Source organism: Gossypium arboreum, chromosome 13 (assembly GCF_025698485.1).
Source record: "Gossypium arboreum isolate Shixiya-1 chromosome 13, ASM2569848v2, whole genome shotgun sequence".
Taxonomy (NCBI): Eukaryota; Viridiplantae; Streptophyta; class Magnoliopsida; order Malvales; family Malvaceae; genus Gossypium; species Gossypium arboreum.
In genome coordinates this window covers 101,840,508-101,912,596 of record NC_069082.1, presented here as the reverse complement: position 1 = coordinate 101,912,596, position 72,089 = coordinate 101,840,508, and the positions used below count along the sequence as shown (strand labels likewise).

At 33.7% G+C, this 72,089-nt stretch overlaps 1 protein-coding gene across 1 annotated transcript; it reads right to left on the bottom strand.

The window, feature by feature from the left end:
• Positions 1 to 27,120: 27,120 nt before the first annotated feature.
• Positions 27,121 to 29,779, bottom strand: LOC108463531 (cytochrome P450 93B2-like). Its single transcript, XM_017763460.2, has 2 exons — positions 28,737 to 29,779; positions 27,121 to 28,033 (listed from the first exon to the last, which is right to left on the bottom strand). Exons 1-2 carry the CDS (start codon positions 29,643 to 29,645, stop codon positions 27,344 to 27,346), a joined length of 1,599 nt encoding a protein of 532 aa, XP_017618949.1. The 5' UTR covers positions 29,646 to 29,779; the 3' UTR covers positions 27,121 to 27,343.
• Between the last annotated feature and the right edge of the window lie 42,310 nt (positions 29,780 to 72,089).

Below are 72,089 nucleotides of genomic sequence, written 5' to 3'. Positions count from 1 at the left end.
AAAGGTTTATACTTATTCTATAAAGTTCATTATTGAAATGGTATTTATGTTTAAAGTTTATACGAGCTTACTAAGCATTCATTGCTTACGTAGTATTTTCCTTTGCTTTATAGATTATCAAAAGCTCGATCAGTTGGAAGTTTTTCGGAGATCTATCACACTATCTAGTGGACAATTCGATAGTTGTTGAGTAATTTGGCTAAGGTTTATAATGACATGTATAGGGTGCTTTGTAATGGTATTATAGTGTATGTGCTAATGATGTCTTAGCAGGTATAAGCTTTGGAAAGCTATGTTGGTTTGGTACATTTTGATGCCTTACCAAGTTATGTTGTTTTGGTAACTTTATAATGCTTGTTATAAAGTTCTCTTGGCATGTTGATGATAGTTTGAAAATGGTAATTGAGCATGTTTGTGCCTTGATGTTTATGTATGGTTTATGGACTTATAATGTTTGTTTAGGTAAGTCCTTTTGGTCACTTTTTGACAATGACAGTGTATGGCTTGTTGGTACAATTTGTTGGCTTGAAAATGGTCAATTGTGATGTGTTTTAGGTACATAATAGTATAAGGCTATTATGGTATGTCTTCAATGGTTTGGAAATGGTTAAATGTGGTATGTTTTATTACCTAAATGGACTAGATTTATATGCACAAAATGTGTCATATGAACTTGTTTATGTATGCGATATTTGGATATTAATGGTGGTGCCTTGATTGGCACATTGGTTAATTGCATTAAGGTTTTGGAAGTAACAAATATATATGTGTTTAGATAAGGTTTTAGTCTTTGAAAGTATGCATAATTGGTCTAAATGTTCATGAATGGAATGGTTTTGAAATGGATTGATTTTAGGTAAATTTGGGTCAACACGGCCTCAGACACGGATGTGTGACTTGTCCGTGTGAGACACAAAGGCCTGGCAACACGACCGTGTGTCATTTGATGAATTTCTTAGGTTACAAGTCAGTGAGTTACACAGCCTAACACACAACCCGGCACACGGGCGTGTGGGACAACTTAGAGAGTTACACGACCTGGCACACAGGCTTGTGACACGACCATGTGACCCTACTCGGAGAGTTACAAGGGCAGGGACACGGGCTGAGTCATGGCCGTGTGTCCCTAGTCCGAAGGTTACACGGTCTGAGACACAAGCGTGTCTCTCAGCCATGTGAGACACACGACCCTATGACCCCTGTTTTTCAAATTTTGCATGTTTTTCCTAATCTTTCCAAATTTTTTTCTAATTGGTCCCAATTTACTTTTATGATATTTTTTAATGCCTCGAGGGCTTACATTAGGGACGGTATGTATGTATATGATTGGCTTATGTTGCGATTATTGTAATATCCTAAATTAGGGCTTAATCGGAATAGTGGTTTCGTGACCACAAATCCGAGATAGAAATAATTATTTTACAATGATTTTGATGTTTATGATATGATTGCATGATTGTGTGAAAATTTCGTGATGAAATTCTATGCCTAAAGTGCTTAAATTGAAAGTAGGGACTAAATCGAATAAGTTGCAAAACTTGCATTCTAGAAGTTTTTAGTATGAAATTGTTTTGGAATATTAATGAGGAGGTCTTAAATAGCAATTTTACCAATTTTAAGTTCATGGACAAAATTAGGACATGGAAGGAATTTTTGGAAAGTTTAGTAGTAAGGGTGTTTTGGTCATTTAGTTATTAAAATGAATTAAAAACAAAATTAAAAGCCAATTTTGTCCATCTTCTTCATTAGGCCGAAATTTCAAGGGTTCTCCATAGCTAGGGTTTGTTTCAAGCTTCCAAGCTCCATAGTAAGTGATTCCAAGCCCTGTTTTAATGATTTTTACGTTTTGAGATCCCTTAACTCGATAAAGCTTATGTTAGCAATAATTTAACCTAGGGTTTATATTTGGAAAAATACCCATAGGTGAAATTTGTGTATTTTGATGTTTTATGATAGAATATGAAGTTTTAAATTATGTTAGACAACTTGTACTACTCGATTTTAAGCAAAAACGAGTAAAAGGGCTTAATTGGTAAAAATACCTAATAGTCACAAGTACATGTTAGAGTGAGAATTTGATGTTGCCATAGAAGAGAAAAGTGATCAGCATGTTGTAAAACATAAGAATAAGGAATAAAGTTTAATCCAGAGCCTAGGGGCAAAAATGTAAATATGCAAAAGTTTAGGGGTAAAATTGTAATTTTGCCAAAATTTGAGTTAAGGATTAATTTGATAATGTGAGTATTAAATAAGCTAAATGTGTTATTTTAGATCAAGAAAGACGTGGAATCGACCTCAATCGAGGAAAAGAAAAGATTGTGGACTAAATTGCAAAATCTTTGTATTTTGGTACCAAGGTAAGTTCATGTGTAAATAATGTAGCATAATTGTTATTTTTAAGTTATTGATATTAATTATGTGTTATGCTGAATTTTATTATGAAATGTATGCTTTGTGGTTAATTTCAAATAATATGTAAATTATGTAAACTACTTGTTAAATATAATTGTTACCGAGTATTGATTTGGCATTCTACTAAGACGGCAAGGATAAGTGTTCGAGGAAAAGCCCGTTTGAACCTTAGGAATAGATTAGGATACAAGTGACATGTCACTAGGATGGTTGAGCATCCGAACTCGTTGAGTTGAGTCCGAGTTCGTGAGATGTAACTAGGCATCCGAACTCGTTGAGTTGAGTCCGAGTTCACTTATGGATGCGAACGCCGAGCTCGTTGAGTTGAGTCCGAGTTCGCTATGGGCGGGTTACATGATTGCTTGATTGAATATGTGGCACTTATGTGCAAGTTATCAATGTATCCAAATTATATTCGATGTGTTCAACGGGTAAAGTTCTACTCAAATGGAGGAAAATTTGAGATGTAAAGAGACGTATTGGTAAGTGATATGAAATGGATATTTTGGACAGGTATGTATTTAACCCTCGGGTTGAGTATTGATACAACCACGATAAGGTAATAAGATGATGAAGAATGATTAAAAATGTGATATGTGTTTTAGTGATGTATGCTAATGTTGACTGGTATAACTGCTTGTTATGTTACTTATTATTTGCATATGAACTTACTAAGCATTTATGCTTACTCCTCCTTCTTACTCATTGTAGTTTTGGACAAGCCATTTCGAGAGTCGGGATAGGTCGAAGGCTCACCACACTATCCGAAGATTTTTGGTAAATGGCTTGTAAATTTAAGTATGGCATGTATAGCAATATACCCATTTTGTGTAAATGATCTTATGGTATGGTTGTGAAATGGTTGAGGAAATGCTTGATAATGATAAATTATGAAAATGGTTAGTTTAGATTATGTTTGATGTTAAGGAAAACTATTAAGATACTTAGTGCATAAAACTCATAAAAGGATAAAATTTACCATAAACAAAATACCGCAGCAATACTAACGCGAGTTTGAAAATTTACTAAAAATCATAGAAATTGAATTTGGTGGTGAAATACATATCAAATTGAAGCTTATTATGTCTATTTTCACATGAAACAAATGAAACAGGTAAAGGAAGTATATGTTAGAAGATATTTTAATTTTAGTGAAACAGAGTCATAGCAGTTTCTGAATCCCCTGTTCCTACTTTAGAAATTCACCATAAATTGTAAAGATATAATTAGGTGGTGTATTTTATATCCTCAGAATCCTTATTTAGTCTAGTTTTATTATAAACAAACCTGATAGTCATATGAATTTTGTACAGAGAGAAATGTGGTTCATAGTAAACAGAGGTCAGACCAGTCGAGTCTTGAAACAGGGGTAACTTTAACTAATAAACTGTACTAATTGGCCCAACCAAAAATTCTATAAAAAAATTAGTAGATAGTTTTATGAGTCTAGATTCAGGGAAAATTTACGGATCTTAATTTCGAGTTTTGTAACTCGAGATATGATTTTTCTTGTGACTGTGACGCAAGTAGCTTAAAAGTTGTGAATGTAGAAACAAATAATTCAAAGTTCTAAAAATGTTAAACTAAGCTTAGTAACACCTCATACTCGACTCCGGCGACGGTCTCGGGTGTGGGGGCGTTACATTTAGTGGTATCAGAACAGGTTTAGTCAGTTCTCGGACTACGTGTTGTATGTACGGATTTTGCCATACATGCCATATGTATGAATTGTGATAGTGTGACGACTTGACCTTTTAAATGAAATTTTTTATAGTAAATGGATCCCGATCCAAATTGCATGGAGATGAAGTCTGAGTAATGCGCCAGCTCGGCTGATGGAGCAGCGCCGATCGAAAACCCCCCCTCACTGTTGGTCGGGGAGGAGGGAAAGGGATCGGAAGCCTTTCTCCAAATGATGAGTGCATGGTACACTCGAGTTCGTTCAGACGAACCCAAATGTACGACCTCCCCACCTCCCCAATTCCTCAACCTATGCCTCCAATGCCTCAAGGAGTGAATATGATAAAATTTCACAGAACCCCGTTGATAGAATTCAGTAAACAAGGGGCTGAAGAATTTAGAGCAAATATTGATGATGATGCGAGAAAGCGAGTTCGCTTGAAAATTCTATCCGGTATTTGATGAATTATCTTGTACACCAAGAATGTTTGAAATGTGCTACATCTTTGTTGAGAGATTCAGCCTATAATTGGTGGAAGACTTTGATTTGGTGGTACCGAAAGAGAGGGTAACTCGGGAATTCTTTCAAGAAGAGTTTCAAAGAAATATATTAGTGAAAGATTTATTGATCGAAATGTAAAGAGTTTCTTGAGTGAAGCAAGGTAATATGACGATCTCGAAATATGAAAGAGAGTTTGTTCGATTAAGTAAGTATGCGGGGAATATGTTCCTCTGAAGCCAAGATGTGCCGACGATTTGAAGACGGGCTTAACGAAGACATTAAGGTATTTGTTGGGATCCTTGAACTAAAAGAAATGGTGGTACTTGTCGATCGAGCTTGCAAGATCAAGAATTCATCAAGGAAAAGAAAAGGTAGAATCAAACACGAAATTGGAAGGAAAGACCAATGAGTAATGCACCCTCACAAAGAAACCGTAAAGTCAAGAAATATGAATCCTCGTTCCCAAGTTTCAATTTGGGCAATCATATGGAAATTTTAAGAAGCGAAATGTGGGTCCTAAATCTCGGACTACTTCATGGCTAGTGTGGGAAATGCGAGATTTGTTAAACCCGAAAGTGCCGATGTGGTAGAAATCATTTTGGTCCGTCGAGAGCAAATGAATGTTTTCGATGTGGTTCTCCTGATCATTTTATTAGAGACGCCAGAGAGAGTCGAGAAAGAAAAATTTCGAATGTAAAAGCTAGTGGTGCGAGACTCGAGGGAAGGTATCCGAGAAAAGTTGGAAGTGAAACAAGCGGTAAGAATGTAGCCGGGATGCAGGTTAGACACAAGGAAGGGCTCCGGCTAGAACTTATGCTATTAAAGCGTGAAGATGCTTCCTCACCGATGTGATTACTGTACATTTTCTCTATAATGTTAATGTTATTGCTTTGATTGATCTCGGTTCTACTCATTCATATGTGTGCATGAAATTGGTGTCTAGTATGAATATACCTGTTGAGAATACAGAATTTATGATTAGAGTGTCGAATCCGTTAGGCAAATGTGTGATTGTTGATAAAGTATGTAAGAAATGTCCTTTAATGATTCGGGATCATTACTTTCCGGCCGACTTGATGTTGTTGCCGCTTGATGAATTTGATGTTATTTTGGGTATGGATTGGTTGACATTGCATGATGCTATAGTAAATTGCAAAGAAAAGGTTATAGAATTAAAGTGTGGAAATGGTGAAACTCTACGGGTTGAATCAGATAAATCAGAGGCATTGCCTAGTGTGATTTCTTCAATTTCGGCTTAAAGATATCTGAGAAAGGGTTATGAAGCTTATTTGGCGTATGTAATTAATACAAAAGAAGTTGAAAAGAAAGTTGAATCGGTCTTGGGTTGTGTGTGAATTTGCGATTTAATTTCCGAAGAATTGCTTGGTTTGCCTCCGGTCGAAAGTAGAATTTGGTATTGATTTGATACCGAAGCAGCTCCGATCTCGATTGCTCCATATAGAATGGCACCAACAGAGTTGAAAGAATTAAAGTCGCAGTTTGCAAGAGTTGACTGATAAAGGCTTTGTGAGACCGAGTTTTTCACCTTGGGGTGCTCCCGTGTTATTTGTGAAAAAGAAGGATGATTCTATGAGATTATGTGTTGATTATCGGCAGTTAAACAAGGTGACAATCAAAAACAAGTATCCGCTGTTTAGAATTGATGATTTGTTTGATCACTAAAAGGAGCGACATGGTTTTCAAAGATTGACTTGAGATCCGGTATTACCAATCATGGGTAAAGGAGTCGGATGTACCTAAAACTGCTTTTAGAACAAGGTATGGTCATTATGAATTTTTAGTTATGCCATTCGGATTGACAAATGCTCCTGCTGTGTTTATGGATTTAATGAATCGCATATTTCGGCCATACTTGGACAAATTTGTTGTGGTGTTTATAGATGATATTTTAATTTATTCAAAAGATGAGATGTAACATCTTGAGCATTTGAGGATAGTTTTGCAAACTTTGAGAGATAAGCAATGTATGCTAAGTTTAGTAAAAGTGAATTTTGGCTCAGGAAGTTGGATTTTTGGGTCATATTGTTTCGTGATGGTATACTGAGTTGATCCTAGTAAAATTTCAGCCATTGTTGATTGAAACCACCAAAAACGAATCGAAGTTAGAAGTTTCTTGGGGCTAGCTGGGTATTATCGGCGGTTTGTAAATGGATTTTCTATAATTGCTGCTCCTATAACTAGATTACTCAAAGGATGTTAAATTTGAATGGACGGAAGAATGTCAACGAGTTTTGAAGAATTGAAAAGTTATTAACAGAGGCACCAGTGTTAGTACAAATTAATCGGGTAAAGAATTTGTGGTGTATAGTGATGCTTCTCTAAATGGTTTGGGGTGTGTGCTCATGCAAGAAGGAAAAGTGGTGGCATATGCTTCGAGGTAGTTAAAACCTCATGAGAGGAATTATCCTACTCACGATTTGGAATTGGTCGGTGGTGTTTGCTTTGAAAATTTGGCGACATTATTTGTATGGTGAAAATGTCGGTATATACCGACCACAAAAGTCTTAAGTACTTGATGTCGCAAAAGACTTGAATTTGAGACAACGAAGATGGTTGGAGTTGTTGAAAGATTACGAGCTTGTTATTGATTATCATCCGGAAAGCGAATGTGGTTCTTGATGCTTTGAGCGTAAAGTTGTTGTTTGCTTTGAGAGTTATGAACATTCAGTTGAAAGTGTCAAATGATGGTTCGATTCTAGCAGAGTTAAGAGCAAAACCAATGTTTTACAAGAGATTTCAAACTCGAAAAATGATCAAGATTTGCTAGCCAAAAGAAAATAAAGTGAAGTCGATCACGGATCGATTTCGTAATTGGTTCGATGGGTGCTTAATGTTTAAAGATCGGATTTGTGTATCAAGAATGAGGAATTGATTCAAAAGATCCTACTGGAAGCACATAGTGGTTATTTCTCGATTCATCCGGTAGTACGAAAATGTATAATGACTTGAAGAAAATGTATTGGTGGAATGGAATGAAAAGAGATATATCGAGTTTGTGTCCAAATGCTTAATTTGTCAACAGTGAAAGCTGAACACCAAGTACCTTCGAGGATTACTCCACCTATTATGGTTCCTGAATGGAAATGGGATCGGATTACTATGGATTTTGTTTCAGATTGCCATTGACTCCGGAAAGAAAGATGCCATCCGGGTAATAGTTGATGATTAACTAAGTCGGCTCATTTTATCCCTATGACGCATTTATTATCTTAACAAGTTGGCTGAATCAGATATTAAAGAAATTGTTAGATTACACGGAATACCATTATCGATTATTTCAGATAGAGATCCAAGGTTTACCTCGCGGTTTTGGCAAAAGTTGCAAGACGCGTTAGGTACGGTTAAATTTCGATCTTGCTTTTCATCCACAAACCGATGGACAATCGAGAGAGTAATTGATTCTTGAAGACATGCTCGATGTTGTGTATTGGAATTTCAAGGAAGTTGGGAAAGATATTTGCCGTTGGTAGAATTTGCTTACAACAATAGCTATCAGACGAGCTTGAAAATGGCACCTTATGAAGCATTGTATGGTCGCAAGTGTCGAACGCCTTTGTATTGGACTGAACTCAAGGAAAATCAGATTTATGGAGTTGATTTAATAAAAGAAATCAAGAAAAGTGAAGATAATTCGAGATTGTTTGAAAGTCGCTTGGATAGATGAAATCTTATGCGCACCTAAAGCGAAAGGACATTGAGTTTCAAGTTGGTGATAAGGTATTTTTGAAAGTGTCTCCATGGAAGAAAGTCCTTAGATTTGGACGAAAGGGCAAGTTAAGTCCGCGTTTTATTGGACCGTATGAAATAATTGAAAAAGTTGGACCGGTAGCATATCGGCTAGCTTTACCACCCGAATTAGAAAAGATTCATGATGTGTTTCACATATCTATGTTACGTCGGTATCGTTCAGATCCTTCACATATAATTTCACCGATGAAATTGAACTGCGACCTGATATGACTTATGAAGAAGAACCGATTAAGATTTTAGCTCGAGAAGTCAAACAACTAAGAAATAAAAGTGTTGCACTTGTGAAAGTGTTGTGGCAAAAGCATGGGGTAGAAGAGACTACATGGGAAACTGAAGAAACTATGAGAAACCAATACCCACACTGTTTATTTAAGATTTTCGAGGACGAAAATCTTTAAAAGGGGGAGAGTTGTAATATCCTAAATTAGGGCTTAATCGAATAGTGGTTTCGTGACCACAAATCCGAGATAGAAATAATTATTTTACAATGATTTTGATGTTTATGATATGATTGCATGATTGTGTGAAAATTTCGTGATGAAATTCTATGCCTAAAGTGCTTAAATTGAAAGTAGGGACTAAATCGAATAAGTTGCAAAACTTGCATTCTAGAAGTTTTAGTATGAAATTGTTTTGGAATATTAATGAGGAGGTCTTAAATAGCAATTTTACCAATTTTAAGTTCATGGACAAAATTAGGACATGGAAGGAATTTTTGGAAAGTTTAGTAGTAAGGGTGTTTTGGTCATTTAGTTATTAAAATGAATTAAAAACAAAATTAAAAGCCAATTTTGTCCATCTTCTTCATTAGGCCGAAATTTCAAGGGTTCTCCATAGCTAGGGTTTGTTTCAAGCTTCCAAGCTCCATAGTAAGTGATTCCAAGCCTGCTTTTAATGATTTTTACGTTTTTGAGATCCCAGAACTCGATAAAGCTTATGTTAGCAATAATTTAACCTAGGGTTTATATTTGGAAAAATACCCATAGGTGAAATTTGTGTATTTTGATGTTTTATGATAGAATATGAAGTTTTAAATTATGTTAGACAACTTGTACTACTCGATTTTAAGCAAAAGCGAGTAAAAGGGCTTAATTGGTAAAAATACCTAATAGTCACAAGTACATGTTAGAGTGAGAATTTGATGTTGCCATAGAAGAGAAAAGTGATCAGCATGTTGTAAAACATAAGAATAAGGAATAAAGTTTAATCCGAGCCTAGGGGCAAAAATGTAAATATGCAAAAGTTTAGGGGTAAAATTGTAATTTTGCCAAAATTTGAGTTAAGGATTAATTTGATAATGTGAGTATTAAATAAGCTAAATGTGTTATTTTAGATCAAGAAAGACGTGGAATCGACCTCAATCGAGGAAAAGAAAAGATTGTGGACTAAATTGCAAAATCTTTGTATTTTGGTACCAAGGTAAGTTCATGTGTAAATAATGTAGCATAATTGTTATTTTTAAGTTATTGATATTAATTATGTGTTATGCTGAATTTTATTATGAAATGTATGCTTTGTGGTTAATTTCAAATAATATGTAAATTATGTAAACTACTTGTTAAATATAATTGTTACCGAGTATTGATTTCGGCATTCTACGGAAGACGGCAAGGATAAGTGTTCGAGGAAAAAGCCCGTTTGAACCTTAGGAATAGATTAGGATACAAGTGACATGTCACTAGGATGGTTGAGCATCCGAACTCGTTGAGTTGAGTCCGAGTTCGTGAGATGTAACTAGGCATCCGAACTCGTTGAGTTGAGTCCGAGTTCACTTATGGATGCGAACGCCCGAGCTCGTTGAGTTGAGTCCGAGTTCGCTTATGGGCGGGTTACATGATTGCTTGATTGAATATGTGGCACTTATGTGCAAGTTATCAATGTATCCGAATTATATTCGATGTGTTCAACGGGTAAAGTTCTACTCAAATGGAGGAAAATTTGAGATGTAAAGAGACGTATTGGTAAGTGATATGAAATGGATATTTTGGACAGGTATGTATTTAACCCTCGGGTTGAGTATTGATACAACCACGATAAGGTAATAAGATGATGAAGAATGATTAAAAATGTGATATGTGTTTTAGTGATGTATGCTAATGTTGACTGGTATAACTGCTTGTTATGTTACTTATTATTTGCATATGAACTTACTAAGCATTTATGCTTACTCCTCCTTCTTACTCATTGTAGTTTTGGACAAGCCAGCTCAGAGTCGGGATAGGTCGAAGGCTCACCACACTATCCGAAGATTTTTGGTAAATGGCTTGTAAATTTAAGTATGGCATGTATAGCAATATACCCATTTTGTGTAAATGATCTTATGGTATGGTTGTGAAATGGTTGAGGAAATGCTTGATAATGATAAATTATGAAAATGGTTAGTTTAGATTATGTTTGATGTTAAGGAAAACTATTAAGATACTTAGTGCATAAAACTCATAAAAGGATGAAATTTACCATAAACAAAATACCGCAGCAATACTAACGCGAGTTTGAAAATTTACTAAAATCATAGAAATTGAATTTGGTGGTGAAATACATATCAAATTGAAGCTTATTATGTCTAGTTTCACATGAAATAAATGAAACAAGTAAAGAAAGTATATGTTAGAAGATATTTTAATTTTAGTGAAACAGAGTCATAGCAGTTTCTGAATCCCCTGTTCCTACTTTAGAAATTCACCATAAATTGTAAAGATATAATTAGGTGGTGTATTTTATATCCTCAGAATCCTTATTGAGTCTAGTTTTAGTATAAACAAACCTGATAGTCATATGAATTTTGTACAGAGAGAAATGTGGTTCGTAGTAAACAGAGGTCAGACCAGTCGAGTCTTGAAACAGGGGTAACTTTAACTAATAAACTGTACTAATTGGCCCAACCAAAAATTCTAGAAAAAAATTAGTAGATAGTTTTATGAGTCTAGATTCAGGGAAAATTTACGGATCTTAATTTCGAGTTTTGTAACTCGAGATATGATTTTTCTTGTGACTATGACGCAAGTAGCTTAAAAGTTGTGAATGTAGAAACAAATAATTCAAAGTTCTAAAAATGTTAAACTAAGCTTAGTAACACCTCATACTCGACTCCGGCGACGGTCTCGGGTGTGGGGGCGTTACAATTATATATATTTGAGAGTTATTAAGTTTAAATGTTTTCGATTGTACAGTAATGCTTTGTAACCCTAGTCTGGCGACTGATACGGTTTAGATGTGTTACATTGATGCACACCGGTACAGATCGAAATGGATTGAAGCACATTGGCCGGTACAAATAGTACCAAAATGTACATCGAAAAGGGAAAAAAATAGAAATCACAATGAAGGCAAAAAGTTAAGCTACCGAACCTAAAAAAAGGACTACATTCCTTATTTTGCTAAAAGCTAAGATGGAATAGATATATCAAAGCATCCTTAGATATAAAAATCATCATATTAGGGCAATTGGCTGCTTAAGTTGCAAAAAAAACGGGAGTGAAGCGTGCAAGTGGAACACATTTGAGATCATGGGCTCTAGGTGCTGTAAGTCCAGTCACTCTCTCATGTCAACACCACCGTTGACATTCGACAGCTTCTTGTCAAAGCATTGAATCAATGTTGCCAAAGTGACAGTGAGTTCCTGCATGGCTAAAGAAATACTAGGGTAGCCCCTCGTCTTTGTACCAAAAGGCAACAGTTGATAATGTAAGCCTTTAACATCGATATACCCTGAATTAATATTTGTATCAAGTCGGTTGCATTTCAAGAACCTCTCAAGCTAAAACTTGAGCGGATCCTCCCACACCTTAGGATCCCCCTATAGCCCAAATGTTTACAAACAACAAAGATTGAGCTGGGATTGTGTAGCCATTGATTTTGCAATCCTCAATTGCTTTTCTGTTGATCATTGGGATTGGAGGATGAAGCCGAAATGATTCCATGATTATGGCTTGAAGGTAGGGGAGACGTTGAGTGTCGAATTCTTGTACCAACTTGCTTTTCCCCACAACTTGATTAAACTCTTGTTGTGCTTTTCTTAGCGTCTCTGGGTTGTTGATTAGCTCTGCCAATGCCCATTCTACTACTATTGTTGTTGTGTCTGTAGCGGCTATCAAAAAATCCTACAAAACCCTACAAATGTAGTCAATATCAATGTTCATATACTTAACTAACCCACTGTTTTCACCTCATAAATTTACGGGTAAACTACGTAAGAGGTGACCCAACTATGATCAAATTTCATTTTTGGTTATTTAACTATTAAATATTTGACAAAATAGCTAGGTGGCAGTTTAAAATTTTATATAACAACAAATTTAACCATTAACATTTATAGATTATCTCAATCTAATCATAATTATTTTTAAAAATAACTATCAATATTTACATATTATCTCAATTTTATCCTCATTAAAAAATATATAAAATTCTTCTCTTCGTACCAAATGTTCTTCCTTTAAAACTATTGAGAAATTAAATTTTATCTCTTCACCATCTCTTTTAGTAGAGGAATTAAAATAAAATTAAAAGTAAGAAAAATGTGCTTAGATAACTAGGAAATAAATATTAATGAAAACTTAAAAGGAAAATACCAAAAAACAAATTTAATTAGATGGATGAATAATTTAAAACTTTTGAAAAAATAATTTTTAATGTTAATTTAATAATATAATCAAATATATTTGTGGTTTCAATTTTTCAAATTTATGCTTATATATTATAGATAAATAACTCATTGTTTAGATACTTAAAGTAATTGTTTATTGTTTTTAGGATAAGTTTTCTCTATTTTTAATTTTTAAATGACTTATTTTGTTTAGTTAGATTATATTATTAATTCATGTACTATGCATAAGTTGTGGGTTTAATTTTTATATTTTAATTTGATTAATTTTAATTTTTGTACTTTTCAAATTTTAAAATTCTAGTTATAACCAAACAATAACAATTAAATCTCGTACCATGTACAAATTGTGGATTTAGTCCATGCTATCCAATCGATCATTTTAGTCCCTGTACTTTTCACAATTTAAAAGTTTAATCCGACTCAAACCGGAGTTATTAAATCCATTAACTAAAATGATGTGACTTTTTGTGTGTATTATATAAAAATAACAAGCCTACGTGAAATTGTCATTTTGATAACATGTTTGCCTAAAAGGATTTTAAAAGTAACATAATTTAGCCCAATATATTTAGCGGCTATTGCTTTTTGCTTAAAATAAATTTTTAAAATTAAAAATATAAAGATTAAAAATAATTAAATTAAAATAATAATCTTAAATCTGCAACTTACGCTGATAGGTCTGACAATAGAATTTGGCCAAAACTTAAAAGCAGAAATTGATTAATAATTATAGATATGATGAAATTTCTAATGGATATCAAAATTATTCTTAATTACAAATAAGTATGATACAAAGTTAATAAAGTAAGCAGAGAGCGAAAGGTGAAAAAATATAGAGGAAAAGACAATAACAACAATAATGATATGCAAAATTTTAAATCTCCTCATCTAATAAAATTAATAGCAAAAACTCAATATTAATAAATAAATGTAGTTGGAGTATTAATATACTAACGAATCAGAGTTTGATTTATTAATTTTATTATTATTTCTAGCATAAAAATAATCAAAGTCATTAAAAGTGGCATTTGGATTAGCAAATATTTTATTACTCTTGTAATGGAATTACCCTTATTTCAATTACTTAGCACACATCATTCATTATATATATATATATATATATATATATATATATATATATTTGTTGTTGTTTGATTTGATTGTCGGAAATGTAAGATTCGTTTTGTTGAAAGAATATATGATAACATAGTAGCATTTGTTTACTATTATATTTTTCTTAATCATAAATAACGGTGGAAAAAATTAATAAATTATGCGGAGTGTGATGTGAGCGTTGACTACAAAACAACAACAACAAAGCATCAACTTTTCTCAATAAATGTTAAGCTCTGAATAATTTATTTTTGTTTCTATAAATTTTAATATAAATATGTATTTGTTTCAGTAGTTAAATATTTTAGGTGTGTTTGAGGTTTTGAGTTCAAGATTCACTTTTAGCAAATTTTATTATTTTTTATCCTAGCCTTATCCCTACTGGGTAGGCTTATGTAATATTCTTTGTAGACCTATATTAGAATGAGTTTACTGGTTTGAGTGGTAAGGAGTTAGTGTATTGAAGATTTTGTGTTTGAGTCCTTGTGTGAATGAGGGTGATAATTTTTGCTTCGGGTGTCTAATAGAGGTTTGGAGGAACTGAAATTCTGAAGAAGTTGAGAGTTAGTGGGAGGTTAGGATAGATATTGTTGTCAATTTTTTTTTCTAATTTCATTTCTCTCTCTTCCAAAATTTCTAACGTACGTTTTTGCTTTCCTTTACTCTTCTCTTCTTCTTTCAATTTTCCCTTTTCAATCTATATTCTCCTTTTGTTCTTCGCGTACACTTCGGGATTTTGATGTTTTTCGTGTTATCAAGTAAGTGGGGGGCTTTCACTTGTCGATAGGTTTCGTTTTCAATAAGCTACTGGGTTTCTCCTTTTTTCTTGAATTCTTAGTGTGTATTGTAGGGGGAAATAATTCTTTGTAAACGTTTTGTGTAGTAGAAGGCAATGAGACCGTGGCTTTTGCTCAATCAATCTAATCTGTACGAGTGATTTAATACTGGTAAGAGTATGCACGTTGCTTAGTTTAGTATTGATGGACTTGCAATTTGATTGCTAAAAAGGTGTTGGGTATCCTATTTTTAGGTATTGGTGGTCTCGGGAGTGGTTTCGCATCAAAACCGTACCAAGTGTGTACCCTTAACGTGAAAAAATAAGGTTCGGTGAAAGTTGAAAAAGGGCACTGTCAATGCGACACAGGCATGTGGCTGGCCGTGTGCGAGACACGGCCGTGTGAATGTCGTAGGTGTGGCTGTATGCAAGTGTAACACCCTTAACCCGTATCCGTCGTCGGATTAAGGTTACAAGGCATTACCGAAGTAAACACAGTTCAGCACAGTTATAAATCACTTTTCAGGCATCAAATTATAATTATACATTTTTTTTTAACATTTCCAAACTCATACGACCACAATCTATTTATTCACTTAAACTAGATACGCATATTTGATTCTCAATATCAACTAAATTCAAACATGTATGCTAATCATGGCTCATGCATAACAATCCATACTCTTATTTCATACTAACCAAGACTTCCATTACAATCATGCTTCGTAATTTAATTACATCATTACTCATAATCTATACAAGTTTTAGATCAAGCTTTCATACATCAAAACCAAATTTCATATGTTTCATTTAAACCATAACTAGCCATATTTTTCTACTTAAAGGACATGCTTATGTGAGATAATAGTCTTATCACCAAATAGTCAATTATAGCTTTTGCACATCTAAAATTCATGTGCATTTTACTATATCCTCAGGAATTATTCAACTATTTATACTATTTCTTGACCGAATACAAACAGTAATACATCACTTTATAATTATTCATATACCCAAATAAAACATACTTATTACAATCATTATTTTCTAATAAGTAACCGAATCCAATTAGCCATTTTACTACTATGGTTTGCCATTAACACCTATACACATAACCAAAAGAAGAATCAAACATTAAACTATATGCCATATGCATATGTACTTAATTTATCTATCATTAGTCCAGTATGTATCCATATCATTTACCAATTCCAAGCAAATTTACAAGATAAATTATACATCAACTTATAATTCAATAATGTCTCACACCAAATAGCCAATTTCATGAGATATAACAAAGTCATCACCTATCTTATAAAACATGTACCACATTTGAAAACCCATCCATCAACAACATTGTTACCCAAGCCGAATCACAAAACCATTCCATCACACAAAATATACCTTAAATCATACTTTCAAAATAAGCTAATACATGACCAAAAATCACCAACATTAACATCATAAACAAGCCATTTTTGCATGGTTATATATAAATACACAAATTTCAAAACCAATATCAAAGCTAGCCTATACATGCCACATAACCAAAACTCAAAGCATTTATTTACCGAAGCCAAAACTGGATAGTGTGATGTGGTCTTCAATTTAACATCATTTATTCACTTACGAACTTACATCATACGGACACGAACAGATCGAAACGACTATTTGACAACTTTCGACTTCTCCTGATCCAAATCTGATTTCCTCTTTTCTTGATCTCAATTTGAACTTCAAAGTGCCGAACTTTTAACAACATCCATGGCTTTCTTTTCTTTTTTTTTTTGACATTCGGCCATTAAAATATGAACATGCATGGCCATTTCATGTTTTGTTTTATTTATTACCTATTAATATACAATTTACAATTTTATCCATCCTCTATACAAAACAAAATCATTCATTTTAAACCCATAACCGTCCATCCCATTTTTCAATGGCCAAATTCCATTTTAAGGACTTTAAAATTAAGAAACCATAGCAAATAAGTACTTTAATAAATAGAAAGCCTCTTTTTACATTTTTCGCGATTAAGTCCTTTTTATCAAATTAGACAACTAATCGAAAAAATTAATTCACGAAAGTTTTTTAAACATATCAAATAATATGCTGTAAATACAAAAAAATAATATTAAAATAACTTTACGACCTCGGATTTGTGGTTCCAAAACTTCCATTTTGACTAGGGTCTAAACCGGGCTGTTACAGTGAGACATGGCCGTGTGATGGCGAAGGTGTGGCTGTGTGAGCCACACGGGTTAGGTCAGGTTGAGTGTGTAGGCCATATGGGTGTGCGGGCCCACACGGGCATGTAGTCCCAAAATTCTAAAAAAATTTTTAGGGTCGCATGGGTCATTCCAATCGACTGTCGGCGTATTGTAGGGTAGGTAAGGGCTAACCAAACCCTATTTCATGTGATCTGATACTTTGGTAGTCTAATCTGAATAGGAAACTGATATGTATGTCTGACTGTACTGTTAAGTATGTATTTATCTTTGTATGAGCATGTTAAGCATGTTTATCCTGTTATTTTTGTATCTGTATTTTGTACTTATATTTGGGGTGGGATTTGTATATGCAGAAGAAGTGATCTGTATAACGACCTTTCGGTTATATTCTGGCAGCTTGACTGCATATCATCTGTTATGTGTCGTATCGAGACTATATGGTGTATAGAGATGGGTGGGCGTTTTTAACCCCATATGGTTTGATGGGATGGATAGAGATAGTGCGTAGAGGATGGAGGTAGGATTCTGTATATTTTTCTGGATTATATGATTCTGATATCTATATCTGTTAAGGACTTAGGTCTGTATTTGTATCTGTTCTGCATATAAGAATACTGTGTATATTTTTTGCATGACTGTCTATGTTTTGTTACACACTGAGTCTACGAAACTCACATTTGTTTGTCTGTTCTGTACAAGTAACCCTCGGACATAGGTGGATTGATGCGACGGAGGCTCAGGGGTGACCACTAATTAAAACTATCTTTGAGTTTTTGATATATTTAAAATTTTGGATTTATTTGAGAGTTTGTAATTTTTGGGACTATCTAAACTGTATGGTTTTAACTGTTGGTTTTGGTTTCGATTGTTTTCCATCCTGTATTGTTTGTCAAAATGATTTATGAAAAACTATGATTTTATGCAAACAAAGGTTTTTCTGGAAACATGAACTGGGTTTCTAAGATACAATGACTTTTAAGATTTTCACTGCAAACTATGTTTTGGCGAATAAATAAACTCACCATGGTTTCGGTTATAAACCAGTAAATGAATATGTTTTGTAAATTTTTGGACACTTTATAACAAGTAACTTCATAAGGTTTTTGTCGAAATAAAAATAGTTTCAAAACCATTATTAATAACACTTTTGGATTTGGCCATAACATTTTGGCCGAGTTTGGGGTGTTACATTTAGTATCAGAGCTAGGTTACAAAACTCGGGCTGTGAATTTTGGGTTCCAAAATTGGGATTGAAAAAAAGACTAGTTTGCAAACAAAAATTTGTTTCTTTTTAAGTAAGTATGTGGTACACCAAGTCTCTGGCGTCGATTTTGTAAGTACTTTTGGACTTAGAAAAGACTATAGTTAGAACTCTTTGAAATTGTACTCAATTAGTTAGAGACTAAATTTCTGAAACATTTCTGAACTTCTGATATTTGAGGCATAAAGTATCTACTAATAAAAACTGAAACTGATGTCTAAAATTTTATAATGTAGATAAAATTCAAAATACGATAAGTGCTCGTGGAACTTGTGGTCATGGTATTCGTGTGTGCAGTGAGCACTGTAGGGGGCTCGAGCTGAGTCTTCCTCTCTAGGCAGTATACTGAATTTGGATAAGAATGAGACACCGGTTTCACCTGCTACTGAGACTGAGTCTTAAAGCTGCTCAGCTGGGGATGACGTACTGTCCCAAGCTATGTTGAAAGTGTTAAAGAAGGTCACTGGACCCCATTGTGGATCTAGGGGTCATGGGTCGGTAACTGAACAACTTTGATCCAATAGAGCTGATTTTTTTAGAGGCTTCACTAGAGTCACTCCTACTATGGTCGAGTATTGGTTGGAATCCATCGAGAGGATAACGAATGACATTGATTGCACTCCTGAGTAGAAATTGAAGGGTGCAGACCCTTTGCTTCATGACAAAGCTTATCAGTGGTGGTTGTTGGTTGAGAAGGGTACTCAATCGGATCGTCTAAACTGGATTACTTTAAGACTGGCTTTTAGGGGAAGTACATGTGTGTGAGCTATGTGGGTGCTCGTAGGCATGAGTTCATGATTATCACTCAAGGTGATAAGTCCATGGCTGAGTGTGAGGCTGAGTTTCTGAGACTGGGCCATTACACTCGAGGTATGGTGGCATCTGAGAAAATAAAAATCTATCTGTTTTGATGATGTTTGAGAAATAGTCTGAGAATATTGATTGCTCCATAAACAGAGTAAGAGTTTGCTATTTTGGTAGATAAGGTGAAGATCGCCGAAGAGGTTAAACGCATAGAGCACCAGAATAGAAATTGAGAGAGAGGAAATAATAAGAGGGATTTAGAGCCCTCTAGTTCTGTTTAGAGGCCTAAGAAACGGGCAAGACCTGATGGGCCTGTTAGAGTGGAAGTTCCTATTGCTGCTATTGGGATTCAACCTTGTGGTGACTGTGGTAGGCATCATCCAGGCGAGTGTTGGAGGAGCTTAGGAGCTTGCTTACGGTGTAGGTCTTTGGAGCATCGGATTAGAGAGTGTCCACACCGTTTCAACCAGATGCAAGCTTTAAGACCGGGTTTTTTTCAGCCTTAAAGGATAGTATAGCAACCACCTAGGGACCGTAGACCGGCTAGGGGTGGTAATGGTATAGGTCGGGAATAGAGTGCACTAGGTAGAGGTGCTAATTAGACTGAGGTAAGACAACCTGCACTAGTTTATACTGCTTGACGCCGCGAGGACAGAGACGCCCCTAATGTAATCACGGGTACGTTTTTTATTTTTATGCCTTATATATTGCTTTGATAGGCATAGGTTCTACATACTCTTATGTTGCTAGTGTTGTTTCTGAAAACTTAGAGATAATTGTTGAGTGTACTTCTGGTGAAATTACTGTACTGAGCCGTTGGGACAATCTGTTCGGGTAAATAGAATTTATAAGAATGTTCCATTAGAAGTACAAGGAGTTGTGTTTCAGGTAAATCTAATGGAGCTACCATTTGGGGAGTTAAACTGAATTCTGAGTATGGATTGGTTAGTTTAGCTTGGACTATGCAACTAAGAGGGTCGTTCTGAGGACCAAGGATGATAAAGAAGTGGTTATGATTGGTAAGCATTGAGATTACTTATCTAATGTGATATCCGTTTTAGTGGCCGAGAAATTGGTTCGGAAAGGGTGTGAGGCGTATTTGGCCTACATCAGTGTTTTAATTTCTAGAGACATTTCTGTCAGGGATATCAAAATAGTTAGGGATTTTCTGGATGTTTTTCCTAAAAAGTTATAGGGTTTACCTCCGAATCAGGAAGTTGAGTGCAGTATTGAGCTTCTACCTGGTATAGCTCCAGTGTCCTTCGCTCCGTACCATATGGCACTGAAGGAGCTTACAAGCTTAAGGCTCAACTTCAGGAGCTTTTGGATCGTGGTTTCATCTGTCCTAGTGTGTCTCCATAGGGGGCATCGATTCTATTTATAAAGAAAAATGATGGTACAATGAGGATGTGCATTGACTACCGATAATAGAATAAGCTAACTGTGAAGAATAAGTATCCACTTTTGATGATTGATGACCTGTTTGATCAGTTCTGAAGGGCTTTAGTATTCTCAAAAATAGATCTCTATTCTGGGTATCATCAGCTTAGGGTTAAGGAAGTTGATATTCATAAGATGACTTTTAAGACTCGTCATGGGTACTATGAGTTCCTAGTTATGCCCTTTGGTTTGACAAATACTTTGGCTGCATTCATAAATCTGATTAACTAAGTTTTTTAGTTGTATCTAGATCAGTTCATCGTAGTCTTTATCAATGATATTCTGGTGTACTCTAAGACTGAGGATGAGCATGATGAGCATCTTAGAGTAGTGTTTCAGATACTCCGAGAGAAACAACTCTACGCTAAGATGAGAAAATATGAATTCTGGTTACAGGAGGTAACATTTTTGGGGCACATGGTTTCTGCTAAGGGGGTCCGAGTTGATCCTAAAAAGATTAAGGTTGTGCTTGATTGGAAATAGCCTAAGAATGTATTTGAGATCCGCAGTTTTCTGGGACTTGCGGGTTATTATCGAAGGTTTGTTGAGGGGTTCTCACTGATTGTAGCTCCTCTGACTAAGCTTCTACGCAAGAATGTTCCCTTCATCTGAACTGATGTGTAACAATCGAGCTTCGAGAAGTTTAATTCTATTTTGACTTAAGCTCCTGTTCTTATAAAACTTGAATCTGGTAAAGAGTTTGTGGTTTATAGTGATGCGTCGCACATCGATTTGGGATGTGTATTGATGCAAAATGGTAAGGTTGTGGCTTATGCTTCCCGTCAGTTTAAGTTACATGAAAGCAATTATCCGACGCACAATCTCGATTTAGCTGCTGTGGTGTTTGCGTTAAAGATCTAGAGACACTATCAGTATGGTGAGAGGTGTATCATCTACACCGATCACAAGAGCCTCAAGTATCTCCTTACTAAAAAATAATTGAATCTTAGGCAATGTCAATGGATTGAGTTGCTAAAAGGTTATGACTGTACGATAGAGTATCATCCCGTTAAGGCTAATGTGGTGGCCAATGCTCTCAATCGTAGAACGATGACTAATTTGAGAGTGATGTTTGTTCATCTTATTTTGTTCAATAATGAGGGTCTATTAGTTGAGTTACAGGTTAAGCCGACTTGGATTGGGCAGATTCGGGAAAAACAGCTAAGGGTTGAGTCTTTAGTTCTGCGGTTTCGTCAGGTTGAGAGTGATAGTACTTCTGATTTTAGACTGAATAAGGATGGAGTTTTGTGTTTCTGAGGTCAGGTTTGTGTACCAAACGATTTTGATCTAAGGCGATCAATTCTGAGGGAAACGCATAGTAGTCTTTATGCTATGCATCCTAGTGGTAGTAAGATGTATCGGATCTTTGTGAATTGTACTGGTGACATGGTTTGAAATGTGAGGTGACAAATTTTGTTACTCGTTGTCTAACGTACCAGGAAGTTAAGACTGAACACTAGTTACCTTCAGGTTTGCTTCAACCCATTAAGATTCTCTTGTGAAAATAGAAATGTGTGACGATGGACTTCATTAGTGGGTTGCCTTTAACACCAACTAAGAAGGATTCTGTATAGGTCATCGTAAATTGATTAACCAAGTTCGCCTATCTTATTCCGGTTCGGATGGACTATTCCCTTCAAAAGTTAACGAAGCTCTATATCTTTAAGATTGTAAAATTGAATGGAGTACTGATTTCGATAATCTATGATAGGGATCACTTCACTTCTCGATTTTAGAAGAAACTGCATGAAGCTCTAGGTTTAAGATTGGACTTCAATACCGTATTCCATCATCAGACCGATGGTCAATCTGATAAGGTGATTTAGATACTAGAGGATATGCTTCGGAGCTGTGTCATTGATTTCTGAGGTAGTTGGGAGGATTTTCTGCCTTAGCTAAGTTCTCCTACAATAATAGTTTCCAGTCTATCATCTAGATGGAACCTTACGAGGCTTTGTATAGTCGTAAGTGTCGTACTCAGCTATGTTGGACTGAGTTGGGCGAGCGTCGGGTTTTTGGTCCTAAGTTGGTTTTCAAGAGTGAAGATAATGGTAGACTGATTCGGGATCGTCTGAAGGCGGCTTCTGATAGACAAAAGTCTTATGCAGATCTGAAAAGGGGGGATATCGAGTACTCTGTGGGTGATTTTGTATTCTTTACGGTACCTCAATAGAAGAAAGTTTTGTAGTTAGTTCGTAAGGGCAAGTTAAGCCCTAGGTTCATTGAGTTGTATTAAATTCTGAAGCATGTAGGACCGGTTTCTTATCAATTAGAGTTACCTCCAGAGTTGGATCGTATCCATGATATGTTTCACATCCCGATATTGAAGCGGTATCGGTCTGATCTATCTCACGTTGTCTCTGTTGAGGAGATCGAGGTTTAACCGGACTTGACATTTAAGGAGGAGTCAGTTCATATTTTGGATCGAGATATTAAGGTTCTGAGAAGGAAGTCCATGCCGTTGGTTAAGGTTTTGTAACGGAATCATGGCACTGAGGAAGCCACGTGGGAGCCTGAGGACTCGATGCGTCAATAGTATCCTTATTTGTTTGAGTCAGGTAAATTTTAAGGCCGAAATTTCTTTTAGGGTTAAAGTTGTAACACCTTGAATAATTTATTTTTGTTTCTCTAAATTCTGACACAAATATGTATCTGCTTCAGTGGCTAAATGTTCTGGGTATGTGTTTGAGGTCTTGAGTTTAAGTCTCACTTTTAGCAAATTATGTTTTTATTTTTATCCTAGCTTATTCCTACTGGGTAGGCTTCTGTAATGTTCTTTATAAACCCATATCAAAATCAGCCTGCTGGTTCGAATGCTAAAGAGTTAGTGTACTGGAGGTCCTATGTTCGAGTCCTTGCGTGAGCGAGGGTGATAATTTTTACTTTAGGTGTCTGATAGAGGTTTGGAGGAACCGAAATTTTGAAGAAGTTAAGAGTTAGTGGGTTAGTGGGATTTAGTGGTTAGTGGGAGGTTAGGATATATATTGTTGTTAATTTAATTTTATCTTTTTCTACTTTCATTTCTCTCTCTTCCAAAATTTCTGGCATACGTTTTTGCTTTCCTTTACTTTTCTCTTTTGCTTTTAATTTTCTCTTTTCAATCTGTACTCTTCTTTTGTTCTTCGTTGCACTTCGGGATTTCGGTGTTTTTCGTGTGATCAGGTAAGTTGGGGGCTTTCATTTTTTGATAGGTTTCGTTTTCAATAAGCTATTGGGTTTCTTCTTTTCACTTGAATTCTTAGTGTGTGTTGTAGGGGAAAATAATTCTCTGTAAATTTTTTGTGTAGGATAAGGAAGTAAGAAGGTGGTTTTCGCTCAATCGGTCTAATATGTGTGCTTGATCAGGTTTAATAGTGGTAAGTATGTGAGCATTGCTTGGTTTAGTATTGATGGATTTGCAATTTGATTGCTAAAAAAGTGTTGGGTATTCTGTTTTTAGGTGCAGGTGGTCTTGGGAGTGGTTTCGCATCAAAATCGTACCAGGTATGTACCCCTAAAGTGAAAAAACGAAGTTCAACGAAAGCCAAAAAAGGGCATTGTTGACGCCACACGGGCGTGTGCCAGGCCATGTGCGAGACACGGTTGTTTGAATGTTGTAGGTGTGGCCGTGTGCGAGACACGGCTGTGTGATGGCGAAGGTGTAGCCGTGTAGGCCACCAATTAGTTCAAGTTGGGCGTGTGGGCCACACAGGCGTGTAGGCCCACATGAGCATATGGGCCCAAAATTTTGAAAACTTTCCTAGGGTTGCATGAGTCGTTCTAATCGATTGTGTGCCTACTGTAGGGTCAGTAAGGGATAACCAAACCCTATTTCATGTGATCTGATACTCTGATAGTCTAATCTGAGTAGGAAACTGATATGGATATCTGACTGTATCGTTAAGTATGTATTTATCTTTATACAAACATGTTAAGCATGTTTATCCTGTTATTTTTGCATCTATATTCTATACTTGTGTTTGGGGTGGGATTTGTATATGCGGAGGAAGTGATCTGTACGGCGACCTTTCGCTTATATTCTAGCAACTTGACTGCATATTATCTATTATGTGTTGCTTGACACTATATGGTGTGTAGGAATGGGTGGGCGTTTTTAACCCCACATGGTGTGATGAGATGGATGAAAATGGTGTGTAGAGGATGGGGGTAGGATGCTGTATATCTGCCTGGACTATGTGATTCTAATATTTGTATCTGCTAAGGACTTCGGTCTATATTTGTATCTATTCTGCATATAAGAATACTGTGCATATTTTTGGCATGACTATCTCTGTTGTGTTACACACTGAGTTTACGAAACTCAAATCTATTTGTTTGTTCTATACAGTTAACCCTCAAACATAGGCGGATGGGTGCAACAGAGGCTCAGCGGTAACCACTAATTAAAATTGCCTTTGAGTTTTCGGTATATTTAAAATTCTGGATTTATTTGAGAGTTTGTAATTTTTAGGACTCTCTGGACTGTATGGTTTTAACTGTTGGTTTTGGTTTCGATTGTTTTCCAGCCTACGTTGTTTGCCAAAACGATTTATGAAAACGACAGTTTACGCAAACAAAGGTTTTTCTGGAAACATGAACTGGGTTTCTAAGATATAATGACTTTTAAGATTTCCATTGCAAACTATGTTTTGGCAAATGAATAAACTCACGACGGTTTCGGTTATAAACAAGTAAATGAATATGTTTTGTAAAATTTTGGACACTTTATAACAAGTAACTTTATAATATTTCTGTCAAAATAAAAACAACACCCCTAGATTCGGCCATAACGTCTAGGCCGGGTTTGGAGTGTTATAATAAATATTTAAATGGTAGAAAGAAACTTACTTATCATAATATTAATTAATTGAATTTGAAGGTAGTCGGCCACATGTAGTACAAAAATAAAATGTTACGTTTGTCAATTTATAATAATTATTGTAATTATTTTATATATTATCATTGAAGTTTGAAAATTCTATAACAGCTTAAGTTTGTTGAAGAGTCGATTTTTATATTTTATTTTTACTCTTTATAATAACTTTTTATCTATAACAACAATAATCATAAAGTATGAAATACTCTTTTTACAAAATTACTTCTATAATAACCTCTTTTAAATTTTAGCAAAATTAGATCTATTTCTAACTGATTTTTTTAAATTATTTAATTTTATATAAAAATATGTTAGTAAAATTTTATTAAATGAAAAAAGTCTTTAATAAATGGAATTAAATTTATAAATGTTATTAAAGATATAATCTAAATTTGACCAAAGAATATTATTATTAAGAGTTATAATTTTTAATTTATAAATAAAAATTAAATATAATCTAAATAAAAATGTTGTTACATGTGTCTCGAATGCTTTTATAATCTCTTTAGAACATCTAAAATTTTGACAGACAAATAAGGTTGTTATAGGGAAGGTTGATTGTATCATTCTTATTATTCATTTATGTTGGACTTTGTAATTACAAAATATTTTAATATGGGGAGGGTTTCACTTACATCAGTGTAAAACTAAAATGTTTTTACGCCATTCCTTAACTTTTTATATGATTACTATTTTAACAATCCAACCATAGTATTTCATGCTCCATTCATATAGATCATATATGTCAAGTTTGAGTTAAATTAAAATTTTAACTACTTCTTTTATGTAAAAAAACTTTCAACCATTCAATAAATATTAATAGATACACTTTTAGATCAATATAATAAAAATATCAGATCAATTTAAAATTTATATACATAATAAATACAATTATATCAATAAATTTAATAATCGAATTGTTAAAATATTAATTATATAAAAACACTCTAATTTTATTAATATTATATATTTATACCATATAATTGAAAAGCGATCTTGGTGTTATTAATTTGTTAGAGGATGTTATTAATTTATTAGCATTATTCTTATTTTTCATTTATATTACAGAACGTGGCAGATTAGCTATAGCTAAATGGAGCATAAAACATAGAGGATGGTCTGTGCTGCTAAGCATATTTGAAGTACACCACAGGGATGTATTAATTTGTTAATGGTTGATGCTGTGGGGGTTGCCTTCCCTAGAATATAATTTGGTTACACCTTTTGTCCTCCTGTAATACAAAAAGTTAATATAAAATATAAAATAGAATCACGTAAGGGTACATGCGTCTTTAAATTTATCCATTTTCATTAATTATCCCCATTTATTTAATTTAGAAATTTCACGTCATAAAATCTAATATTAATAAAGAGTTTATCCTGCAATTGTTATTTTTTTATGAAACAACACTGCACTAATAGATTATTTTCTTTATTTTGATATTGGTACATATTAATTAATATGGATGTATTTTGATATATTATTTTGAATTTATCATTTTTAAAAATATTTTCATGTATATTATATATTATATATGTAAATATCTCGATTACATACATATAAATATATTTATATAAAAATATTGACTTTAAAATTATTAATTATGTTCAATAATTTAATTAAATAATTATATTTTATTTTTAAATGTAAATATACCAAAAAGAAATAATTAAGGTAAACAATTTTAAAATAATTTAAAATATTAAAATTTAGTACCAGAGATAACCACATGTACAAGTTGATGCACATCGGTACAAATTGAAATGTACGTCAAGAAAGGAAAACAATAGAAATCACAATGAAGGCAAAAAGTTTAGCAACCAAATCTGAAAAAATGGCTACATTCCTTATTTTGCTAAAAGCTAAGATGGAATACATATATCAAAGCATCCTTAGATATAAAAATCATTAGATTTAGGGCAATTGGCTGCTTCAGTTGAAAAGAGAGTGGGAGTGAAGCGTGCAAGTGGAACACATTTGAGATCATGGGCTCTAGGAGCTGTAAGTCCAGCTCGCTCACTCATGTCAACACCACCGTCAACATTCAGCAGCTTCCAGTCAAAGCATTGAATCAAGGCTGCCAAAGTGACGGGGAGTTCCTGCATGGCTAAAGAAATACCAGGGCAACCCCTCCTTCCTGTACCAAAAGGCAACAGCTGATAATGCAAACCTTTAACATCGATATCCCCTGAATTAATATTAGTATCAGGTCGATTGCATTTCAAGAACCTCTCAGGCTGAAACTTGAGCGGATCCTCCCACACCTTAGGATCCCTGCCTATAGCCCAAATGTTTACAAACAACAAAGACTGAGCTGGGATTGTGTAGCCATTGATTTTGCAGTCCTCAACAGCTTTTCTGCTGATCATTGGGATTGGAGGGTGAAGTCGAAATGATTCCTTGATTATGGCTTGAAGGTAGGGAAGACATTGAGTGTCAGATTCTTGTACCAACCTGCTTTTCCCTACAACTTGATCCAACTCTTGTTGTGCTTTTCTTAGCTTCTCTGGGTTGTTGATTAGCTCTGCCAATGCCCATTCTATCGCTATTGCTGTTGTGTCTGTAGCGGCTGTTAAAAAATCCTACATAACCCCACAAAGGTAGTCAACATTAGTGCTTGTATACTTCTAAACCACTATTTTCGGCCCGTAAATTTCTTTTTTAGTTATTTAATTATTAAATATTTGATGAAATAGACAGTTTAAAATTTTGTATAATAATAAATTTAACACTTACTATTTATTCATTATGTCAACTAATCATAATTTTTTAAAAAAATAACTATTAATATTTACACATTATCTCAATTTTATCCTAATTAAAAATATATAAAATTCATCTCTTCGTACCAAATATTCTTTTTTTTCTACTTCCTTTAAAATTCTTTGAAATTAAATTTTATCTCTTCACCATCTCTTTTAGTAGAGGAATTAAAATAAAATTAAAAGTAAGAAAAAGAAAAAGTCAAACTCAGAATCGTGCTTAGGTATGTAGGGAAGGAAATATTAATGAAACTTAGAAGATGACTTAAAAGAAAAAGTCAAACAAATTTAATTAAACTTTTGACAAATAACACTTAATAGTGACCTTAAATTTATTTTAGAAATACAAAATTATGCCATTGCAACAACCAAAAAAGCCTACCTAAACAAAAATGAACAATTAAGTTTGTAATATATTTAGCAATGAAATGACAAACATATTATTTATAGTAATGAAAATATAATGGCAGAGCATGAATATTAAAGAAGAAAAACTTAAAAAGGTAGAAATATATATACGGACCAAGATTAAGGCCTTGATATGGTTTCTGGTTAACTGAATTTCGGAATGCTCATCTTCAAAGACATCAAGCATCATATCCAGAAAGTCCTTCACATCTTCATCATTTGGTTTCTTGTTTTTCCTTAGTTCCTCTCGATCTCTCATAATTTTTTCCAACAATGAATCATACCTGCAATGGATATCCAAAAACCTCTTTCGAAAACCCTGCACATCTATGTTTTTGAAGAACCATATGATATCAGAGACATTGAACTCCCCGAAGATCTCAGTCACTTCTCGAACTAGGGTTCGGACCCCATCGGCTTGGTCTCCTGTTCCTGAGCACCTAATGCTCATCATCATCTGAGATATGACGTTGTTAGTTAATTTCAACAGTTCTTCAGTTAGGTTCACGGTTTCAGTTGATTTAGACTTGTCCAAAAGAATGCTTATGAAATGATGTAATTCCTTGGTACGAACAGGAAGGAATTGGCCAAGGGTTCGGTTGCCTAGCAGCTCGAAAGTGCTCAGCTTTTTGATGAATTTCCAGTAAGTTCCGTAGGGTGCGAAAGCGAAGGAAGAGTTGTAAGTAAGATGGTCAATAGCAGCGGTGTGCTTGCGGGCGGAGAAGGTGAGCTCGTGATGCTTGAGAAGCTCTTTGGCAAGCTCAGGGTTAGAGACCACAACGCACTCGACGGACCCTAGGCGGAGATACATCAAGGCGCCATGGATGGATGAGAGCTTCTGAAAAGTTTGATGAATGAAGGGGCTGAGGAGATGGAGATGTCCGATGACCGGTAACGCCGTCGGACCTGGCGGGAGCTTGGAATGATTTCTAATGGAAATCACAGTTCTAACTATAAGAAATGAAACAATGAACAGTGCGGCATATGATAAGAATGGGAGCTCCATAGCCAACTGAAGAACCATTTGAAACACCAAAAGGAAAAAGAAAATGGTTTTGGATGATTAAAAGGACTGAAAACACAAAGCTATAAATCTTTCCAAACGATGAGCACTCATCAGCTTCTATTTTTTTTTTCTTTTTTCTTTTCCCACTACTACACACCACTCACTGAACCTACCTTATATAATAAATGTTAAAAGCTTTATCAGTAATTTTGGACTAATTTTCCGGTAATTGCCAAAACAATAAAATATTTATGTAACTAGGTCTATTTAATGGTGAATTTTAAAAAAAGGGTTTCTAACTGAAAGTTTTTTTAGGTGTTAGGCAAAAAAGTGCTTCGATTAGAAAGTTTTTTTTGCGGAATTAGTAAAAACACTTTTAGTAGGAAGTTATTTTTGCCAAGTCAGTAAAAGCATTATTATTTAAATAGATTTTAAACAAATTTGATTTTTGTAAGATATTTAAAATAGTTTTTATTAATTTTATTTTAATTTTGATATTAACCATATAAGCTTTTAAACATATTCTAAATTAACTATTTTATTTTTGGTATGATTTAAATAAACTTGAAAAAAATAATTTTAATTATATTATTTAATAACTTAAATATTTTTTATCATATTATCAATATTATAATTAAATTTAAAAATTTTAAAACAATATTTATAAATTATTTTAAATATGATATTTTATCATATTAAAATTAACTCTTTACACATTTAAAATTTTTTTAATTCTAACATTAAGCCAATTTTTAAATAAATTTTATTTTAATCAGTTTTAATTTTAATTTTAATCTTAACTATTATAAAATTTAAATAGTTTTGAATAAATTATTTTATTTCTAATTTAAAAGAGTTCTAATGTTTAAATTGTTATGAATATCTTATTAAGAAGATGTTCATCCAAATCAATATAAGTTTTGATGTACTTTAAATTCTAATAGTAACTAGAATTAGATCTCTACTTCATTTATACTTCTTATGCCTATAAATAGAGATTTTGGAGAAGTTTTGTAAATATTCGATTGATCAATAAAATACGCTCTCTTTTGTTCTCTTATTTTCTTTGTTCTTTACTCTCTATCTTTTTATTTTATAATACGCTATCAGCATGATCTAAATTGTTATTTTAGTACTTGTAATAGTGTTCGTGATAATAGTCAAGGTGACAGCAATGATGTTAAAGAATCTCAGATATATTTTACTATAATTTATTTATTATATCATATTTATTATAAATGGAGACTAATCAGGACAAACATGAAAAGATAAATTTTGATTTGAAATCCACGCAATGTTTGCGATGGTGATTATGAAATTAAGAATTTTTTGGGACATTTATAAGTTTGTCCTAATAAATCTATTGCATTCCCCGAAGTGAACGCAAAATAAAATATAAACCAATATCATTCCAATATTTGGTAGTACAAAATTAGTCGAAAGCTCTAGAAAAGCTAATATATTAATATCTTATGATGGTTAATCCATTGATTTTAAAATATATTTATAATGAATCTCATATTGAGATTGTGAATAAGGAAAATATTATATTTCATATGAATCAAAAGGACTATTGAGTTATTGATTACTGTTGTTATTAAATTGAATTGACTGTGACTATCTTTGTAGTATTCTTTTGTCATCATCCCCATTAAATGATTAAAAACAAAATAGTTGACTTCAAAAGATTTACTTATGAGCAATAGAATATGGTAATTCTATCTAAGGCTCGTTATGATTGGATGCACCTGAAGTTGTAATTTTTTTTTTAAACTGTGAGTATAATAAATTTTGTAATTATTATTTTTGGACATTTAAAGATTTTGGCATATCCTCAGAAGCGAATATTGCATGTAATTATTTGAAATTTATATTTATTGACTTATTGGAATTATAGACTTCACATTGATTTAAATATTTCTAGTAGTAAATGTCACAATAGTACTTATATGTGGATACAAGGTAAAAGAAATGATAGTTAAGTTTACTGATACAAATACATTTACTACTTGGCGTGACTAGTTAGACCATCCTGGATCATATATGATGCGAAAATTAATTGAGAATTCATACGGACATTCATTAAAGAACCAGAAGATTCTTTAATTTAAAAAATTCTCATTTGTTGCTTGTTCTCAATGAAATTTGATTATTAGAAACTCACTAGCTTTGCAACCTGTCATTTGCAAGATTACTTGTTTAAATAATTAATTTTAGATCATGCAATTAAGACAATTCATTTTGCTAATACTGATGAGTTTATATCTTAGTCTTTTATAGATTGTCTTTGAAAAACTTTTGTAAAAGTTTGTTATTTATGCGCATAATGGTTTAGAGAAATTATTGATTGCATGCCTCTGATTAATGTCTAAACCATTACTTATGAGAACTAAACTTCCTATTTCAACACGAGATAATGTTGATTTACGTGTTGTACGCATCAAACTAATAAGTTAGAAATACTTTCTATTACAATTGGTTTTTAGTCAAAGAGCTAAATATTTCTCATCTTTGAATTTTTGTATGTGCGTATATGTTCCAATTGCTCCACCACAATGCACAAAGATGAATGAATCCTCAAATAAATTTGGGAATATATATTAATTACAAGTCTCCTTGTATTATTAGATGTTTTGAATGTTTTGGAGATTCAATTATGATATGATTTGTGATTACTATTTTGATTCGATAGTTTTCCTGACATTAGGGGGGAGAAATAATAACTTGTAAAAAGTTAGGGGGAGAGTAATTTGAACCAGAAGTTCAACAAGGATAACTCATTACAAGTTCCAAATATGAAAATTCTCATAAAAGAAAATAATAAATCTAGATGGTCATTTAGTGAAGGCGGGTGCTCAAAAAGAGACCCAAGACATAAATAATAAGTAAAACTCTAGAAGAGATTCAGGTATCTGAAACTGAAGATTAAAATAATGAAAATAAGAGGTCTTGATAATTAATGTTAATTCGAGAAAATGTCAAACCGACAATGATTTTGCATGCATTATTATTGTTGAAATAATGAAATAAAAGAAGAATCTTGAATAAATCTATTGAGAAGTATAAATATGAAATAGATTGTTCAAACTAGAAAGACACAACTCAAGTACAATTAAATTCGTGGAGTTTTTGGACTAGTAATCCAAATATCTAAAGGTATAAAGCCAATGAGGGTACAAATGAAGTAGTTTTGCAAAAGCGGAATAAAGATATGAAGTTTTCACTAAGTCTTGACATTGATTATGAAAAGATATAATATTCTTTTGTGGTGGATGAAATAACCTTTAGATATATTATTAAACTGATAGTTCATAAAAGATTTAACTTGTGTCTAATGGTTGTTGTTACAACCTTTTATGAATTACTATATAGTAAAGTTTATATTAAAATCCTTGAAGAAATTAGAATGCTAGAAGCATATTGAAATTATCGAAATTGTTCATTTATATGAATTGAAATAATTGAACATATGTGGTAAATTTGACTTAGTCAATAGTAGTTGAAAGAGGATTATAAAATAATCCAAAATACCTATTTGTATTTTATAGAAGGATCATGATTAAAGTTATTATTGTTAAAACTACTAAAGAGATCAAAATATATTTCCCCAAAAATTTCCCTCACTTATGACTTTCAAAAGAATGTTGATATAAATGCTTAACAAATACGTTCAAATGGTTGTTTGGAAAGCTAGTATTCAAGATTGAATACATTGAATATGAGATATTATGTGATTTTTTCATAAGGGGGAGTAAATACGTGCTATACTCTTTTTCCCTTAACCGAGGTTTTGCCCCATTAGGTTTTCCTGGTAAGGTTTTTAATTAGGCAACATATTATTGTCGTGTGTAAAATGGAGTGTGATTTTTGTGCAAGTATAAATGTCGGTTCAAATAATAAAGAGGTAAGTATCATTCCCACGAGGATTGGATTGAAGCACAAAATTAGTTAAGTTATTTTAATAGGGTCAAGTTAATGCTATAGTAAAATGTTTGAAGGAAATGTTATGGTAAAAACTAAGGTAAATACGTGATAATGGGTAAATAACTGGAATTACTATGACAAAGGTGATAATAGAATGTAAATATGGTAACTATTACTTGTATAATATATAAATGAACAAATAATCAACTAAGAATGCTAAGGTGAAGATATTTCGGCAGGGAATCAAGTATAGTGTCTACGATATTTATGTGGAAGGTTAAGATTACTTAGAATCAACCTTATTGGCAATAATGCCATGACAAAATCTTGATTAACTTACTGTGCAGAAGAGTTCTAGAGCGGCCTGCCTCTTTCAGGGGTAAAAGCACAAGTTACTGCCCCTGCTCATATAAGGTCTTATTGTAGTGTAATTCCTTCTTTATGATGCAAGCATCATTCGAATGTTGCTCATGCCATCCAATATTAGTTAAGTAATCTAACCTTTCCCGCATTAACTCAACTTAATAAGAATAATATGCCATTGACTATTCCTAGGGGTTGCACTTAAACGATTGAATGGGCAGTAAAATAATCAGATTTATACCATCGAAACTTACAATAGTTAAGTATCATCAAAATAACCCCAACCCAGTAAGATTTAACTCACTGGTTAGAAAATATAATTCTAAACCATCACCATCGTTTACAACCAAATAAGTTTACAAGAGAGCAGTAAGGAAATAACAGAAGAACGTCAAGAAAGTAGCTTCCGCTGGTCCACACTTCAGCAACATAGTCCTGTGTTGATCGAGAAGATGGCTTCCTCTTCCACTTGAGATCTCTTACTCTTCTACTTCTCTGCAGATGCTTTTTGAGGTTCTCTTCATTGTCCTTTTATAGATAGAGTTCAGCCAATCAGTTTGTGTTAATCTTCTCCTATTTTCTAGGGTGATTTATCTGGTACGAGATTAAATTTCAAACTAAAACAGTTGTGCATGAAACGTTTGACTCAGTCTTCCTGGCATTGATGCGACACTCATGCTTGCATATTATCTGCACTTTGCCCCAGCAAAACTTCACTTATTTATTTCCTTTCTTCGAAAACGTGTTCCTTTCTTACCACCAAACAAAACTTCCACAAAAACCAATAAAAGCACCAAATAACTCAACATAGTCCAAGTTGAATGCAATATAACAAATAAAAATTAAAATGCAACAGTATAATCCTAAGTACAAACAATTAGCTAGGTCAAAAGGCAGAAAATATAACTCTTTCCAATAGTTATCAATTATGCATATTATAGATATTTGTATTCTTTTTCCTTCACTAGGAATTATTTTTCCCACAGAGTTTTTATCTTAGTAAGATTTTAATGAGGCACATTATCTACCAATGGACATCCAAGAGGGACTGTTATGAATATATTATTAAGTGGATGTCTATCAAGATGAAGATAAATTTTGATGTATTTTAAATTCTAATAGTCATTAGAATTAGATCTCTACTTCATTTATACTTCTTATGCCTATAAATATAGACTTTGGAGAAGCTTTATAAATATTCGGTTGATCAATAAAATACGCTCTCTCTTTTACTCTCCCATTTTCTTTGTTCTTTACTTTCAGTCTTTTTATTTTATAACATAAACTATATTTTAATTTTAACTTTTAATGTATTAAATTATTATCTAACTTATAATTTTTAATTTTTAGTTAAAAATATATTTTACAATTTTGAATAAATTATTTTATTTCTAATTTAAAAGAGTTCTAATGTTTAAACTATATTTTAATTTTACCTTTCAATGTATATTTTAATTAAAGTAAAATCAGGAGAAAAGAGTTTTTGGCTGGAAGCGCTTTTGTTGACTTGGTAGAAAGAACTTCTAGCTGGAAGCACTTTTCTACGTATCACCTAAAAAAGTTTCCAGCTGGAAGCGTTTTTAAAAAATTGGCTCATTCCTGTCATTTTTCATCCAGTTGACCTAGTCTCGTAAGTATTTTATTTTTTTGGAATTTAATGGAAAATTAGTCATAATTTTGTATGGACATTTATTAAATTAAACATTCTTCTATTAACCATCATTTATTGTATTTAGATATGTTATTTTTTTAATAATCTTATTATAGGTTCAGATCATATTTGCTCTTTTTGACATAATGCTTAGAACTATCCACCCCTCCCAAACTCATAATTAGGAGAATAATGCGTTTCAGCACTTGAACCCACGTCCTCCTATATTGTTGCCAAATGATACAAGTTAAAATTTATTATTTTTAAAATTTTATACAAGTAAATCTTGTTATTTATATGGAAAGAAAACATATAACTAAATTTAATGTCTATTATATAATTATATGTATTTTGGTTCAACAATTCATTCATTCTGTAAAGAATCAGAGTGGTACTAGTTCCAGAGAGAACTTGCAGTTTAACACCCAAACCCCGATCTAGACGTTATGGCCGATACTAGAGGAATTAAATTAATTTGTTTAAAAACCTAGAAATTTAAATCCAGCTTTAGAACTCGTGAGTTCGCAAAAATTACATATATATTTTTAGCAAACTTACATGTTATTTTGGAAATTACGTACAAAACTTATTTATTTTACAGAAAAACTCTCAATTTGATTTGTTAAAAGAAACTTTTGGTTTTAGTTTGTGTTTCGAAATATAAGTATGACAAAACTCTTATATATTGTTAGAAAATTTTATGCTCGAAAACACTTATTTTACAACAAAACCACCAAATCTCATAGCAACGGAAATTTCTTTTCTCTTTTTCTCTTTTTCCAAATTTAATTTTGAAAATCGATTTCTAATTTGATAAATCGTACGTTATCATCGTTTTACGCTAAAAATACCAAAATCCGACGAAAAGAAGCAAAAACCATAAAACAAGTCCAAAAACCAACCAAAAGATTAGAAATAAAGTAATCATAAACTGATTTATTTACTTATCCAGAAAATCTGTCCAAAAAATAATCCGAGCTCCCGTACGCCATCCGATTCTAAACTTACTAATTACCTGAAACATCTAAAATAAAACAAAGGGATGAGCTATAGAGCCCATTATATAATGAAACTCAAACATAGAATACACATATCACAATATACAAGTCAGAGTATAACAGAGAATTTCATCACGAGCAATTGAGCAAAGCTGAGAATGCATGATTATGTAAATGCGATATTTTTCAGAAATCATAGTACATATTTTTTAGAAAACTTCCTACCCAACTTTGCTACACACCAAAATAGAGTTCCCCAGAACTTGTCCAACCAAATCACACCAATAGATAATTGTGGACATTACCACTAGATTTGCAATTAAAACTTCTAAATCAGATATATGTGGTCAAACCACTTTATTGTAGCCAAGTTGTCAGAACAGAAGTATGTGGTTAAACCATCAGATAGTGCAGATTATTAAACTGCCATAATCGTCCTCCTTTCAACATCGTCCCAAACCCTATGCAACGTGTCATGGCATGAATATACAAAATCAGAATGATAAGCATGTAGGACATATTATCATACAATAACAGAAAACAGAAAGCATAGGAGTCTACGCTCTACAGAACAGATTTATCAAACTTCATTGAATCATATCAGTTTTTCCATGAAGTCACTTGTATGGTTATTTAATAGATTCAATGATATAAAAATTAACATATTCTGACATCAAATGCTCACATCAAACATAGTAACACAGAAACATACCATCAAAATTAATAGAACGCGGATCATACATGTATAAATCACACACCTTAAACACATCCCATACAAAAGCATATTAATAGATTCACTGTTTTCAAGTCTTATTTAAGTAGCATGGACCCTATGGAGAGGTTAATTATGATTCATGGATCAAATCTGACCTAAATAGAAATTTTCAGAAAATGGGCTCACACGTCGGTATAGCCCATACGACTCAAATGGCCAACCCATTAGCTCACATGGACCAATTGGCCTAGACTGTATGGCTTACATGGTCTGGGACATAGCCTGTCACACGGTTGTGTATCGTCAATATCTTCAATTTTGATTTTTAGTAGTTTTTGATTTCTCAAGTTTTCATTACACACCTCTACTAATTTTGATACAAATCTACCCCCAAGAATTCCAAAACCTAAAACATCAATTAAAACATCCATTAAAATGATTTCTTACACCCGATACATCAATTGAAATTAGTAACAACAAAGTTTGAATAAAGAAAAACGACCCTAAACTTCAAATTAAATGTTTACCCACAAGAAAACAATAGCCTATGCGCTTAATTCCCTAGAGGTTCGTCAAAAATCATATGCTCCTCTCCTATCAGAAAACTAATAATCAATACACACTTAAACCACCAACCCCAAATAGAATATTCCACCCCAAACTGAACGGGGAAAAACCAAACACTCATAACACGATAACCACATCTAATTACCGGAAAGAACACAATAGTTGACCGAGTAGATGAATGAAAATCGAAATGGACGAACACAGGAAAGAAAGAACAAAAATAGAAAAGAAAGAAAAAGAAAACAAAGAATGGAGATGGGTAGGGAAAAAAAGTCGGACATAACAACAAGAAGTGAATTTTTTTAGGGGATTTTTTTCAAAAATAAATTTATTATTAACCTATATTATTATTTTTAAACAACTAACCACTTCCCCTACTAACTCAACTACTCACTCCTATTAGATTCCCAGAGAATTTAAGATCCACTCAAACTTTGCCACTTGACGGCTTAAGCAGAAATAGCAAAAATAAATCCCTTATTGGCACATGCAGGGTTTCGAACACAGAACTAAAGGGTAAACTAAAATCTTACCACTGAACCAACAAGATCATTCTAATATCAGTTGTGTGAAAATATTACTTAAGCCAAAAGATACAAGATAGAGGGATTAGACAAAATTTTAACAAAATTCAAGGAGAAAGGATTCGAACCCAAAACCTCACATACACAACCACAACACCTATCCATTGAACTAGATTAAATCACTTGACAAAATTTCAACAACCTTAATTCAAAAATAAGATGTGACCACTCTTAATTTCACTAACCCAATTTCTACTAACCCAACTTTTGGGATGTGACATACAGGCAGTTATAGTTGCAAGAGTTAAGCTGTCATGGTAATAAAATTTTTATATAATTATAATCTAACCCAAAATCCAATCCAGTATAATAAAAGTTGACAGACGTCCCAAAGGGGGGCTTCTTCTTCCTCTCTATTTTCTTTGGACCAAAACACCATCCTCTCATTCTGGACCACCATCTTGACTTCTGTTGATACTCTGTATCAACAATTGGTATGGTGAGCGTGGAACGAACCCGCCAAAGAGTTCACAGTTCTCTGTGATGCTGAGGTCCCTATCATTGTCTCTTCAATATTGGTAAAATTTGTAACACCCTGAAATTTAGGAGGTTAGAATAATTAGATTGTATTGTATTAATCTAAAACGACATTTAATTAGGAGATCTAATTTGAAAATAGTGTATTTTAATCAAGTTAGGACCTAATTGGAAAAAAAAGGGTAAAAGTGAATTAAAATATTAATAGTGAGTCGTGATTATGAGTATTAATTATGGTATATAAAATAAAATAAGAGAGTCTTAAAAGCTATAGGTTAAATAAGTTGATAAAATAATTGATTAAAAGTATAAGCTAATAAAGAATAGGTAAGTTGAACACGGAATAGATATACACAATTAAGTGACTAAAATTAGCATGAATTGGGTCTTAGCATTAGTGGTTAAGAGCTTAAGAAATTGCCTAGAATTCAAGGTTCAAACCCCACTCTTTTCATTTTCATGAAATGGGTAGTAGTCCAATGGTTAAGCTTGTTCCTTTCCCCTAGCATACCTACGTTCAAGTCATACCAACTCTTTCCCATTTTTTGTTGATTTTGAAAGATTGGTTTAATTACCAAAATAACCCTATAAAGTTTGCTTAATCTTGCATTTAATCCTAATCATAATATGATTTTGATTATCTTTTTCAAACTTATCTAGAATTCATATATTATCCTTCTTAAAAATTCAAATAGAATTAAAGTTTCAGCACATTTATATCTTCTTACTTAACTAGAATTCAAATTACTCCTTTTCGAATCCTAATAGAATTTATGTTCCTTATTTCTATTTTTTCCCCTTTTCTTCTTCATCTTTTCCTTTAAAAATATTTTTTCTTCATTGTTGATAATAATTTTTGTTCCCGAATCAAAATTTATTCCCAATTTTAACTTGTTCCTCTACCGGTTGATTTTCCGTCAATTACATCCAGTATTTTCATCAAAATTTTGATAAGAATTCCTATTTCGATTTATTAGAACTTGTCAATTTTGGAATTTCATTATTTTCTTTAAATCTTTAAATCCGTTATCAATCTTTAACATTTTTGCCAAAAACCACCACAAACATTGAAAATTCATTTTTGATTATTGTATTTTGTCAATTGAAAGACCTTTGTAGGTGATTGGATCGAGCTTGAACGTAGGGTAGTCACCCGAGACCTTGAAAAAGTCACGTGTGTGTCTTTTACGAAAAATTGAGTCAAAATTTAAAACTGTCCAGGTATACACGGTCTACCAATTGGGCGGGTGGCCCACCCGTATGGGTCACATGGTTCTTCACACAACCATGTTCTCCTGTTTTCCTTTCTATCCCTGTTTTTTCACACGACCTGAAATCTCTCATATGGCCAAGACACATGGCCGTGTGGCTCTTACACCTTTACCCTTATATATTGCACACGACCTGGGGCTTTACACATGGGCTGGTCAAACGGCCGTGTGACCTCTAAATCTCAAAAATTATAGTTTTGCCTTATCTTTTATTATTTGTGCAAAACAATCCTTGAGTAGGTTTTTAATGACATCTAGAGAACTAGATTACGCAATTAGGTCTTGGACTAGGATTAAAATGATTGAATATATGAATAAATGAATTTATTATTTTAATTGCTTTTAATTGATTGCTTGATACATGATTGATTTTATGTTTATCAATGTTATTAAATGTCGAATGAATGTCTCGTAGCCTAAATGATTGAACTATTGATTGATGGATATAATCATGAATATCATTATTATGCAATGAAATAGAATGTTGAAAGTATTAATGATTGAATGAATGCATGCATTAAAGAATGATTGTACCAGATATGCATGTGATGGGATGATATGAAATGGGGAAGAATGACAGCTCATATTGACTGCAAAAACGAATGATTGATTGTGTACTCATAGAATAGTAGATTCCAACTGCAATCTTTTTGTGTTGCACAATCTTTTTGCCAGCTATTATCTTTGAGCATTCGTGACTCCACAGTTGTAATGCCCCAAAATATTTGTTTATGTTTCTATAATTGTTTGACACAAATATTTGTCTGCGTTAGTGGTTAAGTGTTCTAGGTGTGTGTGAGAGGTCCCAAGTTCAAGTCTTACATTGGGTGAATTTTGGTATTTTTCTGTTCCAAGCCTTACACTTGAGGAGCGGGCTTATAATTAGTTATTTGTAAAGTCATATCAGAAGAAGCTTGCTGGTTCAAGTGGTAAGGGAGTTGGTGTGTTGGAGGTCCTGAGTTTGATTCCTTGCATTGGCAAGGGCATTATTTTTCCTCAGTTCTCGGTTAGAGTTGTGTTGGAAATGGTTTCTAAGCAGTAGATCGGTAGTGGGATTAGTGGGAGATAATTAAAGGATTTAGGGGTTATCAAGTCTGATTTTTATTTTTTCTTTTTGAAAAATTTTGGTGGTTTTTTTCTTCAAATTCTGATGTTCCATTCTTTTCCCACCTCTCTGCCGGTTTCCCCTTTGCTAATTTCTTCTTCTCTGTTTCTCCTTTTTTGTCTCTGTTACTTTCCTATGCGTTACACGTTGTGTCTCGTTTCTGTTAGTGTTCTTCGTGCGTTCTGGTAAGTATGGATAGTGTGATTATTATTTTTGGTTTTAGTAAATCATTGTTGAAGGGGATTATTTTGTGTTAGGAGAGGATTAAGGGGCTAAAGTTTTTCCCAAACAATGTTGTAGTGCATGGAATCGCCATCGTTTGGTCGAAGGTAAGGGTTTTTGATGGATAAAATTTTTTTTGTCTCATTGAAGTTACGATTCAATGTCGATTTAAGTGAGTAATTGAGGTTTTAATTGATCAATTTTAGGTTTCAAAAGACTCAGGAGTATTTTTGTTGCGAAACAGTACCAGGCGTGTACTCGAAACGCAGAGAAATGAGATTTGACTAAAGCCAAAATTGTAATCTGTCGACGCCACACGGGCGTGTGGTCACCTGTATGGTAGGTTGTGTGTGACAACATGACCATGTGGTCGAAAAAGACATAGCCGTACGCAACACATGGCTGTGTAGTGGCTGGAGTGTGGCCATGTGGGTCATATAAGCTATTGTGGGTTCCTGGGCCAGGTCGTGTGATCCACACGAGCAAGGCCAATCTAAACGTATGGGCTACAGGCATGTGGGCCCAAATGGGTAAGCCATTCGGGCGTGTGGACCCATTTATTTGAATTTTTTCCTAGGGTTGCACGGGTTGTCCCAAACGACTGTGGGCTTACTGTAGGGTTGGTAAAGGCTAACTGAACCCTAACCTGTTTGATCTGATTGACTGGTATTCTATACTGAGCATGATAGTACTGTGCATGTCTGATTACTGATCTGTATGACTATCTGTGATCTGATTAATAGCATGTTGAGCATGTTAAATTGCATAACTATTTATGCCTATTATCTGGCAGTATGGCTGTATTATATCTGTTATGTTCCGCATCAATACAACATGGTGTGTAGGGCTGGGTGGGTGTTTTAAACCCCACATGGTGTGTAAGGATGGTCGGAGATGGTGTGTAGAGGATGGGCGTAGGATATTTGATTTCTGATTCTGATTTGCACATCTGTATCTGTATTTGTAATGGGCTTAAGCCCGAATTTGTATCAAACTGATTCTGATTTTTTGGTTGTGTGCATGCTTGATTCTATGGGGTTACATACGGAGTTTACATAAACTCACTCTTTTCTGTTTATTCTGTACAGGTAATCCACAGTCTTAGACGGACTCGGTGACCACCTGCTCGAACTAATTATAGTTACGATTTAACTTTTATATTCTGGTTCACTCTGGTTTTTATGTAATTCAGACTTTGCGGACTGTTTTTTTTTAATTTGGGTTAGACTGTGATTTTATGATTTTATAACTGCAAAACGCGAGATAACTTGGATTTTACTAAAAGCAAGGGTTTTCTAAAATCCTGAACAGTTTTCTAAACACAACGATTTTCAAGGCTTCTGCTACAAAAACATCTTACCTCTAAACGATTAAATAAATGAGTGCATAGAAAGTTATAATAGCGATAAGGGCTAATGAACTGATATGGTTTTAACTTAACGTCACCGTTTTCAAAATCCTATCATGTGACACCGTCAGATTCAACCATAAAGTCTATGTCAAGTTTCGGGTGTTGTATTTAGTGGTATCAGAGTTAGGTTACAAAACTCCACTATAAATTTTGGGTTCCAAAATTTTGTTTTAAAGAATTGGTTTTTAAATGATTTTAAACACTTTGATTAAGTACGTGGTACACCGAGTCTCCGGCGCCGGTCCTGTAAGTTGTCTGAAACTTAGGTAAATTATTCTGAAATGCTATAGATAGTTACTTTGAAAACACTATTAGTTAGTACTCTCTAAAACTGTAGTGAAGCATTTAGAGACTAAAACATCTGAAATACTCTGAACTTCTGAAACTTTCTGCATAAACCATTTGTTAATAAAGATTGAAATTGATGCATAAAATTCTTAATGTAGATAAAACTTCGAAACTAAAATGAGTGCACGAGGTATCCATAGACATGGTACTTGAGGCCGAGGTAGAGGCCATAGGGGGCTCGAGCTGGGTCCTCATCTCTGAGTAGCATGCCAAATCTGGACACTAGTGAGACACCTATTTCACCTACTACTGAGACGGGGTCTTAGAGTCATTCGGTTAGGGATGATGCACTATCCCAAGCCATGCTGAGGATATTAGAGAAGGTCGCTGGGCCCAATACTGGATCTGAAGGCCGAGGGTCGGTAATTGAATGAATCTGGTCTAATGGAGCTGAGTTATTTAGGGGTGTCACAGGAGTCGCCCCTAACGTGGCCAAGTACTGGTTAGAGGCCACCGAGAGAATTATGGATGATCGGGACTGTACCCCTGAGCAGAAATTAGAGGGTGCAGTTTTCTTGCTTCGCGACGAAGCATACTAGTGGTGGTTAATGGTTAATGAGGGCACTCAGCCTGATCGTCTGACTTGGGAATTCTTTAAGACTGTATTCTAGAGCAAGTATGTGGGAGCTAGCTATGTAGATACTCGCCGGCGTGAGTTTCTAAAACTCACACAAGGTGACTGATCTATGCCCGAGTATGAGGCTAAATTTCTGAGGCTGGGCCGCTATGCTCGAGGTATGGTGGCATCAGAATATGAGAGGTGATAGCTCTGTAAAGGGAGTGCGAGTTTTTTTGTCCTGGTTGAGAAGGTGAAGATCGCTGAAGATGTTAAGCGCGCGAAGTGCCAGAATAGAGATAGGGAGAGAGGTAAGAACAAGAGGGATTCAGAGCCATCGAGTTCTGTACAGAGGCCTAATAAAAAAGCTAGATCTGATAGACCAGTTAGAGTAGGAGCTCATGTTGCTTCACCTGGGTTGCAACCATGTTGCGATTGTGGCAGACACCATTCGGATGAGTGTTGGAGGAGGATTGGGGCTTATTTGAGGTGTGGATCTTCAGAGCACCGTATTAGAGACTATCCATAGTGTACAGATCAGATGCAAGCTCAAGGTTTTGTGCAGCCAGAGGGCAGTTCGGCAGCCACCTAGGGGTTGTGGTCAGGTTAGGGGTGGTAACGATGTAGGCCGAGGGCAGAGGGCACCGGGCAGAGGTGCTGGTCAGACAGAGACGAGATAGCCTGTAATGGTTTATGTCGCACAACACCGAGTGGATAGAGATGCTCTTGACATCATCACCGATACATTCTTTATTTTTGATATACCATTCACTGCTTTGATAGATATATGGTCTATTTACTCAAATATAGCCAGTGCTGTTTCTAAAAACCTAGGGATTTCCGTTGAAGGAACTTCGAGAGAGGTTACTGTATTGAGTTTATTGGGGCAATCTATTCGGGTTAGTAAACTATATAGAGATGTTCCGTTAGTGGTACAAGAGATTGTTTTCCTAGCTAATTTGATAGAGCTTCCGTTTGGAGAGTTCGATATAATCTTCAGTATGGACTGTTGGTTGAGCACCGAGTCAATCTAGATTGTACTACTAAGAAGGTCGTTCTGAGGACTATGAGTCATGAGGAGGTGGTAGTAATCGGGAAACGTTGAAATTATCTATCTAATGTGATCTCTGCTCTTGTGGCTAAAAAATTGGTTCGGAAAGGGTGTGAGGCATTTTTGGTGTTCTTCAGTGTTTTTAATTCTATGGACTATTCTATTGGGAATACCAGAACTGTAAGGGCTTTTCCAGATGTTTTTCCTGAGGAGTTACCAGGTTTACCTTCAAATCAAAAGGTTGAGTTTGGGATTGAGCTTCTTCCTAGTATGGCTCCCGTGTCCATCGCTCCCTGGCACCGAAAGAGCTTATTGATCTTAAGGCTCAATTGCAAAAGCTTTTGGATCATGATTTTATCTGTCCTAATGTGTCTTCATGGGGAGCACTAGTACTGTTTGTTAAAAACAAGGATGAGACCATGAGGATGTGCATCGACTATCAGCAGTTAAACAAGTTGACTGTGAAGAATAAGTATTCGCTTCTGAGGATCGATGACCTGTTTGATCAGTTCAGAGGGACTTCAGTATTCTCTAAGATTGACCCTCGATCTAGGTATCATCAGTTGAAGGTTAAGGAAGCTTTACGTTAAGCTAAGCAAGTGTGAGTTCTGGTTGCGTGAAGTGACTTTTCTAGGGTACGTGGTTTCTGCTGAGGGGATTCGAGTTGATCCTCAAAAGATTGAGGCTGTGCCTGAGTAGAAATAACCTAAGAACATGTCTGAGATCCGTGGCTTTCTAGGTTTCGCGGATACATCGACATTTTGTTGAAGGATTTTCTCTAATTGTAGCTCTTCTTACTAAACTTCTACGTAAGGGTCTGTCGTTTGTCTAGATGGATGTGTAGCAATCGAGCTTTGAGAAGCTCAAGTTTGTTTTGACTCAGGCTCCTATTCTGAAACAGCTTGAATCTAGTAAGGAGTTTGTGGTCAATAGTGTTACGTTGCATGTTGGTTTGAGGTGTGCTCTAATATAGTATGGTAAGGTTGTGGCTTATGCATCCCGTCAGCTTAAGACACACGAAAGGAACTAGCCGACGTATGATCTTATTTTAGCTACGGTGGTTTTTGCACTAAAAATTTAGAGACATTATCTGTATGGTTAGAGGTGTATCCTCTATACCGATCACAAAAGCCTCAAGTATCTCCTTACTTAGAAGGAATTGAACCTTAGACAGCATCGCTGATTGAATTACTTTAAGATTATGACTGCACTATAAAGTATCGCCCTAGTAAGGCCAATGTGGTGGCCGGCGCTCTAAGCCGTAGAATGATGACTGATCTAAGGGTGATGTTTGCTCACCTTATTTTGTTTGATGATGGGAGTCTGTTAGCTGAGTTACAAGTTAAGCCGACTTGGATTGATCAGATTCAAGATAAACAGTTAGTGGATGAGACTTTGGGTGTGCGGTTCTACCAAGTTGAGAGTGGCAGCACTTCAGATTTTGGATTGAATAATGATGGGGTATTATGTTTTTGAGGTTGGAATTGTATGCTGAATGACTTTGATTTGAGATAGTTGATTCTGAAGGAGGCACATAGTAGCCCTTATGCTATGCATCCTGGTGGTAACAAGATATATCGTGATCTCCGTGAGTTGTATTGGTGGCCGGGGTTGAAGCATAAGGTTACAGATTTCGTTGCTCGTCGTCTAACGTGTCAGCAGGTTAAGGCTGAGCATCAGTTACCTTTTGGTTTACTACAGTCGGTTAAGATTCCCCTTTGAAAATGGAAGTGAGTGACGATGGACTTCATTAATGGTTTACCCTTAACACCCACTAAGAAGTATTTGCTTTGGGTCATCATAGATCGATTGACCAAGACAGATTATTCTCTGCAGAAGTTAGCGAAGCTCTACATTTCTGAGATTGTGAAACTGCATGGGATGCCTGTTTCGATCATTTCTGATAGAGATTCTCGCTTCACATCTTGGTTTTGGAAGAAATTACACGAGGCTGTGGGTTCGATATTGGACTTCAGTACTGTGTTCCATCCTCAGACTGATGTTAATCTGAGAGGGTGATTCACATACTGGAGGATATGTTTCCGAGTTGCATGATTAATTTCCGAGGTAGTTGGAATAATTATCTGCCTCTAAATAAGTTTATCTACAATAACAGCTTCCAGTCTAGCATTCAAATGGCACCTTATGAGGCTCTGTATTGTCGTAAGTGTCGTACACCTCTATGTTGGACTGAGTTGGGTGAACTTCAGGTTTTGGGTCCTGAGTTGGTTTCTTAGACTGATGATAAAGTTAGACTGATTCGAGATTGTCTAAAAGCGGCTTCTGATAGGCATAAATTGTATGTAAATCTGAAGAGGCATGAGATTGAGTATTACGGAGGGGACTTTGTATTTCTTAAGGTCTCTCCGTGGAAGAAGGTTCTGAGGTTCGGTCGTAAGGGCAAGCTAAGCCCTAGGTTTATTGGACCGTACCGAATTTTGAAGCGTGTGAGACCAGTTACTTATTAGTTGAAGCTACCCACTGAACTGGACCGTATTCATGATATGTTTCACGTCTTGATTTTGAGGCGGTACCTTTCTGATCCATCCCATGTTGTCTCGGTGGAGGAGATCGAGGTTAGGCCAGACTTGACTTTTGAGGAGGAGCCGGTTCAGATTCTGGATTGTGATGTTAAGGTTCTGCAGAAAAAGTCCATTCCATTAGTGAAGGTGCTGTGGCGGAATCATAGCACTGAGGAGGCCACGTGGAAATCTGAGGACTCAATGCGTCAGCAATATCCTCATCTGTTTTGATTAGGTAAATTTTGAGGTCAAAATTTCTTTTAGGGGGTAGAGTTGTAACGCCCCAAAATATTTGTTTATGTTTCTGTAATTGTTTAACACAAATATCTGTCTGCTTCAGTGGTTAAGTGTTCTGGGTGTGCGTGAGAGGTCCCAAGTTCAAGCCTTACCTTAGGTGAATTTTGGTATTTTTTTGATCCAAGCCTTACACTTGAGGAGCGGGCTTATAATTAGTTATTTGTAAATCCATATCAGAAGGAGCTTGCTAGTTCAAGTGGTAAGGGAGATGGTGTGTTGGAGATCTGGAGTTCGATTCCCTGCGTTGGCAATGGCATTATTTTTGCTCGGTTCTCGGTTAGAGTTGTGTTGGAAATGGTTTCTGAGTAGTGGATTGGTAGTAGGATTAGTGGAAGATAATTAAGAGATTTAGGGGTTATCAAATCTGATTTTTATTTTCCCTTTTTCAAAAACTTTGTCGGTTTTCTTCCCTAAATTCTGATGTTCTATTCTTTTCCCACCTCTCTTTCGATTTCCCCTTTGCTAATTTCTTTTTCTCTATTTCTCCCTATTCGTCTCTGTTACTTTCCTGTGTGTTGCTCGTTGTGTCTCATTTCTGTCAATGTTCTTCGTGCGTTCTGGTAAGTATGGATAGCGTGATTATTATTTTTGGTTTTAGTAAATAGCTGTTGAAGGGGGTTGTTTTGTGTTTGGAGAGGATTAAAGGGCTGAAGTTTTTCCCAAACGATGTTGTCGTGTGTGAAATCGCCATTGTTCGGTAAAAGGTAAGGGTTTTTTATGGATAAAAGTTTGTTTGTCTCATTGAAGTTATGATTAAGTGTCAATTTAAGTGACTGATTGGGGTTTTAATTGATCAATTTTAGGTTTTAAAAGACTTGGGAGTATTTTTATTGTGAAACAGTACCAGGTGTGTAACCAAAACGTAGAGAAACGGGATTGGACGAAAGCCAAAATTGCAATCTGCCAATGCCACATGGGTATGTGGTTGCTCGTGTGGTAGGTCGTGTACGACAACACGACCGTGCGGTCGATGAAGACATGGCCGTGCGCAGCACATGACCGTGTGGAGGTCAGAGTGTGGCCGCGTGGGCTACACGGGCTAAACCAAATTGGGCGTGTGGGTTCCTGGGCCAGGCCATGTGATCCACACGGGTAAGGCCAATTTGGACGTATGGGCCCACATGGGCAAGCCACCTGGGCGTGTGGGCCTATTTATCTGAATTTTTTCCTAAAGTTGTAAGGGTTGTCCCAAATGACTTGGGCCTACTGTAGGGTTAGTAAGGGCTAACTGAACCCTAATATGTATGATCTGATTGACTGATATTCTAGACTGAGCATGATAGTACTGTGCATGTCTGATTTCTGATCTATATGACTATCTGTGATCTGATTAATAGCATGTTGAGCATGTTAAATTGTATAACTATTTTTATTTATATTACTGTTATTGGGGTGGGATGATGTATATTGGAGGAAGTGTTCTGAAGGGCAGTTTATGCCTACTATCTAGCAGCAAGATTGCATTATATTTGTTATGTGCCGTATCGGTGCAACATGGTGTGTAGGGCTGGGTGGGTGTTTTAAACCCCACATGGTGTGTAGGGAAGGTTGAAGATGGTGTGTAGAGGATGGGGGTAGGATATCTGGTTTCTAATTTTGATTTGCACATCTGTATCTATATCTATAATAGGCTTAAGCCAGAATCTGTATTTGACTGATTTTGATTTTCTAGTTGTGTGCATGCTTAATTTTGTGGGGTTACACACTAAGTTTACATAAACTCACTCTTTTTTGTTTATTCTGTACAAGTAATCCACAGTTTTAGGCGGATCGGTGCTGCAGAGCCCCTCAGTGACCACCTGTTCGAACTGATTATATTTACAATTTAATTTTTATATTCTAGTTTACTCTGGTTTTTATGTAATTCGAACTTTACGGATTTTTCATAATATGGGTTAGATTGCGATTTTATGATTTTATAACTGTAAAACGCGATATAACTTGGATTTTACCAAAAGCAAGGGTTTTCTAAAATCTTGAACGGTTTTCTAAACACAACGATTTTCAAAGCTTCCGCTACAAATACGTCTTACCTCTAAACGATTAAATAAATTAGAGCATTGAAAGTTATAATAGCAATAAGGGCTAATGAACTGGTATGGTTTTAACTTAACGTCACTGTTTTCAAAATCCTATCATGTGACACTGTCAGATTCGACCATAACGTCTATGTAGGGTTTAGAGTGTTACAGTAGTTAAACGAATGTTTGTTTTGTACTCACAGCCTTAACAGATTCCAATTGCGATAGTCTTACAATGTACCCACAGAACAGCAAATTCCAACTGTAATGTTATTGTTACTGGGCATCCACAATCCCTCTGATAGCTTTTAACTGTGAGCGGTTGTGGATCCTCAACCAAATAATAGCTTTTATCTGCACCCAATAAATGTCTGTGGTATTAAGTCCACAATTTGATGTGTTTGGAGGAGGAGTTTTAGGGAACTCCTTATTTTAGTGTGATTTAGTGCTTGATGGTAGGACTATAGATTGCTGAATAGAATGTTAAACGATCATTGCATGAAACATTGTGCATACTCGTGAAAAGTACATATTGAAATGATCGATCTGTTAAATGTGCATATGGTTATTGTGAAAAGGATAATGATTTGATAACTGAATTCATCTAATTGATTATGATTGAATGTTGATGTTTGCTTGCTTAAGTAGTGAAATCGAATTGCCATATTGAATTGACTGATATGTGAAATTGATTGCTATTCATAATGTTTATGATCAAATATTTATTGTTAAAGGACTCATGTTGAGCTTCCATAGCTTACTCCCCCTAATTTCCATCTTTTCAAATAACCCTACAGATTAGGTTGTAGACTCAGCATGCGGAGGGTCTTGGCTTGTTCTTGTTAATGATTTATTATTATTATTATTATTATTATTATTTATTACAATTATCATTTTATTTTATTAAAAATCATGGTATGAGACAATTAATTTTAATTACATTAATTAGGATGCATGTTATTGATAGGTATTTATATAGATGGAATGATTCATACATAATATTACTTATTGATAATGATTTTAGAATGTTGTTAATTTATTAAGTGTTTTACACAAGTTAATTTATTATTATAAGATTATTGATTTATTTTCTATTGCTAAGTTAATGTTAGTTTTAATTGATTAATATGGAATATTCACTATTATAAAACAAGTTTAGAATTGAGAATGAATTTGAAAAATAAAGACAGGATCACTTCGGTGATTAATGTGATCACTTCGGCTTAGATTTACCGTTTAAGCTAGGTTAGGGTGGTTACAAACTCTTTGGGTTCTCTATTTCTGGTTCAAAAAACAGTAGCTGAGGAGTAGTAGTGCCCAGTAGCGATAGGGAGATGTCAAGAGGAAGCGAGCGGCATCAACAAAGGATACATGCACCAATTGTAGTTTCACGGTTTTATGGTTTTCTACTTGTAATCACTTTTAAGCTCCCTCATATCTATTTATTCTATAACCTAATTTATTTATTTTCTTTTTGAAATGTAACACCTTTAACCCGTATCCGTCGCCGGAGTAGGGTTACGAGATATTATCGATCAATACACATCATTTAACATACATAACTCATACATTTATGCATTCATGCTTAAATGCCATTTAATCACAAACACATTGTCCCTTATAAGGGCCTACAAGGCCTTAAACATGCTTTAGAAGTGATTCAGGACTAAACCAATAACATATAAAAATTTTGGAAACTTAGAAAAATTTCAACCATACAGGGGTCACACGCCCGTGTGAACAGGCCGTGTGAAAACTAGAGGGTATACTGACTTATACAACATGGACAAGTCACACGCCCGTGTACTAGGCTGTGTGCCAATTAGGGGGTATACTGACTTGTACCACACGGCTAGTCACACGCCCATGTGTGAGACTGTCTGGAGCATAATGACTTCAATTTAATTTCAACACCAGGGGACACACGACCGTGTAACATGATCGTGTGTCACACAAGGCTGAGATAGAAGCCCATGTCTCTACTCGTGTGGACAAAAATAGGCCATTTGCAAGGCCAATTTGCCACCCCAACATCAATGTACCTACACAAGGCAAAATGGTACCATTTCATAATATAATTAGGAAGCCAAAATCATTAACCAAATGCACAATTCATACCATTATAATTTCATCTATTCCAATTCTCAAATCAATACCATTTACTTAGCCAAATACATGCAAAACAATATCAAACAATATGGTTCATTTATCATAATTCACATAACCATTTTAACTTCCATAATGTCTTGGTTACAACCATTCCAAAACAAACCAAAATAAGTCATCACTCATGGCTATATATACAAACCAAAACATATATATTTACAAGCCATTTCTAATAGCCAAACACACATAATTATTAACATCATTTACGAGCCAAATCTCATGGCTATAATCACCACCAAAATACCACATCTAGCCTATACATGCCATATACCATAAATGTATAATTCAAAAGTACCAACTTAGATGTTTGATAGTGCGATGATGTTCCCGACGACTCCCGGATCCGAGCTAGCCTTGATTCACTATAAAACATAGAAAAATAATACGAAGTAAGTTTCATAGCTTAGTAAGCTCGTATGTGAATAACTTAATTCATCGAATCAATGCAAATCAACCAATTACACATGATAAAACAATATACACATTAACTACAAACCTTTCTCATGTCTCAAAACACGATCAAATACCATCTCATAAAACTTTCACTATTTAATACTCGAATAGGTTCTGTACATACCTGTATCACCTCGTACTAACCTCTTCCTCAACTACATCATTCGTTCACCTGTTGAACCATTTGGAATAGAAATAGGATACTCAGGAGTCTTGTACGATAAGTACCTATACCATGGCCCGTAGCCAAATCAAGGTAACTTATCCGAAGAACTATTATCATGGCCCAAAGCATCCGATATGCATGGCCCATAGCCAAATCGGCATAACTCGCACCTGAAGTGCTAAAATCATGGCCCGAAGTGAACTCAACTTATCATTTAATCACATGACACTAGTATCCAAATCTATTCTTAAAGTTCAACCGAGATTTCTGACTTGTCAATGCTATCGTCGAATGTATCCGTAGATCGTATTTACAATTCATACGTTAATGAAAACCTCATAATCACATTTTGGGCAATATCAAATTATTTAACATACATTTATAATGAAATCATCACATACGAACTTACCTCGTATTTAGAATTGATGGATCAGGTCGACTACTCAATAACCTTACTTTTCCCCCAATCTAAATCTGAATTCTTTCTTTCTTGATCTATATGAATTCAAAGTTAACTTATTTATTCATCTACTCATTCAATTAATCCAAAAATACACATATTGGCATTTTTACACATTAGGCCCTAAACTTTCACATTTAATCAATTTAGTCCCTAATTCACAAATACACAAAATTCACACAATGCAACAAAACCCATGCTTGGTCGAATTATACATAGGTCCCTAGCAGTCAAAAATTTTCATTTATTTCACATTTCAACCATACAATTTGCACATTTCACAATTTAATCCCTTTTTGACATTTTTGTCAAAAATCACTTTACAAAACTAGTTTAACTATCAACAACTATTCAAAATCCATCATCAACCATCAAATTACTCAAGTATTCAACAATGGCAACATGTTAATCTTTAAAAATTTTGAAATCTAAGGTACGGGCTAGCTAGAATACGAAGTAACGATATCAAAAATGCAAAAATCGTTAAAGATTTTGTTGGCCGAACCCTAAATGCTCTCCCATGGCTTCTTTCTCTTTTAATTTCGGTGAAGATGGACTAAAAATGATGATATGTATGATTTTGTTTCATTTAATTTATCATTAATTAACTATTTTACTATTTTAACCTTTAATATACATCATTTAAAACACCTAAAATGTGTCCATATATGTCCACTAAGGTTTCAAATGGTTTAATTACCATTTAAGGCCATCATATTTAAAAGCCAAAGCTATTTGACACCGTTAATAAGTAGAATGCAACTTTTGTATTTTACGCGATTTAATCTTTTTTATCAAATTAACCAACCAATCGATAAAATTAGCTCACAGAATTTTCACACATATCAAATAACATGCTGTAATTACTGAAAATAATATTAAAATAATTTTTTGACATTGGTTTTGTGGTTCCGAAACCACTGTTCCGGTTTAGCCAAAACCGGGCTGTTACATGAATTTTATTTTTGATTTGCTTTGTGAATCGAGTCTGATTGATTTTTGTTTCAGATCTGTTTATTGATTTTCTAGCTCTGTAAGTTGGCTAAGGAGTAATAATTTTAGCTAAAATCTGTGACGTTTTGGAAGTAATTTCTTAAGTTAGTTAAAAGTTTTTGAAGAATGTTAATATGTTTCGAAGAAATTTAAGCTTAAAGATTGAAATAATCGTGTATTGGTTGATCATTTATATTCTGAAGTCGTATCAAGGAGCTTGGTTACTTTATAAGATTTCAGTTGATCTATGTTTATATGTTGAGATTTTATATATATATACACGCACACATATACTATGTATAAATATCCTGTATTTGGCATGTTTGTTTCTCGGAAATATCATAGTTGAATAGATACAAACTAGATAGATCCTGTTTAAATAGTATATGGATGTTTTATTAAATTGTGAGTAAGAAGCTGGGAAAATGATGGCATTGGAAATAGAATTTCATACTAGGAATCATGCCTTGCTTTTCCCATATAATATGAACATGATCTTTCCCACATCTGCTAGCTTACCTGCCAAGCAAAAGAAAAGCTATTATTTTCCTTTTTATATGAAATCATACCAGAATCAAGTGCATTACACTTGGAAAGTTGTAATAATTTAAAGAAGTATAGTAATGATCGAGAAGTGTGTGATTTTTGCTTGGAATTCTTCATTTTGAAGCCATAATTATTAATTCTTAAGTTGGTCTTTGTGAATAGTTTAAAACTCCCAAGTGCTCTCTTCCAATTTTTGCTTTTTGGAAGATCTTGATTTGCTTACACTTTTTATAACATTCATTGATGACTTTTGTCTTGGTTGTTTCCTTTAGCTGAGAAACAATAGTTGTTATAGATTTATGCATGGACGAAACTGTTGTTTTACAGTGATGTTGTCAATATTTTTAGGTACTCTTTTGTTCTCCATTTTCAATTGAAAAGGCATGCACACTGGCTCTAGCATATTAGTTTGAAGCCTCTACTCTGGTGCCTCCATATATAGAATTTTGGATAGTAGGATATACCATAACCTTTTAGTTTACAGGGTTATGTACTTTAATGGTTTACTGTTTGTTCTTGTGTTTGTTTACCTTACGGGGCTATTACAAATTCAAAAAATTATCGATGCTTAGAGAGCCACTGATGTTAATTTCAGGAATTTTCTTCTTTTTTGTTGCTTGCATTGTTTACATGCATGTTCATACATCAATCTCCAAATTTTCTGCTTCTTATTTAGCTAAAGTCTTCCAGTTAAGGGTGTTCTACAGTTTGTTCTGAGTTGATGATTTTGTACTTCTAAATATAAAAATGTTAAGGCAATAGATAGTGTGTTATTGTTGATATTGATTAGATCTAATCATCTCTTAGCTATTGGGAGCTAATAGAATAAGCATTATGCGGAAGAAGACCAAGTCAGCTTTGGTGATTGTTGTTAGAGCTAATAAAACAGGGTGTGTTACTGGCATGAAAATTATGAAATTTGTTTGGTACTGTAAACTAATGGATACAGTTGCAGATAAAATCAGGAACCTGGCCGTAGGTAGCAATGAAGTATGCCGGAAAACTTGTAATTTATGGGAATTTTGAGGCATATTTTCAATAGGCAAAGGAGGAGTGTTGAATCATAAAATTATGGTTTCATATTTTACTTCATGAGACCTTTACAATGGTATATGATATGCTCAAAATGGTTAAGTGATGAATGAGAAATTGATGCTCAAACTAAGCTACTTGAAAATATTTGTTGAGGAAAAAAAAAAGCTTAGATCCCACATCAGTTAAATACCAAGTGTGAGATGTGTATATATATAAAATTATTCATTTTATTATATATATAAATATTTGTTTATTTATATTTATATATTATTATTCGCTAATGTGTTGTGTCCAACAATTTTAAGACATAATTATTATTTGCAATTCTCTAATCCAAGGGGAAAAAAATTATTTTATTTTAAAATATAAATAAAATCCATTTTGGGATTTATTCCCGCTGATCAACGGATTTTATTTTATTTTTAATTTTTTTTCAATCGGGAAATTAAAGTTAAATAAAATCTGTTTCAGGATTTATTCCTGCTGTTCAATTGATTCTATTTCATTTTTATTTTATTTCTAAATGGGAAATAATATTTATATAAAATCCGTTTCGAGATTTATTCCCGTCGTTCAATGGATTTATTTCATTTTTATTTTATTTCAAAATGAGAATTAAAGTTAAATAAAATCCGTTTCGAGATTTATTACTTGCCATTCAACAGATTTTATTCCAATTTTTTATTTTGTTCCCAAAACAAGTATTAAAATTAAATCTATTTCGGGATTTATTCCCGCTGTTCAACAAAATTTATTCCATTTTTTATTTTGTTTCCAAAACGAGTATTAAAATAAAATAAAATCTATGTCGGGATTTATTCCCGCCTTTCAATAGATTTTATTCCATTTTTTTATTTTGTTTCCAAAACGAGTATTAAGATTAAATAAAATCTGTTTCGGGATTTATTCCTACCGTTCAATAAGTTCTATTCCATTTTTTATTTTGTTCCCAAAACGAGTATTAAAAATTAAATAAAATTTGTTTTGGAAATTATTCTCGCTATTCAACGGATTTTATTCCATTCTTAATTTTGTTGCCAAACGGGAAATTAAAATTAAATAAAACCAATTTCAAAATTTATTCCCGCCGTTTGACATATTTTATTTGATTTTAATTTTGTTTCCAAATTAGAATTAAATTGTATAATCTGTATTCAGGATTTATTCCCATCGTTTAATAGATTTTATTCGATTTTAATTTGGTTTTCAAATTAAAATTAAATTGAATAATCTGTTTCAGGATTTATTCTCGCCGTTTAACATATTTTATTCGATTTTCTCTCAAATTAGAATTAAATTGAATAATTTGTTTCAGAATAAATTCTCGCCGGTTAACAAATTTTATTCGATCTTGATTTTATTTCTAAACAAAGACTTAATCAAATAATTTGTTTTGGGATTTATTCCCGCCGGTTAACAGATTTTATTTGATCTTGATTTTGGTTTCTAAACAAAGACTTAATCAAAAATTTTGTTTTGGGATTTATTCCCGGCGCTCAACAGATTTTATTTTGATTTTTTCTCCGAACAAGATTTAATTAAATAATTCTATTTCGGGATTTAATTCTGTCATTCATCAAATTTGATTTTAATTTTGTTTCAGAATTTTAATTCTACCGTTTAATAAAGTCAAAGGGAAATATAGATTGGAAATTAAATTTTCTATTTATCATAGCCTTAATTGTGGCTTTAAATTGTGAAAGCTTAAATTGTAGCTTTAAAATTGTGACATTAAAGTAAAAGAAATTTGATTTGATTCTAATCAATTTAATTTAATTTTAATCAAATTGATTTAATTGCCTCTTTAATGCATATATTGTCTCCTTATATATGGATATTTCAAAAAATTCCTCCACTTTGAATACTTATAAAAGACTAAGACTTCTTCTGAATTATTTGCTCAATCTCACTCTCTCACACCGAGATTATTTTCTCTTCAAAATTCTTCTATTTTCCTTTCCATATTTTCAAATGTTCTGTGATAGAAAAATGTATCGTTTGTTCGTTGATCACTGCAATGGTGCTACCACTTCGATCACCGTGTTGTTTCCTGGGTGACATTCAACCAACGTTTCCCCAAGTACTGTAGGAGCGCCCGAATTTGTCTTAAGAAAACTATGTAAAACAGGCCTCAACATCTAGTAAAACTCATTTCTTCTTTTGAGTTTTAGTTTTTATTATGTTATTTATTGTTTTTTCGTATCCGATAATTTAAATATAAATTATTCAATTTATTTTATTTTATATATATAAATATTTGTTTATTTATATTTATATATTTTTGTTCGCTAACGTGTTTTGTCCAATAATCTTAAGACAAAATTATTATTTGCAATTCTCTAATCCGTCACGAACAAGACACCAAGACGAAAAAATATTTTTTTTTGAAAATATAAATAAAATCTGTTTCGGGATTTATTCTTGCCGTTCAACAGATTTTATTCCATTTTTTATTTTATTTCCAAATGAGAAATTAAAGTTAAATAAAATCCGTTTCAGGGATTATTCTTGTTGTTCAACAGATTTTATTCCTTTTTTTAATTTTATTTTCAAATAAGAATTAAAGTTAAATAAAATCCATTTCGGGATTTATTCCCGCTGTTAAACGGATTTTATTCATTTTTTATTTTGTTTCCCAAAACGAGTATTAAAATTAAATAAAATCTGTTTTGGGATTTATTCCGGTTGTTCAACAGATTTTATTCAATTTTTTTATTTTGTTTCTAAAACTAGTATTAAAATTGAATAAAATCTATTTCGGGATTTATTCCTGCCGTTCAACAGATTTTATTCCATTTTTTATTTTGTTCCCAAAACGAGTATTAAAATTAAATAAAATCTGTTTCAAGATTTATTCATCTCGTTTGACATATTCTATTCGATTTTAATTTGGTTTCCAAATTAGAATTAAATTGTATAATCTGTTTCAGGATTTATTTCCGCCATTTAACATATTTTATTTGTTTTTTTTCCCAAATTAGAATTAAATTGAATAATATATTTCGGGATTTATTCCAGCCATTTAACATATTTTATTAGATTTTATTTTGGTTTCCAAATTAGAATTAAATTGAATAATCTATTTCGGGATTTATTCTCGTCATTTATCAAAATTTAATTGATTTTGTTCCCAAATTAGAATTAAATTGAATAATTTTTTCGAGATTTATTCTTGCCAGTTAACAAATTTTATTCAATCTTGATTTTGTTTCTAAACGAAGACTTAATCAAATAGTCCTATTTCGGGATTTAATCCTAGCTCTTAATAGATTTTATTTTAATTTTTTCCAAACAAGATTTAATTAAATAATTCTATTTCAGTATTTTAATCTTACCGTTCAATAGAAATGAGTTTGATTTTATTTCAAAATTTTAATTCTACTATTTAACAAAGTCAAAGGTGTATATAAATTGGAAATTAAATTTTTATTTATTGTTGCCTTAATTGTGGCTTTAAATTGTGAAAGCTTAAATTGTAGCTTCAAAATTGTGACATTAAAGAAAAATAAATTTGATTTGATTCTAATCAATTTGCTTTAATTTTAATCAAATTGATTTAATTGCCCCTTTAATGCAGATATTGTCTCTTTATATATGGATATTTCCAAAAATTCCTCCACTTTGAATACTTATAAAAGGCTAAGACTTCTTCTGAATTATTTGCTCCTCACACCGAGATTATTTTCTCTCCAAAATTCTTCTCTTTTCCTCTCCATACTTTCCAACATTCGCTGATAGAAAAAGGCATCGTTTGTTCGTTGATCACTTCAGAGGTGCTACTGCTTTGATCATCGTGTTATTGTATCCTTCGAGACATTCGACTAGCGTTTCTTCAGAAACCATAGGAGCGGCCGAATTTGTCTTAAGGAAACTATGTAAAACAGGCCTCCACATCTTGTAAAACTCGTTTCTTCTTTTGATTTCTGGTTTTTGTTATGTTATTTATTAATTTTTCCTATCCGATAATTTAAATATAAATTATTCAATTTATTTTATTATATATATAAATATTTGTTTATATATATATATATATATTTGTTAGCTAACGTGTTTTGTCCAACAATCTTAAAACAAAATTATTATTTGCAATTCTTTAATTCGAGACGAACGAGATACCAAGGCGAAAAAATTATTTTATTTGAAAATATAAATAAAATCCATTTCGAGATTTATTCCCCCAGTTCAACGGATTTTATTTCATTTTTTATTTTATTTCCAAACGGAAAATTAAAGTTAAATAAAATCCGATTTAGGATTTATTCCCGCTGTTCAACGGATTCTATTCCATTTTTTATTTTATTTCCAAACTAGAAATTAGTGTGAAATAAAATCCATTTCGGGATTTATTTCCGCCGTTCAACGAATTTTATTCTATTTTTTATTTTATTGCCAAATGAGAATTAAAGTTAAATAAAATCCGTTTCGAAATTTATTCCTGATGTTCAACGGATTTTATTCCATTTTTTTATTTTATTTTCAAACGAGAACTAAAGTTGAATAAAATCGGTTTCAGGATTTATTCTTGTTGTTCAACGGATTTTATTTCATTTTTTATTTAGTTCCCAAAAGGAGTTTTAAAATAAAATAAAATCTATTTTGAGATTTATTCCCGCTGTTCAACGGATTTTTTTCCATTTTTAATTTTATTTCCAAATGGTAAATTAAAGTTTAGTAAAATCCGTTTTAGGATTTGTTCCCGCTATTCAATGGATTTTATTCCATTTTTGATTTTATTTCCAAATGAGAATTAAAGTTATATAAAATCCGTTTCGGGATTTATTCCTGCCATTAAACGGATTTTATTCTATTTTTTATTTTGTTCCCAAAACGAGTATTAAAAATTAAATAAAATTTCTTTTGGGATTTATTCCCGCTATTCAACAGATTTTATTACATTCTTGATTTTGTTGCCAAACGAGAAATTAAAATTAAATAAAATCTATTTCGAGATTTATTCCCACCGTTTGACATATTTTATTCGATTTTAATTTAGTTTCCAAATTAGAATTAAATTGTATAATCCGTTTCAGTAAATCCCGCCATTTAACAGATTTTATTCGATTTTGTTTTTTGTTCCCAAATTATAATTAAATTGAATAATCTGTTTCGGGATTTATTCCCGCCATTTAATAGATTTAATTCGATTTTAATTTGGTTTCCAAATTACAATTAAATTGAATAATCTATTTCAGGATTGATTCCCGCTGTTTAACATATTTTGTTCGATTTTAATTAGGTTTCCAAATTAGAATTAAATTGAATAATTTGTTTCAGGATTTATTCCTGTCGGTTAACAAATTTTATTCGATCTTGATTTTGCTTCTAAACGAAGACCTAATCAAATAATTTTGTTTTGGGATTTATTCCCGCCACTTAACAGATTTTATTTTGATTTTTTTTTCAAAGAAGATTTAATTAAATAATTCTATTTCGGGATTTAATCTTGCCATTCAATAGAATTGATTTTGATTTTGATTTTTTTTTTAGAATTTTAATTCTACCGTTTAACAAAGTCAAAGGAAAATATAAATTGGAAATTAAAATTTCTATTTATTGTGGCCTTAATTGTGGCTTTAAATTGTGAAAGCTTCAATTGTAGCTTGAAAATTGTGACATTAAAGAAAAAAAAATTGACTTGATTCTAATCAATTTGATTTTATTTTAATCAAATTGATTTAATTGGCCATTTAATGCAGATTTTGTTTGATTTTGGCCATTGTATTTTTGTTCTTCAAATTATTTTTGGGTTTTATCATCATCATTGTTGGTTGTTGGCCATAAGTGTTCTTTGCATTTTCAAGTGCTGATTTGAGTAAGTATGAGTGTTAGTTTCTTGATATTCGGTTCTTGGTTGGATCGATTTTCTTATAGGTTAAGTACTTTTGTAGTTCGAGTTTTTCAGATTGGTTGATTTGAGATATTTCGATCGATCGGTGGTGCTTCACGGAACGTCAATCAAGTGTGTTTCTAAACTATTAATGGTCAGGGATCATCTTGCTGTTTCAATTCATTAATTTCAGTCGATTTCAATATGGTTTCGTGACCACTCGTGTAGCCAAACAGGCGTATGCCGCACAGGCATGTGCCGCACATGGGCTGACCACACGGTCGTGTGTCGCGGTGGAATTGGGGTATTTTCTAGTCACACGGTCTGGGGTGTGCCACACACCTTTAATTGAGAATTTTATCATTTTTCACATGGACGCGTGCTTTGGCCACACGACTATTTTTCTCAACCACATGGGCATGTGAATTAGCCACACGACCGTGTCTACTCTACTTCTTAAATTATGTTGCATTTTGTACAATTGCACAGTGAGTTACACGGGCAGGCCGCACGACCATGTAACTCTGTCAGACGAGCGTGTGTCTCATCCATACGGCCGTGTCACTTTTTCATATGGCCGTGTAGACCCCTCACATAGTCTGGACTCCTCCAAACGGCTTGGGCACATAGCCGTGTGGCTCTGTTTTGCAGATTTTTGTTCTGTGTTGGAAAATTGACTAGTTTTAGTTCCTGTGTAATCCGACCCTCGGTTAAGCCTATGTAATTCTGTTTGGGACTTCGCTACAACTTGGATTCAAGTATGTATGTGTTCTTAGGAGGGTTAAGTTTAGTTAATCGGGAAATGTATTGATATGATATGATGAATGATCTTGAGATGTTTTCTTGTTATCTATACTTGTTAAATGTTTACAAGTGTTATTCATTCTGAAATTGTTTGACTGAGTATGTATTGCTATTGCTGTGAGTCTATTAGCGAATTGTGTTAATGGTCACTAAACTAACTATAATTACGACAAAGGCAAGCGCACCTATCGAATAATAGTATAGTTATGATGAGTCAGGAATATCGTATCCACGAGGACTAAAAGTACTAGTAATGATTGTTTCTCTATTATTTAGCCGAAAAATTAATGGGATTGTTCTTAATCTAAATTTAACTAAACTAATTACTAAGAACACGACAGGGAATGAATTAGAAAAATAATTGAATTAAACCAAAGTGATAGGTAATACCCAAGAAAGAATCCACCTAGACTCCACTTATTATTCTGAATCTGAATTAAACGATTTATTCACTTGTGCCTTGATCCGTAGAAATCCCTAAATTATGTTAATATCTCTTTCGAGAGTAAAAACAACTGACTCTAGGTTGATTAATTGAAATCTCTTTCTAATTAAAAACCCTATTGTTGGATTAACTCGATCTATGGATTCCCCTATTAGATTTGACTCTAATCTGGTAGATTTATGTCATCCTATTTCTAGGATTGCATGCAACTCCACTCAATCATGCTATATCTACTCTTAAACAGGGACTACTGCTCTACTGAAATAAGCACATGTAACATGAATCAATATCTTGAAAATACTAAAACAGGAAATAAACATACATAATTGAGAACAAGAATCAAGTATTTATCATGTAATTCAAAAATCAAATAATAAGATTCATCTTAGGTTTCATCTTCTTTAGGTATCTAGGGAATTTAGTTCATAATTTGGAATGTAATCATCTCAAAATTAAAATAATAACAAGACATAAAGAAACCTAATAAAACTTCTAAAGCAAATGAATGGAGATCTTTAATCTTGAAGGAGATCCTGCTTCTGAGTTGAATCCCATGGTGTTCTATGAGTCTTTTCTTCGTTCTTCTCTGCGTGTCCTTTTAGGTCCTCTTCTACTATGTATTTATAAACTTTAGAATGCTCAGAATTCCTAAAAATTGGCTTTTTTCATGTAAAAGAGAAACACGGTGTGAAATCAATACGAGCTGGCACATGGGAGTAGGGTCGACCCGTGTGAAACTGCCCAGGCCGTGTGGAAATGCCAAGGCTATGTGGTTCCCTAAAATAGCTCTTTTGTCCGATTTTGGCCTGTTTTTTGCTCCTTTCACTTCCCTATGATCACCTAAGTATAGAAACATGAATTTAAATGATTAGGAGCATCAAATTCACTAATTTACATAATAAATCATCCAAAACGTGTCAAGAGTGTAGTGACATCCCGAATTAAGGCCTAGTCAGAATAGTGGTTTTAAGACCATAAATTCAAGATAAAAATAATTATTTTATGATTTTTATGAGGTCTATAATATGAATGCATGCTTATGTGAAAGTTTCATGAAGAAATTCTATGCATAAAATGTCTAATTGAATTTTAGGGACCAAATTGAATAAAATGCAAAACTTGCATTCTAGAAGCTTTAAGCATGAAATTGCTTTAGATTATGAATTAGAGGGTCCTAATTAGTAATTTGACCAATTTATATAATTTTGGACAAAAATGGACATGCATAGGAAAAATTTGAAAGAAAGACTCTAAGGGCATTTTGGTCATTTGATAATTAAAAGAATAAAAAGGGAAAATCAAAGCAAAAATGTGTCCACTTCCCCAAGGGCTAGCCAAATTTATTAATAGCCATAGCTAGGGTTTTGTTCAACATTTCCAAGCTTGATTGTAAGTGCTTCCTAGCCTCTTTTTTAACGTTCTTTGTATTTTTGAAGTCTTTGAAGCATGATCTACCTATTTCTAGCTATATTTTGAGCTAGGGTTCATGTAAATTTTACCCATGTGTAACATGCATGTATTTTGATGATTAATGAAGGAATATGAATGTTTGATGCATGATAAACATCTTTTACTAGGTGATTTTTAGTGAAAACACCTAAAAAGGGGACTTGTTTGTAAAAATATAAAAGTGGGTAGTAATAATGTAAAATAAAAGAAAATGTGGGCTGATATGAGAATTGTATAGGTTCGGCTAGGCTTGGGTAACAAAGAAAATGCATGCATTTCATTTTACGAGCCTAGGGACTAAATCATAAATAAGTGAAAAGTTAGGGGTAAAAAGTTAATTTTACCAAAGCATGAATTATGGATTGATTTGAATAATTTGATTAATAAACAAGTTAAATTTGGCATTATAGATCAAGAAAAACGTGAATCGAGTCTTGATCTAGGAAAGAATAAAGTATACTACGATTAGGCTTGATTACCATAAATTTGTACCGGGGTAAGTGCATATGCAAATAATGTGGTGTTGTAGCATGTTTTTAATGTTCTGATATTATGTGATAAATGTTTTCTTGTTATTATGAGTTATATACTTATTGGTCATTATGAAAGCATAAATGATATTATGGCCATTACATACGACATCACGAGCAAGTACGACAAAGTATGCCTCGTGCAAGTGAGGAAAATCCTTTTTGAACCTTAGGAATAGTCTAGGATACAAGTGACATGTCACTAAGAATTTAGAAATCTGAACTCGCTGAGTTGGTCTGGGTTCGTGATATGTATGAGGCATCCGAGCTCATTGAGTTGGTCAGAGTTCATTATGGATGCGAGCATCCGAGCTCTTTGAGTTGGTCCGAGATCATTATGGATGCGATCCATGTAATTGGATTCCAGGAAATGGTCTTGTGTGTCCTACCGGTGGCTAGGTAATCCTTGAGTTGGTTGGATACCTGACAGCTTGTGTGAGCAGCCTGTGTAGTTACACCTTGACCAATAGCTTTTAGGAGGAAGCCCATGAGTAGCTCCATTGCGAGCGTTACATGTTATGAGGTAGCTTTGGCTACGTATGTATATGTGGCACTTATGTGCAAGTTTTTCACATATCCAATAGTATTCCGAGTGTTCAACGGGTAATGCAACGGATGTGATGAAAGTCCCGATGAGGACATGTTAAAGAGGAATGGTTATATGATATACTACGATGAGTACAGGAATGTACGCTAAACCTATGAATAATGCCTTGGTAAAGAATGATTTGTGATGAGAAAGTATATGTGTACATATGATAAGTAAGTCAAAAGGTTTAAGTGATGAATAATCTTTATGTATATGTTACTATGCTTTTACATGTTGATTGCTTACTACCATTGCATATTATTTGTGACACCCCTAATGTGACCCTAGTCGGGAAGTGGTTTCGGAACCACAAAACCGAGTCATAAAAATAATTAGCTGTCATATTTGATGCTTATTATATGTATATATGCATGTGTGAAAATTTCATATTTGAATTTTGTTTAATTGTAGGTGAATTCTAGTAAATAGGACTTATGTGAGAAAATTTAGAAATGTGCTAGGCAAATGTAAAGTGGCCTATTAATGCATGTTATAGAAATGATGGGGTTGCATGTCAAATTGCCCAAAATTTGAGCTAGTGGCGGCCATGCTATGGGTCATAGCATATTTTAAGCATGGTGTGTTAATGCTTCATGTTGGAAAGAATAAAATAAAAGAGTTAGTAATAAAATAAGGGATGAAGGGTGAAGAAAAGAAAAAAAAGTATCATCTTGTCCTTCTTAGTGTACAAGAAGAAGAAAGTTTTGGTTGCTTTAATTTTGACTTAGAAGATGGCTAGAAGGAGGAAAAACTATGATTTTAGCTAGTTAGGTAGCTGAAATTTCAAGTAACCCGTAATCCATCGAAGAAGAAGGAGAGGTTGCAACAAAAAAAAAAAAATGGAGACGACTTGCATGTTGAAGGAAACTAAGGATTTAGCTTGTTAGGAGTTGTATCCTAAGTTGGTAAGTTTTCTAAGCTCTCCTCTATCTTTATCTATGTTGTAAAGAAAAATGATGATGGGTTGTGGTTGGAAGGCATGAATGTGGGTTGTAGAAAAGAAAAGCTCTTGGATTAGTTGTAAAAATTACTACCGTCCAATTTTGTGCCTTCGTTATGCTGTCCAAAATTTGAACAAATTAATGGTTCTATTTTCATGCCAATTAGGGGTTGATAAATTGAGTTTAATAGCTAAAATATTATGTTATTCTTACTAAGTTTCAATTGTTAGTAGTGATGTAACAGTTTGACAATTAAATGCATAAATGATCTGGAAATTTGCAGCTTGAAAACAAATTGTTCCAGCATGTAAATGCTGATTTGAATGTGCTGTAATATGAGGAGAAATTGGTCTCTGCATGCTTGAAATAAAAGAGAACAATGGTTGTTAAATATTAGTTTTGTTGCTAATCGAATGGGTTTAATTCATTGTTCAAGGGCTATAAATTGGTGTTAATTAAGCTATTCGGATGGTTTAATAAAACAAATGAATGTTAAATAATGCTTGCTGTCCAGATTGAAATTATGCTAGAAGGTTGAACAATTGTTGTTCAAATGAAACTTTAGAGTGTTTAATGGACTCCATGTTGCTAAAATTTACATGAATAGAAATTTCTAAGCTTAAATTGTAAGAATTTGAGTTGTGTGGTTTAAATTATCAATCTTTCTTCCTAGCGAATATGTGTTTATAAAGTTAAGTCATTAAATAGATTTTGAAGTTAGCCCATGTATTTATTTTTGAATTTAAGAAGAATGATACATTCGACTATGCTTTGATGTGAATGAATTGTTGTTATGTGAATAAATATTTGTTTGATGATATATGTATTCGAAATGAGATAAAATGTGTATTAAGGTAAGTTTCATGGTGATTATGCTTGTGATGTTGGGTTAATATTCGGCATTGAGTAATGTGGGTAAGGTGATTAATCGGCTATGAAATTAGCTAAATTGAATAGGTATGTTTAATGATATGCTTAGTATAATGTATGATCTTATAACTCGGTTTGGTATTGAGATAAAGGTTAGATGTATGATTGGATTTTGGTATGTGTTAAATTGGTTAATCAAAGATTAAATGATATGTGATTGCCAAATGTGATTGTTAAGTGAATAATATTAGTTAAGTACTTAAGCAAATCTATTGTTTTACTTAAGCTTAAGAGCAAAGAGGATCAAAGTCGGATAGGGAAAAGAGAAAGTAAGCGAATAGCCGTGGACATCTAATCGTCGACCACTTCGAGGTAAGTTTTAAGTGATTAAACGTTGAGTAAATTCAATCATAATAGAACATAATGAGTTGATTTAATAAGATATGATGTGGCCATGATATGTTTTAAACTCAAATGGTAAGTTCATAAGTGTTTGGACTTGGAAATTTAAGAGCAAATTGTAATAATTTGCTTAGGACAGCAGCAGTAACGTGATTTTAGAAAATCACCATAAATTGTTAGTGTGGAATTATAGGCTGAATAAAATATGTAATCAAAGCTTAATTAGTCTAGTTCCTTATAAAAGAGGCCGTGTGAGCAAAGAAATTTCCTATAAAGAGATATTTAAAGTTGTGTGAGACGGTGTCAGAATGACTCCAAAATCCCCTGTTCTGTTTTTAGAAAATCGTTATAATTTGCACAAAAATGGTTATAAGGTAAAATTTATATACTTAGACTCCTTAATGAGTCTAGTTTCAAATGAAATTGAATATAACACATTTTGAATTCTGTACAATGAGAAATCTCATTCGTAGTGAGGAGTGGTCAGATTAGTCGAACAGTGAAACAGGGGAAAACTTTAAGAAAAATCTGGTATTGATTGGCCACACCTAAAATTCTGAAAATTTTATGGATGAAAGATACATGAGTCTACATTCGGGGAAAATTAACGGCAATTGATTTTGAGTTTTGTAGCTCCAGTTATAAACAATTTAGTGACTGTTGCTCAGGAAAACTGCTTGTAGTGAATATGTGATTTTGTTGTAAACTTTGATGAAACTATTTGAGTTGCTTATAAGCTATTGCTGAAATTGATGTACAAGAAAAATATGAAATATGTATGAGATATATATATGTGATAAGGCCTAATGGCCGATGTGATGAATGTGAAAGTGTGTATATATGTGATAAGGCCTAATGGCGATGTGATGAATGTGAAAGTGTGTATATGTGATAAGGCCTAATGGCGATGTGATGAATGTGAAAGTGTATATATATGTGATAAGGCCTAATGGCCGATGTGATGAATGTGAAGGTGTATATATGTGATAAGGCGAATGGCCAATGTGATGAATGTGAAAGTGTATATATGTGATAGGGCCAAGTGGCCAACGTGATGGATGTGGAAGTGTATAAATGTGATAAGTCCCGAAGGGCATTTGTGTTAGTACTATATCCAAGTTAAAACCCCGCAGCTTTATGCGAGAATATTATCACCGATTAATGACCGTGGCTTCGTGCTCGTACTATATCCGAGCTCTAATGACCCGATGACTACGTGTGGAAATTTTGTCCGGGTAAGCCCCGAACTAAAGGTTTTGCTAAAGATTCAAGTAAAGCGTAAGATTATACGACTTCACAATGTGACAATTAGTAATAAATCGTTCAATGCGTTAAGTTGGTCAGGTATGTATTTTGAGATTATATTTAAGTTTGATTTAGACTAAATCACAAGGTCGTTATGTGATGCACATGTGAGTAAAGCAATGAGACTGTTCTATGATTATTGTGCATTTGGTCAATGTGGAAAGTCAGGTAAAAAAAAAAATGTAATGTACCTATGATCATAAGAGGTCACCATCAAGTGAGAATTTATCTGCCTATTACATATGATGAGACGTGCATATTCGGAAAAGGGGATGGTATGCCCGAAGGAAGAGTGAAATAAAAATACGAACAACTATGTTATAATTTGATTGTTATCCGTTGACACGGCTTAAAACTTACTAAGCATTGTAATGTTTATTCCGTGTACTTTGTTTCCTCTGTTTTATAGATCTCATTTGGAAGCTACAGGCTCGGGGATCGTCAGCAACTAGTCACATTATCACCATCCACTGTTTGGTACTGCTACGTGTTGGAATATCTTATGGCATGTATAGAATAGACTAGTAGTGAGAGGATATTTTGGTTAATGTATAGGACTACCCTTTTGTTGTAGGTCATGTACCTTTCGGTTTTGTGTAAATTTGGATAGCCATGCGAAAATGGCTTAAGTACACTTTGATCATAGCATTATAATCGTTTTGTATGTCGTCCGTCGAGAGGTATGGAAATGTTGGTAACGGTTAGTCATGGGAATGGTTATTCATAATCACTTTTGGTATATGTATGACAAACTCTAGTTGATCCATGGAGGATCATGAAATAGGTAAAGTTTACCTTAAAAATAGATGCTGGCAGCAGCAGTGATGTGGTTGTGAAAAATCTCTAAAAATAGTAGGAATGGAATTAAATAGCGAATAAATTATGTAATCGAACCTTGATGAATCTATTTTCATAGAAAAGTAACGAAACATTCATATGAACAGTATATTATGAGATGTTAAAGTTTTCGTGAGACAGGGCCAGAACTTTTTCTGGATCCCCTGATCTGACTTTGGAAATTCATTATAAATTAACCAGAGACATTTAGAAGTCATGCCATATATGTATAGATTCCTTTTTGAGTCTAGTTTCTAAAGAAACAAACGGCATCAGTATTGAAGCCCTGTACAGGGAGATATCCAAATCGTAATGCATGAAGGTCAGTGTAGTCGCACCCTGTAACAGGGGAGGCTTTAACTAATAAACTGTACTAATTGCTCCGACCAAAAATTCTAGAAAAAAATATATAGATGGATATATGAGTCTAGTTTCGGGGAAAAATTACGAAACTGATTTTCGAGTTGTGGAACTCAAGTTATGATTTCTAAGGTGACAGTGACGCAGTTAGCCAGTCGTCTGGAAAATTTTTAAATGGACTGTGAGAGTAGATGAATTAAGTCGGTTAGCACCTCGTGTTCGACTCCGGCAATGGTCTCGGGTATGGGGTGTTACAATTATATTGGTATCAGAGCTACGGTTTAGTCGATTCTAGGACTAACGTAGCACGCGTGAGTCTATTTATACATGCCATAAAGTGATAAAATGATAGTGTGATGATTTTTGACTATTAAAATGTGGTTCTTGGTATGGTATGAATCTTGATCCCGATCGAGCTGTAGCAAGCTTCTGACTATGAGAATTTGCGATATAACTTCACTTAGATATGCCTAAATTATTAAGTTGATCAGGTACGTATCATGTACTCGTATTTGAATTTCGATTTGGATTGAATTAAGGGTATAAGTGATGCAATTTTGAAAGAGTGTTATGACTATAAATGTGATTTTTGTACGTGGCTATGGAGCTGGAAGTTGAATGGTCGATAAGCATGTTGTGTTTGTATTCAAGTAACGTAAATGATATACTAATGTGTATTGCTATATGTGTATATGTACATGAGAATTGAGAGTGATATATCCGGGCTAAATCCCGAAGAGCATTCGTGCTAGTGATGTATCCGGACTAAGTTCCGAAGAGCATTCGTGCTAGTGATGTATCCGGACTAAGTTCCAAAGAGCATTCGTGCTAGTGATGTATCCGGATTAAGTTCCGAAGAGCATTCGTGCTAGTGATGTATCCGGACTAAGTTCCGAAGAGCATTCGTGCTAGTAATGCAACCGGACTAAGTCCCGAAGAGCATTCGTGCTAGTGATGTATCCGGCTAGGTCCCAAGAGCAATCATCTTTGGTGGCGTGTATTCGGACCTTCGTGCCTAGTAGGCTTCGTGCGTAATTTGAGCAAAGTTTAAGTGTTCATTACTATCTGAATTCAAACTTAAATGAGATGATATGTTTAAAAGTGTACATACATGATGTTTATAGACTTGGTTAAGTCATTTCAATGTGTAATAACGAATGAATAAGAGCACTATGTGTGTGAATGATTAGAGGCACTGTGTGTGTGCAAATTCCTTTAATCGAGCACTATGAGTGCGAGATCGGTCAGTGGGCACTAAGTGTGTGAAGTGGAATTCATGTAAGACCTCGTCTGGGACGAAGGCATTGATTTGAGATAGTGTGTAAGACCATGTCTGGGACATGGCATTGGCTCGATATGTGAGAATATGTAAGACCATATCTAGGATATGGCATTGTAAGAGCTATATGTGCTTAATGAGTATCCTTAATGATTTCGAATGATTCAACGGGTATATTTAAGATGATAAATTAAGTAAGATCAGAATAAGTGATACAGGTATGTACGGAAGGTATGAGAAAATCAGATGAAAGTAAAAAGATGGTGGATATGTTGTTAAGAAATGAATTCAAGTTATAAATGTGTTACTGATTTAGTCTATGGAATGCTTGGTATATGAAGTCATATGTGCTATTGCTAAATGACCCTATTTTTTGTTGTTAATCATATTCAAGAAATTATTTCGATTAAGTTCGACATTTGAAAGTCTGTAAGAATTTGTGATGAATGCTGATAATTTTGGATATATGGGTTACGTGCTAACAAAAATCCCATGCCGATGTACTATACGAGGCTTTATGCCTAATCGATCGTATACGGGTAGCATTAACGGTGATTGAATGTCTGAATGAATTAAATGTTCAGGTGTGTGGAAGTTGAATTTTCTGTTGGAAATAAGTTAAGTTGAATATTGAGATACGATGGAGTTATAAAGGATATTTATTGGGGTGTTTGAGTATGTGTGTACTTTCGGTCAGGTTACAGCTTATACATGAATGAAAATGTGGGTTACAAATATGTAGGTTGATGATGTGAATTATACATGTTAATATGTGCTTAATATGTGTTTGAAATGCATTTGTGAATTAAATTAAGTGATTATTGCTTATGAAATCAAGAAAATGAGATATATGTGCATACTTGTAGAAATGTTTATGTATTTGTTTTAAGATAAGAAAATGATTTTGTAGATCGATGCGAAA

Excerpts from the sequence above, each read along its gene's own strand:
- LOC108463531 (XM_017763460.2), bottom strand. The coding sequence starts at position 29,645 with ATGGTTCTTCAGTTGGCTATGGAGCTCCCATTCTTATCATATGCCGCA. Across the intron at positions 28,034-28,736 it reads ATATCAAGGCCTTAATCTTG|GATTTTTTAACAGCCGCTAC; the intron begins GTCCGTATATAT and ends GGGGTTATGTAG.